The sequence below is a fragment of the Lepidochelys kempii genome, chromosome 4 (genome assembly GCF_965140285.1).
Source record: "Lepidochelys kempii isolate rLepKem1 chromosome 4, rLepKem1.hap1, whole genome shotgun sequence".
NCBI classification, from domain to species: domain Eukaryota; kingdom Metazoa; phylum Chordata; order Testudines; family Cheloniidae; genus Lepidochelys; species Lepidochelys kempii.
This window is the reverse complement of record NC_136383.1, coordinates 95,523,031-95,595,119: the sequence shown is the minus strand read 5'-3', so window position 1 is coordinate 95,595,119 and position 72,089 is coordinate 95,523,031. Positions and strand designations below refer to the sequence as shown.

Genomic DNA, 72,089 nt, shown 5'->3' with positions numbered 1-72,089 from the left:
TAAGAGTTATGGATCCATTGATAGCTGTTACTAGCATTTTAAAGCGTGGCTGTTAAATTTTGCCTGCTGGCTTCTAGCTGCTGGCCTGCCTGCCTGGGCAACAGATCATTTGAATGGAACTGCAGGCAGCTTTGGAACTTTGTTCTTCTTTCATAATAACTGACCACTGACAGGAGGAACCTCTAAAACAAGCCCCACAGAACACTTCACAGCTAATCTTTGTCGCTTATTTCATTGACTGCACTTTTGTTGCAAAGGCTATCTAACTGAGAACCTTTCAGACTACTGCGTATTGTGACACAGCTGGAGAAAAGTGTCCATGTGCATGGAAAATATTGTAAACAAAACTGGGAGTTCCAGTAAAACATTCAGTACGCTCTCTACGGAGATAAGGCACCCAAGTTTTGACCATAGTACTTTAAGCTAGCCACCTTAATCCAGATTTAGACACCTAGCAATAATGGTGGTACCACATCTCTGAATATCAGGTCGCTTTTATTTAGGTAACTAAATTTGGATCTGAGTAACTAAAGTAACTAACTTTAGTATCTTATCTGGACGATGTTGGCCTAGGCTTTCATTTCCTTTATTTTATTTTTTTTTTGTATCTGATATATATTGTATCTGATTTATATATATATATAGGTGTAGTGTAGTATTAAGGTTTTATTGTCATAAATATAGGATGACTGCATTAGTCACATATAGCAAAGCCAACAGTGAGTTATGCCAGTCATCACAAATAAGAGGCCATTAAATCTTTATACCACAGCATGCCTTCATGCATTCCACATACACCAGGTATTTCACAGGGAAATTTATTTTAGCAATGTTTCTGAGAGTTTTTTTTAAAGCTGTCAGAATTGTTTCTCCCATACCTCTGTCTATGTCAGTACCATAAGTCCATCTGTGCAGGCGTCAAAGGGAGAGAAAAGTGATAACTGCTAAACCTTTGAAAGCTCCCAGAATACCTGAAATTGCTTTTCTGTATGTGATAAAGTTGCAATGTTAAGATCTGATATGATCTGTCCAGGCTGGGGGGAAAAGCCTTAGACCATTGTAAAGTTATGGATTCCTGGCTGTCTGTAGATAGAGACCAGGTTCAGAAAGGTGCTTAAGTATGAATCTCACTAAATATGAGTAGTCCCATTGACTTTACAGGGTTAAAAATGGGCATTGCTGAATGGGGACCATAAAGTGTCATTTCTACCTTAGCTGGTCATGAGATGTTGGCTCTTCAACAGGTCCCTAGTCCAGGTCTGAATATTGCCTATTGTGGGTATAAGGACTGTATAATTTTGTGGGAGGAGAAATTCCACATTGGGGGATAGTAAGAAGTATTTTTTTAAACTATAGGCTTTTTTGAAGCTACCCAGTTTTGGAATATTAGCTGTAGTCCTGGTAGGGATGGATTGGTGGGCAGAGTGCAGGTTAAACAGCCAAGTGCACAATAAATGGAGTTTCACATGACTCTGCAGTTTATTACAGTGATATTGGCTACATGCATATATTGGTTCAGATAATTATCTCTATGATTTGAAAGATACCTTGCACACTTATGGGGACCTATAAATAAACATTTTACTTGTCAATAATGATTATAAATAATGGCTCCGCTCTTTCCTGATTCTGGCAAAATCCATGATGAGGACAGGAAAATTGTGTATTCCTTTGTGCAGTTTCCACCATATTACTCAGGAAGGGGGTGGGCCTCCCAAAATGTCCATTCCCCCCACCTTCAAATCCCATGGAACTGGCAGGTGGTTTGGCCACTTAATTTCATGGATCCTCTGGGATCCACGCAGATAACAGAGATATGTGAAGTCCCTGTGCCTTTGCAGCTTCCTGTGCCCTTGGCCTCTGTGGCAACACTTTTCCCTTGGGAGTTGTGCATGCATAAACTCCTCTACTGGTCACTGCCCATAATTCCCTGTTATCCCTCACCCTTCTCTTCCCCCTTTGCGTGTGTGAGGGAGACAAACACTTAGCACAGAGAGATGTCAAGTAAGACAATGCAGTTAATTAAGTTATTGACAGATTCTGTGCAGGACCAGGGTTCTAATATAGAAGAAAGCAGCCAAGCTCCTGGTATCACCCCCACCCACCCATTTCCTATTTGTGGAGCATCTGCGGAGGATTTTCTGTGGGTGGGAGGGGAGATGTGCTGTGGATCTGGCATCTCCCCCATCCACTTCCATGCCCTTTCCAGCAGGATCCATTAAATATGGGTCTTCTCAGCTTGCAGAAGGTGAGAAGGGGATGATCCAGTGCAATAGTTTTAACAGTGATAGGAGGAAACCTGGTTTGGTTGTTAGAGCATTGGACTAGGAGACTTAGGTTCTGATCCCTGCTCTGAGACCCTTACTTACTGTGTGACCTTAACAAGTGAGTGTGTCAGACAGATGGTTAGTTCACAAGTAGCTACTGGTTTTGGGTGTCTGAGTTTGTGAGTACTTTACCTGAGAAACCGTGAGCCAAATTTTCAGACACTTTCAGCACCTGCAACTCCAACTGAAAATCAGGCCCCAGCTGTCTCAAATTACATACCCCAAAACTATTAGCACCCACTATCAAAATATTGGCCTTTGCCTTGCTGTGCCTCGTTTTCCATATCTGTAAAATATGGCTAATAATACTTACCATGCCTACCTCACAGGGTTGTTGTGAAACTTAATTGGCTAATGTTTGTGATGCGCTTTGAGATCCTCAGAAGGAAAGTGCTTTATAACTGCTAGATAAGATTGCTTTGCTACTGTTAAATTATTAATGAAGTATAAAATGTACTGAGATCCTTGGATCTAGGACACTATGGAAGTGCAATGCAATGATGTTATCATTGCTAAAATAAAGAGAATGTAGAGATAAAAGCAGTTTGATCAGACACGGTTCCTTGTAAGAAAAACAATACAGTATTTAAAATGACAACCAACAGTTTGAAAATTTCCCTTTCCAATGAGATGTCTGTATTGAAGTGAGCTATGTATATGAAGTGAGCTGTAGCTCACAAAAGTTTATGCTCAAATAAATTGGTTAGTCTCTAAGGTGCCACAAGTACTCCTTTTCTTTTTGCGAATACAGACTAACACGGCTGTTACTCTAAAAAATGTACTAGTAATTTCATTTAACTCACTGACTTCCTTTGCCTCCTATTTTTAAAGCATTTGATTATTACTTTGCCAGATAACAATACTCAGGAGTGTTCTATTTCTGTTCTGTTCATATTTCTTAATAGAACTGTTCTATTTTTTCCCTAACTTCCTGGGGTGCAGGAAATTTTACATAATATACAGTTAAATTATTCTATTAGAGCAAGACTTCTCTTCCCATCATTGGCAAACTATGGGCTCGATTCTGAAAACCTTACTGGTGTGAGTAATCCCCAGGAAGCCTAGGTGTTTGTTTGTAAGGTGGTTCCTGTTAGATCCTGGCCAAATCCTGCTCATTTTACTCATGCCTATAGCCCCATTGGAGTTGATGGGGGTTACTTAAATGAGTAAGGTGGGTCAGATTTAGCCCACTGACTTAAGTGGAAATTTTACCTGAGTAAAGGCTGTGGGATTGGTCCCACAGTAGATAATTAAAGACAAAGTGATAGGGGCAAACTGTAGAAATGAATAGCCATCCCTTTCTTAGGAGCTGATATATTGTTTTGTCCAATCCTAGGTCTGTATAATAAAATATGTACATTAATTATGTGTTTAAACAGTATTGCAGAAAACACATACAGGCATGCATATGTTGCAACAAATATTTCCAAAATTTTCCTTTATTGAGAAATATAAAATGATACAATTATTTTTCTTTTGCACAGTACTTTTCATCCCAAAGGATCCCAGAGCAGGTTTGCTGCTCTTGTCCTTGTGTACTCAAAACAGTATTTCACTGTAAATGGAGTGGTATACATAAGGGCTACAAGATAAGCCCCTATATTGGGCTATTTCCAGCCATTGATTTGGCCATATAGAATTTCTGTTGGTATAGAAATCACTTTGCCCATTATTGAAATGCATACTGAGGGCTTAATCTTGCAAATACTACTCAGCATTGTACTTCAACTGGACTCCTCCTGGGAGTAAGCATTATGCTCAGCAGGAAGTGTTTATAGATCAGGCTTTAGATATGAGGGCTGGTCTACACACAGAAGTTAGAGGTTTTTTAACCAATTTAGGCAAAATTGACATTGATCATTCTTCATTCAAAATAAATGTGCCCAAACGAGGGGTTTGCACTGATTTAACTAAATCAACTTGTACACTGTGTTCAGGTTTCAGAGTAGCAGCCGTGTTAGTCTGTATTTGCAAAAAGAAAAGGAGTACTTGTGTCACCTTAGAGACTAACCAATTTATTTGAGCATAAACTTTCGTGAGCCGATGAAGTGAGCTGTAGCTCACGAAAGCTTATGCTCAAATAAATTGGTTAGTCTCTAAGGTGCCACAAGTACTCCTTTTCTTTTTGTACACTGTGTGTCATGCGAGCATAACCTAGTTGGCACTTCTTTGAAACCACCTGAACCCCTCAGTTTTACATTATATCTGAAAGATGCATTTCCAGCAGTAGAGTACCCTAGCACCAGGCTGGCACATACATTCAAAGAGAAGAATGCCACTAACTGATTCACCATCACATCACTTCCTGGAGTTTGCTTGAAATACTGACCAGGCCTGACCTCCTTTTAGCTTGTGAGAGCTGAGGCGTTCACAGCTCCAGGAGATATAGCTCAAGCTTTCCTGCACAATATGTACCCAAACATTTTGCTCAGCTCCTGAAACGATTGCATATAGTTAAATCTGTCCTCTTGTACTTTCAGCAGCAATGGTTCTTGTGCATCTCCCTGGAGAGACACACCCTTGGGCAGTATGTGTGTATTCAGCATCCTTGTGCCTATGGAATATATGGATAGGATTTTTCAAGGCATTCTTTTCTTTGCTAAATAACGATCTATTCTAACGTGGAGTGGAGACCGTCATTAATCACCAAAATGTTCCCCTGGTAAATTACCAACTGGACCACGCACGTGTTCCAAGGGGAGGGGAAACCCAGCTTTGTCCAGCGCTAAAGATGCTGCGAACGTTCCATTTGTACTTTGACTTTCTGCAGGCTCCTTTCTCTGTCCCCCTCCGTCTCAGGCAGTTCCCTGGAGCGAGTGCCCTAGTCCCATGCTGTGTTCTCAGGCAGCTGGATCTCAGCCCTCCCTCCACTGGAGAGGGGGTGGTGTGTGTGTGTGTGTGTGTGTGTCAGATACGTCCCCTTTCACCCTCCTCACTTCCTCTCCAGCGCTATCCTGCTTCAGGCGGCTGGTGGCTCAGTGCACAAACTGATTAGGTAACAACAGAGCACCTTCCCTCCCTGTTTTCTCTCAATGCGTTTGGGCCACGGCTTTTGAAGGAGCCCAGCCCTGCCACTATCCAGCCATTATGACGGGATGTATGGGGCTTTATCCGGAGAAAGCTCAGCCTTGCCCCTGGCTTCATCAATCATTTAGACCAGTTCAAATCCCCTTCATAGTGTTCCGCCTCATTAAACCCATCCAGGGGCACTGAAGAGAGGCTGTATAGCTCCAGAATGCCTGTACACTCCTTCTCACTAGCTGATATTGCCGAGATGAAAAAGGCCGCAAAAACATTAAGGAAAAGAATCCCGTAAAAGGAATTGCGCTGCTATATCGACTGACTTCACATATTAGTCCAGGCAGCGAAGCTTCCCGAGGTTTTCCTATGATTACAGCTGGGGTAGTGAATTGAGGACTGCTTCACACACTCCTGCTGTGGCTTAAGTCTGTAAGATTTTCCAAGGGCTCAGGGACTCTTCCTAGAAAATCTAGGTTCTGAGAATGAGTGTTGTGTCTTCATCCTACAGCGCGGGTTAACAAACCAGCGCATTTGGTTGCGATTGTCAGGGGATCTGAAAATTGGAACTACCCTTTCCCTTTCATGTTACCAGCTGCACCCATTTTCCGTGCTTTTGTAATACACTGTGTGGCCGGTATCAATGGACCGAGGTGTTTTTCTTAAATTGACAATGTAGATGAGCTCTGACTCCTAAAATTACAGTTAAAAAAAGAGAGAAGGGTTCAAAATGCTGAATATATATTTAAACAAATCTGATTTATATGTATGTAGGATTTGTAGTCTTTAATTACAGATTCTTCGGAGGCACCATTTAACTTCCTTACATCTGTAAAATCTATAATCTGTAAAATACAGAAAAAATCTTCTCCATTGGCATTAATGTACCTGGTCCATTTTTAAAAAATGTATTATTTCGAGCATTTAGCAAGAAAAACAGAACAATAAGTCCGTGCAGATAAATGATTTTTGCAATAAACTTTTCTGTTATGACGGTTGCATCAACTCAAAAACTATTTTCTTAAGATGTAAGTGCATCCTGCTATAATCACTTAGAATAGTCCTGAATTAAATAAACCTAAATGCCACCGAATCCACAAAATACACTGGAAATGTAGAAGTCAGTTACACAGTTGTAGAAATCCTAGAAAAATACTTTTAATAAGCCTGATCAAACCCAATCAAGTCGTTCTGCTTATAATGTGGGTAGGGAACGGAGTCATTCTCCTAAGTGAGGCAATTTAATTCTCAAATGTTGACATTTACATTTAAAACAAAGAGGCGTGAGGTACATTAGCACCGATCCCCTTTGATATGAATAATAAAAATGGCATTATTACAAAAAGAGAAAGTGTTAAATGTCAGGAACCGGGGTAGGATTTTAAAAGGCAATGCGCTGAATCTAAGTCTGTACTTTAACTTTTTTAATAACGATTTTTCTGTGCTGTAAACTTGCACCGAATCCTGGAGGAATTGCTAAATCAGATTAAGGTTATATTTTGCAACAGACTGGATGGAGCAATAAAGGAGAGAGCGCGGAAATGGGACTTCACCCATCAATTAGATCTCTATTAGCAGCCGATGCAGGCTTCACCACAGGAAATGTCACATCCCGGCATAAGCAGCCCCTTTCACTTTCCCCTGAAATTAAACAATTCTTCATGCTCGCGGATTCAGCGCAAACAAATCCTTTTGTTTATTCGAGTGCGTGCGTGCTCACATAACACATAACAGCACCTGCTTGCTCACCAAAATAATAAACGAAGAAGCGCATGAGATCACAGTGTGAACAGGTTGCTCGAGACACCTGCGCAGGACACCCGTCAGCACAGCACTGAAGAGGAGGCTTCGGCGTTATTAATATGAAAAGGGGTTATTATAGTCATAAACTGGCTTCGGTTAAAGGCGATTACGAACACAATGGACAATATTTTGAATAGCACTTCGGCTCATCTGCCTCCATAGATCATATCTGCCAAAGCCCAACCGGGTTGCTGGCTCGTACGGTTTTGTGTCACAAAAATGGCAGGGCGGGGGAGGGGTATTAAAAGATTCAGCAAAATATAAGAGAGCCAGCGGCTGGATTAATTTATTTCATTTTTTCGGAGGTTATTTCAGCGGCGTCTTCGCCAGTGTGGAAGGTAACTAACGAAGCCTGTATACGTGTCTGATCCTGAAATATAACCGCCGCAGCGCAATGAGGTTGGCACATAGCAAGGAAATAAATCACAGCGTCACTTAGAGACACGGTCGCTCTGGGATTAACAGGACGGCACTTTTCTTCGTCCTGCGTGGGCCTAGGCTTGCTCTCGGGGCAGGGCAGGGCGGTTCTGCCGTTTGTGTTTGCAGAGGAGCAAAGGCAAGGCCCTTGGTGGCGCGTGCGCTGCATCCGCGGGAGCGCTCGGGCTCTGCCGCCGGGTTCCAGCGGCTGGGAGTGAGGATGGGAGCGACACGGGCCTTTGGCGCTCACGCGCTGCCCACCCCTCCCCCCCCCCCCAGCAGCGCTCGCCGCATTTGCCCATGAGCGGGAAAGGTGCAGCAGCCGGGGAATGAGCAAGCAGGGGCCGTGGCGGGCGGGATAAAGGGAGCTCTGTTGCTCTCCTCGTTGTTCTTGCGGCTGCTCCATTCAGGCTCCGAATTCAAATGGCTCTTTACAGCCCGGCCCAGCTGAACGTGGCTCAATGCCTGAAAGCTGCCGGGCTGCCTCCGCGGACATGCTCTGCGCCGCCTGATATGATAATTGTCCTAATGCGCTTTTATGTAGCGCCAGCCTCCTCCGGTGAGGAGCCCGCAGCGCGGCTGAAAGAGGCTTTGAGAGACCGGGGGGCGAGGCTGCTGAGAGCGGCGAGCCCCCCGCCGGCGTGAGTGGCACCGAGTGCCCCGGCCAGGGCGCGTCTCCCGCCGCCGCCCCTTGTCTCCGCGCCCTTCCCCGGCGCCTGATTAACATGCACAGGCAGTAGGGAGCTTGTCCTCCAGCCGCCGCGGCGCTCCGGCAGGCCGGTTCCAGCCCTCTGCCCGGGGCGGGGATCTGGCCAGGGCCCCGGGCCAGAGCCTCCAGCAGGCGCAGAGCGAAGGCTGGGCCGCAGGCCGCCTTTCCCCGGCCTGGGGGGGGGGGGGGGGGCGTGTCCCCGCGGCCAGCCGGAGACCCCCAGCTCGCTGCTGGCTGAACGCGGGCCCGGCTGCCACGGAGCCGGCCCTTGGGGTCCTTTCACCGCCCGCCGGCGAGGGGAGCGAGTGACTCTAGCCCGCGCACGCCGGTGTGACTGGTTAGGACTATGAATCCCTCACAGGGCAGTATGAGCGATCCACAGGAGCAGAGCAATGCCGCTCAGGGCGTGCACGCTGAGATAACAGGGGTACATTTAGCCGCTCCTATTTCTGCGTTTGAAAGACCAGCGATCGGGCAGATTTTCTCCCTAAACCTCTAGAGAGAGATTCTCCTAACGCCCATTCATGTTGGCAGGGAATTATTTGCGCGTAGCACAGGATGAAAAAATAGACCTTGTAAAATGTATGGATTTTTAAAACCCTAACTAGGTGTTTTTGCAACCGGGGGAACGATTTTTGCTTTTAAAAAATGTCCTCAAATATTTGTTTGTCAAACAGATGGAAAGAGCCCAAGGAAAACAAAGCGCGACAATGCGCCAATCCAAACACTCCGATCAATTCAAAGCTAAAGATGAAAATTGGATTTGACACGTTGACTCTGAGACACATCCAGAGCGAGACTCTCCCCTTGGATGCATGCGCTCAGCTCCCATTGACTTCTGTGGGAGCTACGCACATATCCCGAGGCAGAATCAAGTTCCTGGGTTTGTCTAGATGTACTGGGGGGGGGGGGGTCTTTCACGCAACGGACCAAATTCTAGCCTTTGATTTTCTCTGCTTTTTCTTGCATATACCAGTTATTCTGAGTGAATGGGAAATCAGCAACTCAGCTGGAGATTAGAATCTGATGCTGCAATTATGTGTTTATATTACACTGATGTCCAAAGGCCCGAGACAGGAGCCTTTGTACGAGACGCTGAACAAACACATAGGACACAATCTCTGCCTCAGGAATTCACACTCTGTGTTAATCACCAGATAATTAAACGCTACAAAATGACTCCGGGTAGAGAGTCAAAGGAGCGTTCTATGTATCTGTTTACATGAAGGCGTTTGTAGTTTGATCATAACTAGAGGACACCATAGAAAACAAGTTACCATTGCAAACTACCTAGAACAAAATATCTCCACGCGAGACCTTTTCCAGAAGCTGCAATTTGTTTCTCGTGTCCCCCACTCTCCCGATTTATAAATGCAAGCTGGCAATGCTTTTGCAATGGCACCAAATAATACTATTCGAAAATCTGTATTCTCCTCCCCATTTTTGGTCGGACTATGTCGGATATATGAATGAAATGACAGCTATATGCACCTCCCTCAGAGTTCATCCATGTCTTTGAAAAGCAGTCAGGGCGGTCTCCTTTCACTCAGGTGATTTGGGGGGTTTTAAAGGAGGGGAGTATTAATTTTTACATGTCACATTGGTGACCCATAAATCCAGCAGCTTCACCATTACCTCTTCCCTTCTACATTAAAGGGGCTTAGTGGTGAAATATTTGTTAGAGCATTCACACTTGCAAAGAGTAAGTAATTCGGGGGTAGTAATGCTTGTGTACAAGCATTTATTTCTGTGACTGTCTCTGGCCTTTCTAATGCCTCTGAGAGCTCTCTCTGAGGCCAAATGTGTGTGTGTGTGTGTGTGAGAGAGAGAGAGAGAGAGAGAGAGAGAGAGAGAGAGAGACCAGGAAACACAAACACAAATATCAACACTGAGATATTTGGATTTATTCAGGTCCATGCAAATCTCTAACAGGGCTTTCCTGCTCAGAGAGGCAGGGGAGCTCAGCTGATATTTTTATCAATGTGTACTACCCTTCTTCTCCCCTCCCCCCCAAATTATGGCTGGGATTTTACTTGCGTGTTTAAGGGAAAGAAAGCGAACAGTGAGAGGTAACACATCCAGCAGGGCCAACGAGAGGCCTGATCTTGCTCACTTGAAAGTCAACAGCAAAATTCCCATTTACTTTGAGGCAAAGAGTGTGCACCTGAATGATCTAGCCGGTTATTCTCATCTCTAAGGAGAATCTTTTTGGAAAGTTTGGTAAAATTCCATCTGACCATGACAAAAATGATATTCCCCCCACACAAACACAAGTTAAGAAATATTTTATCTGCATTTTTTTGCAACTGGATATTAAAATATTGTATTACCACATGTTTCGAATTGCCAGGGATGTAGGAACAGGAAAGCTATCTGTTTGAACATCATGTGCCGCTTTACAAATCCAGGCTGCGATTTCTGGTAAGAGCCAAATAAAAGCTCCCCCTGAAATCAGAGGGAGCTTGGCACTGCTGGACAGGCTGGGTAACAGAGTATTGTGTGGTGTCCCAGATACACACGCCCATGTGACGGTCTATGTAGATGTATGTGCCCGCTGGGGGAAATAATGAAGGCAGCTGGGTTTATTCTAACCACTACAACATTCGTGTGTGGGGTGGGGTATCATTTTTGTCGTGGTCAGATGGAATTTTACCAAACTTTCCAAAAAGATTCTCCTTAGAGATGAGAATAAGTAGAGATACCTGGCCACACAAGGATTGGCTTATTATTCAATGTAAGAGGTAAGGGGCGGGGGGTGAGCGTATGAAGACGTGATGTCCATAAAACCCTAGTGTGTGAAAACCCTGCTTAGTCTCTTGGCAGACGCCAAGCACTGGTTAGTGGAATGGAGCGTTTCATTTTAAATTCCATACACCAGTACCTTTAAAATATATCCCCGGCAAACAAAACATTATTTTCCTAGTACTGAAAGGGGGCCCATAACAACCACCCTATTGTCTTGGATTTATCGAGATAGTGAAATAGCAGAGAATCTATGAATTTTTAACAAAAGTCTGGGTGATTTGGGGAGTAGAGTTTGAAAAGAAGTGAAAGGCCCAGGGTGTGGGGACCCAGGCTAGCATTAACACTGGCATTTCTGGAGAAATTTTTTCAGGGTTGTCTTAATAGGAACCCTGCCTCAGCTCATGTTACAAAATGTAACAAAATAGTAAGCAGCTTTCACCAGATGCGTGAGAGGAAGCTGTACGTTGCAGGTCAGAGGCTGCATTATCCATTAACTAACTGAGTGTTTAGCACTTACTCGTGTTATGGTGTACAAGGCTAGCGAGAAAAAGCTTGAGGAAAAAACTCTCTCTCTCTCTCTCTCTCTCTCTCTCTCTCTTATGTATATTGTAGATGACAGAGCTGGTGGAAGAAACAAGTGATTTTCAGAGATCTACCCTCATAATAATTAACCAGTGGGTAAGAGAAGTCACTATCCTGCATCGTTCCCAACCAATGAAAGTACGTAAGTTTTTTCCAGCTCATATTGGAATAATCCTTCAGTCCTTGCTCCTACAAAACTCTCATTGACTTAAATAGGAGTCTTGGCTGCTGGAATAGGTTCACTTTATGCTATATCTAAATTAGATTGCACTTTATTTATGTTTATGGGGCTTTGTTTCTTATAGCTTTTAGTGCACAAGAGCAGTTAACAGAAAATCATAGAGTTATAGGAATTAAAGATGAAAAAGACTCGTTACGTCCTCCCCTCCCCCAGGAGGGCGTATTCCCCTTGCTTCTTAGTTGTAGGGGGAAAGTGTGTATATATAACTCCTATATAACTAGCTAAGTACAGAGGCTAGGCGGATGGAACCGTAGGACTGGAAGGGACCTCCAGAGGTCATCTAGTCCAGTCCCCTGCACGCATGGCAGGACTAAGTAGAGACCATTCCTGACAGGTGTTTGTCTAACCTGCTCTTAAAAATCCCCAGTGAGGGAGATTCCACAACCTCCCTAGGCAATTTATTCCAGTGCTTAACCACCTTGACAGTTAGGAAGTTTTCCCTAAAGTCCAACCTAAACTGTCCTTGCTGCAATTGCTTCTTGTCCTATTCTCAGAGGTTGAGAACAATTTGCCTCCCTCCTCCTTGTAACAACCTTTTATGTACTTGAAATATGTTATCATGTCCCCTCTCAGTCTTCTCTTCTCCAGACTAATCCCCCCCCCCCCTTTTTTTTCAATCTTGCCTCATAGGTCATGTTTTCTAGACCTTAACTCCTTCCTGTTGCTCTTCTCTGGAATGCTCAAAAGAATCCACTGCTTAGCTGAATGTATTTGATCAACGGAGGTTACATAGCTTGCTCCACTATATAGGACCTGGGACTGGGAGTCAAGAGAAGTGGATTCCATTCCCTTCTCTGCCACTGACTTCCTTTCTAACCTTGGAAGCGTTACTTAACCATCCCATTCCTCGCTTTCTCCTTCTGTAGAATGGGATTAATTATACTTAACTTCCTTCAAAATACACCTTAAGATCCATGTCTCTGTGCGAGGGCTATTTTATTACTATAATTATTAAAGGTGTTTAGGCATAGTCAGATACATCACATAACTATATAATGGCACGTCTGTACACAATGCACACCTGTGTTTACTAAACGGCAAATTGGACTGTCCCAGTCATACTACATTCCTATGCAAGATGTTTCCCTCCAGAAAAGTTCAGGCCAGGAATCTGGCGAAATACAATGACCGAAGACGTGTTAAAACCAAACAGTAGTTTTGGGCAGCAGGGTCAAGAGTAGAAAGAGAATACGGGCTAAACAGAGCATGAGCCATGAGGCAGGCAGCATCTCAACTAGGATTAAAATAGTTTGTTTTACTGTGAGAAAAAGGAACGGAAACTGGGGTGTTTTTATCCACTCACAGATCGCTTTCAGTCAAGATTTCAAGCAGCTTCCCCCCCACCGAGGGTCTGAGGCAGACTGGTAAGACCCGCTGAGGCTTCTTTATCTGATTTGATTTCTTTTAGGGCGTTTCTTCATTCGGCTTATTCAAAAGGCCCTTCGTCAAGTTCAAGAATACACTCTGAGCAAGTCCAACAGGTTTGTATGAAACCCAGCTTGGACCACGTGTATCGAAAGTAGCACATGGGCAAATCATCAACAGAACACAGTTAAGCTTGATATGGGCTATCTACCCTCTGCTTAGTCTTAGGATAGGAAGAAATAATCTATTGATTTTGTCTCTAAAAAACAACAACAAACCTTTTCTGTACTTTGGGGAAAACAAGCAAACAAACACATACCATTTGGTAACTCAGTGGGGGAAAAGGTCAAGTTACTATTGACAAGTATGTAAAGACATCTTCTAAACCATGGGAAAACATGGATAAATTGTTTCGACTCACTGCATTCAAAACCAAGGAAGTGAATTACAAAACTGCACTTCTTGCATTGTTGGGCTGAAAGGATATCTATTTATCATCTCATAAGACAGCTCGAATGATCTTTATCTGCTTTGCCCACTTTCTGACCCAAATTCAGGGTTTTTATGGAAAATTGCAGTCAGTTTGATTGATGAAATCCAAAGATGTCTAAAATGGCACCAAAGATCTCCAACTGTGCAGACTCCAACCGAGGGCTTCAATGTTGGCATTGTTCCTGCAAAAAAAGTTGAGAAAACGAGCAAAAGTTAGGGAATTTCTGTTTAAAAACTTCAAATTTCAATGAAGATCCCAAACCTATTATCCCTATTCACACGGTTAACTCTGTGAACATAAAAGTATTTCCCACACATTGCAGTAACAACCACCACCTTAATTTTAAACCATGCAATACACCTCCTTTGTAAAAAACTGAATAACCCTCTATGGCAAAATAGCAGGTCGCGTTTAGAAATACAATATTTAAATCGGATGAAGAAGAATTGTGCAAGTTAAAGGGGTTTATAGGAGCAAATGAAAATATCTGTGGCTGTATCTCTCTGAAATGAAATACGTCGGACTCCTAATCGCAGTTCCGTTTTAAAACTAAAACATGGCTTAAATTTAATGATCTACGTTTTAATGCAGACAGTTCCTTATAGAAAGCGGCACCCTAAACAGGCTTGAAGCGCAATCTCCACAAAATACCCCTTTCTCATCGGAGCATTGTAAAATGATGCCTGTTATAATTTAGTTGGTAATACATTTAACTCCAGGCTTCAAACTTTCTATATAAATGAGAGCTCAGTGCCTCTTGGATCACACTAAAACCAAAGGGAAGCAGCTACAGTGTTAGCCCGTGACAGATTTGTTCGTCTGTGGTTCCCCTGTCTTGTTTAGGGCTCTGCATTGTTGTGGAATATTGTCACCTGCCTAATTGTTCTAAATGGCCACCTCCTATTATTAATAATGGCTGGAACGTGGCTCCTAGACATGTTACCAAGGCTGGGAAGCTGATGAATGAAACCCCTACTAGGGCAAAATCTTGGTAGCTGTCTTCTGTCCTATTACCCAAGGGGACCGACTATAAATCTTCCTTCATTTTAACCACGTTTACCCTCATACTCCTCCAGGCTAGGGATGCTGTGTTAAGATTGCACTGATGTGCCAATGCTTTGGACCAGCTGCTCCTAAATACAGACAAGTCCTTGTCAATTAAGCCATTGAGGAGCAGGTCCTTGGAGCCCTGGGGCATTTTAGCAGCCAGCAGTGTGCAGCCCCAACAATTAGTATCCATTTTGAAGGGACCTCCAGGGCACAAATGCACAGGCAGGGAAGAATCAAAACACCAGGCAACTTCAATTCTGGAAATTGGTCACATAATGATACTGAACAGACCGGCCACAAGAAGTGAGCCAATCTTTCTTGGGAAGGACATTTATTCCTTTACATATTCTCTCCATCCGCCAAGCTGTATGGCCGAGGCATGAAGCAAAGTGTTGAATTCGGAGAGATAAATGAACACATTCATTTGCCTGTGTGAGCTGAAGTTTCCTTTGCGGTTCTCCTTTGTAACTCAGTGTCACCTCAAGCAGCTGGTGGCATGCAATGCTCCCATGAGCCTGGCCTTTGGCCCAGGAGGAGCTGGACAAGGCAACCCGCTCCAAGGAGAAGAGCTGCGATGTCTCAGGTCAGAAAGGCCAAGCTGCCAGTAGGACAGGCAGAGCATTAGGAGTTCAGCTAAACAAAACCCGAAAGGGATTAGGAAGCCTAGGGGATCATTAGGGAAGGTGTTTGTTTAAGTAATTAGGAAGTTGGTAGCTAGGGGGAAAAAGGCTTGTTATACAAGGCACCTCGTCAGAATAGCAAGGTTGGAAATGCAGAGAATATCACAGCACAAGACTATGTGACCCTACCAAGTTCAACAACAGAGCAAACAGCACATGCCATTAGGGACAGCAGTCAACCGGGAGGTAACAAAGAGGGGAGGGCACTGGAAAAAATGTTTCAGTATTAAATATGGAAAAGTATGGGGACAGGGGCCGAGGGTCAATAAAAGTCAACAAGAGAGCAGCCTTAATGAGAGAGAGAATTTAATATCAAAAATACATAAATCTGCGTGGGAGGGCAGCCTCAGAATAGACCGAAAAGAAGTCCGGGTTGGAGTCAACATTCACTTGGTAATAGCGCCATAATAGCTCGGGCCAGGTTGTTAACATTTAACACAAAAGTTAACAGGAGAATAAAAGGATAAAGGGGAGCTCCTTTAATTGTAGATCCGCGGAAAGATTTCCATATGCCAAGTTAAATGGATAACACCAGAGCCGCTTTACAAGGACTCTGAGGGGACTTTTCAGGGGAAGCTTCTTTTTTTCACCACCCTTCACTCTTGATGCCCCTCCCCATCTTCCCTTCCTATAGTTAGGCCCCGAGCTTTCCAAAGGACCGAAACAAAGATCTTGTTTCAACAAACGTTGTGTGAGAAGCCTGAACTCCATGCCCGTATTTTAGTAGGGCTATTTTAGCCCTACATTTTTAATAGGGCCAAAATAGCCAGATCATGTGATCAGCAATTGTAGCTAAGAGGCAATAGATCAAAGTGGAAACTTATTACAATAAAATAGGCCCTTTTTCTTACTGAATGAAAAACGCAATGTTTCTTTAGTTGGCGTCGCAACACCTCACAATAGTGACACACTGGTTCCCCATTACAATTCTGTTTTCAAGGGCTTCTTCTGGTGTGTTTTAGGCATGTTATTTGTTCATTTACACATTTAAAACATAAATAGTACCTACAGAGATGCAGGTAGATGTTTGTGTGTATTTCAGCATTTCAGTCATTCACTTTAAAATGAAATGCTGTAAGTAGTTGGTCTATCGTGTGGATAAACTATTTGTTTGCCTTTTTCCTGTGGACAGTTATTTCATTTCACATTTGACTACTGAGCACGTGCAGTAAAGGGTTGTGCTGTTGAAGCCAGTGCACCATACTGTTGTCACTCAGATAACAGCATTCAGATGTGTTGCGAGACATTGGGTTAAGGTCTCCAAACTCGCTCGGGCCAAACCCCATGCTTTCGGAAAGGACACGAACAAAAGAGTCCACGAGAGACGTGCTTTTTACAATGTAGTGTGAAGGTCCTGCTTGCTTCTCCATTGTCAGGCCTGCAGGTTTTCTTCCATTGCTGTTATATTGCATCGAGTTAATAAAATGAGATTTGAGAAACTTCAGTATCTGCTTACACATATATAATTGTACAGAGCCGCATCTGATCTACAATGATCTCAAATCCTCCTCGTACAGGGACTCTTCAGATCGAACAAATACTCCAGTGAGGTTGAGGAAGTGGTGAAGTTGTCCATCTGCTTTTCCCGACGTAGGGCTCTCAAGAGGGGCCGCACCCTGCAGCCCTTCTTCCGTCTGGGCCATATCTTTAGGACCTTATTCACAAATACCTTCCGGGCCATTCCAGGGGAGACTGCAGGTTTGTCATTCACTAGGACAATAGCTTGAGTAGGGACTGTAGAAATGGTCTCACACGGGGCGATGGGCTTGATTCAAAGCCCACTGGAGTGAATGAGAAAATCGCCTCTTGGCTTCGGCGGGCTTTGGACCAGTCGCTATATCCCCTATGTGCAACTGAACCCCAGGGGGTGAGTTGAAGCTGTCTTCAGTCCGAATCCTATGGTGATCTCAGAATACTTATGTGGCCTTCAGCAGCGTAGTGTCTGAGCGCCCGATTTGTTGTATTTGGAGATGTGAGTGTGCAGGAGTGAAATCGTCTATAAACTCATGTCAGTCTGCTTATCCCATCTGCTCCGAGGCCCTTATTCCGCAATCCGGTTTAAAAGCGTAGGCGTTGGGCTGCTTTAAATCAAAGCTCACTTTTTAAATATTCAGCCCGTGCTTTGGCCTTTCGCAGAGTAGCCGGTGGGGTCATGTCTTGTGAAGGGGAAGCGAGGAGGAGGACAGAATTGGGAAAGTGGTAGTGGTTAAAAAATTAACCCGGGGAAATCGAAGCTCCCTGTCCGCTTGGGCACGGATGAAATAAAGAGCCTGTACCACAATCTTTGGGCAGAATTGGCTTGGGAAGTAGCTCGAAATTTGTTTATATTTTAATAGCTTAAAAACCTGTCCCCTGGCTCAATACAGCAGTGTTTTCGCACTAGTTCAGGAGGTCAGGCAGGCGTAGCCACAGCATGGGAGTTATTTATGTCAAGTCGGGTTATTGTAAACTAAATCCAGCAAATTGCAGATAAGCTCATCAGGGCCGCCAGTGGGCCAGTGCGCCGAGGTCAGTCTGTCCATCCGCTTGGAGACAGTAATTGTCCCAGGTCTGACACCGCGTCGGGGGCTCGCAGCAGCTCCATCCATCTCCATCCAGTTAGCGCCGTGCTCCCACCAGGGCGCGGCCTGAATTGGGCTTTACGGCCCGGAGCTAAAGCTGGCTTTGCTCGGCCTTGCCATTCATGGCCGGGGTAACGCTGCCCAGTCTGCTTTTGCTTTGGGGCGGCGGCACAATTTGGAGAAACAGTTGGCCCTTGTACAGGGACAAATGGGAGAATTTGCTGTTTTAAAAAAGCGTTTGACGTGCGAGTGTTTCAGCCCCCCCCCAGAACCTCTCCAAAAAGAGGGGGGGGGGAAGAGAAATCCTCACTGAAAAACCATTTTACCAGAGGAAGCTCTAGCACTAAAATTATGTCCGTTTTCCTAGATTAATTCCTTTTATTTTACTAAATAATGATTTACACAGGCACTGTCCCCTCCCCATCCGTTTTACTTTTAAAGTTTATCTCTCTCCCCCCCCCACTTTTCGGTTTTTCCTTGTTAGTCTCCGATCTGTCTCCCCCTGAACCCAACTCTATAATTCCCCATAAACCCTTATTATTAGGGAAATTCTTCCTTTCTGACAATTTAATAGTCCAAAGTAATCAGCTGCGTGACATCGCCCATCCATCTTCTCAAAAGAGAAAACAAAGGAGATGTTTTTTTCTCCGGGCCTCTCCAAATCCTTTTCTATTTTGAGAAGGGCTCCCCACAATGGGATCCTTATGAACCATAATGGTTATGTTTATGAAGCCAGCGATACCAGTGTATGAAGACAATTTTATGCCTAATTAGAAAATGATGTAACCAAGAGGGAGACAAAGAGGAGTTGTTTCCCATTGCTAGGTCCCGGGCCATCACTCCTGGGCTAATGTATCGCCTCTGATGTGCCTTACGTCCACTATTTTTCTAACATCCCGTCCATTAGCTCCTCAGACTGTTTAGGGTGTTGTGGACAGTTAGTAAAACAGCTCAATTTAGCTTTGGATTAAAGCAATTTTGAAACAACGTTCTGAAGGGACTCGCAGGGAAAGGAGAAGAAGGGGCTTCTATCCAAAGGGACCTCACCTCTGTCGAGACTCCAATAACTTCAACTACAGCCCTGCTCGATTAAGGGATAATTTTTAATATATATGCAATAAATGTTCACTTTGTTAGACTGAATGACAGACAATAATATCGGCAAATCTTCATCTCCATCCATTACCGGCAAATGAGCCGCACAAAGGACATATTTGCTTTTGATTAATTTATTTGCAGACGCTGTTTGATAAAGCAATAACTATTTGGTTAAACTTGACATTTGGTCTTCGGGGGGTTATCTGACAAATTCCCCCTCGTTCTGGGGAGATAATAAAGCTGTTTAAATTGGATTAATTATTAATTGGTTGCAATTAATTTCCTCTCTTTCTCTGCGATGACAAACAATGAGTATCACTCCTTCCCAAACAAAAGACTGCCCTCGGAGCTCCTCATCAATTCTTTTCAGTTATTCTGTACTGGAAGTTTAGGTCGAAGTAAAACGATCATCTATCTATCTATCTATCTATCTATCTATCTATCTATCTATCTATCTATCTATCTATCTATCTATCTATCTATCTATCTATCTATCTATCTATCTATCCTACCCACCCTTACATAAGTAGTCTCCAGGAATCTCTGCTCTTCCCTTATAAAGGCGAGACAAATGTTTATATGGCGTAGTTTATGTGCCAGAGAAACATACTGCCTCCCGTCATGTCAAGACACAATTGTACAATACTTTAACTTGGAGGACAGGCACCTTTCTAATTCCTCCCAGCGGTTATCAGGAAGAAACCAGCTTCACGGAGCTCTGGAGAAACTTCTCCCCCACTCCCTCGTCTCCAAGTCCTTCTTTGCTCAGTGAGTGTGACTGAAAGTTCCCTGGTCGAATGGATCAGGGCAGGAGTTTGGGGCATGCTCCGGCCCAGCCGCGAGCCCCCAGTCTCTCTGTGTGACTGCACTGGGTGGAACGGACCAAAGCACCTTACTAAAGAAAGCGGTATTGTGTAGTGATGGAAACACCAGGTTCGACCCCTTTCTTCTCGTTTGTGGCTCTCTCCTTCAGCTCCTTTGTCCTACTGCTCGGGGAGCCCAGAGATGGGAATGTGACATAAACCTAGAGGTGCTGCCGCGAGGCTCCTAGCAAAGGTCCAGGGAGGGAGAATTTAGCTGAAGACAAAACTCCCAATTCAACTCCAGTGATGAATTGCTTTGGAGAAGGGAAGAGGGGGAAAGTTTCTCTCTCTCTCTCTTTGCCCCTGATGAATGGGCCTGGAGGATGGATGGTCCAGAGTGTGTTATATCTTCATCAAACTGTGAAACCCCTCCCTTTACAAATAATCTGTCACAACTTTACAGAACACACACTGAGACCAAAGGGAAGTCTCTGCCCTGGAGCCTTGTCAAGAAGGGCTTTATCCGGGCAGGAGGCGATGGAAAGGACGGGGGAGGGGGACGAGCCAAACCAAAGGCTGCCGCTGTGTCAAACTTTCCCCGATCGCTAGGGACTTCAGCCCCCTAGGGAAGAGAAGCCTTAAACAGGGAGATCCTGCGCCCATTTAAATCATTGCGAGTAGGAGCAGGATCGGGATTGTAGGCTCGGCATAGAGTAACCCCCCTAGCCATTCTTTGATCTTTAATCTATTATCTTACTCTGGCTTCAAAAGCAGGAAAGTCACTGGGTTTGAGTAGCAATGCTGAATCCGTATCATTCCATGCCAATTAGCCTTCGAATGTGTGTCACACTTTGAGCCCAGAATAATTCCCACTCTGCAGAAGGAAGGCGCCTGGCTATGAGCTGGGAATGTGTCTGTTGTGTATCATTTCAAAGGCTGCACAAAGAGACTTCTAAAAATATCCAATTCAAGGAACAAAATCGCCCGAGAAAATCTTTGCTTCGTAAGGAATGTTTTGTTCTTTGGGGGGTGCGGGGGGACACGGAATGATATGCGTTACCCCTGTGCAAAAGGGGAACGCATGGCTAGGAGCAGCGTGTGCACTCTCTTCGTTTTAAATAATATTTTAAATCAGTTTTACGGTTACGATCGAATTAGCTGTATCTTCCTTCCATCTCTATAACTACACACGCACACCTGGTGTAGACAGAAATTCTAGCTGCTGTAAGGGAGGCTCATTTGTTGTATAGACTCTTTACAACTCCAGAATTTATTTATTTTAAAAAATGAGTCAATATGAAATGCTGCAAATATATAGATATAGGTAGTATTTCAGGACTTGGGGTTTTTTAATGGATCCACAATGAAATACTTGAAACGTATGACTCAGAGTATTTCATAGTGATCCATTTTAAAACCCAAGTCCTGAAATATAACCTATATCTATAGCCAGAGATTAGAGCTACATAGCTAAATCGATGGTTGGATTTACCTAGAGAGAGGGTGTTTGTACCATATTACTTTAGTTGTATACCTAATAATCGCCGCTCTATCCCGGGAATAGGGTAAGGCACAAAATTGAGGGGATGAAAGACATTAGTCTAATGAGGTTTGTCTTGTGGAAGCTGGTGATATTATGTTTTCATTCATCTCATTTAAAGTCCAAGGAAATGCATTCATAAGATTGTTTCTTTATTTTTCCTTCTTCCCTTTTCTTACTGTTTGAAAAAAATCGCTTTCTTTGGCTGTTTGCTTTAGGGCTTTTCATCCGCGTGTTTCAGATAAGAAAAGAAATCAGGTTCTTTTATTTTTCGATTGGATCCGAATTCCTATTTTGGGAGCCTTTTGATGTCCCTATTTAGTGCCTTTGACTTCTCTTGTGAATGGCAGCCTTTTGTTTCCGTCCCACACGCCCTTTAAAAAATTCTCCCTTAAACGCCTGGTACCCGCTGATGGATCCGTTTTCAAATGGACCAGAAGGAAAAGGCGATGCGAGAGGGGCCCGTTTCCTTAGTAATTGCTCTCGTTTGGGTGAAAATGCAGATATTTTGTCTGATGTGGGAGGATTTGGCGCAACAACATCAGCAGGGGTTTAAAACAAAGATTGTCAGCTGCGATCTCTGTGCACAAGTCAAGGAGCTCCTTTGGCAGTGCTTGGTGCTGGATAGCTGGGGAGCTGGAGGTGTTTCCGAGACTGGGGCAACTTTGACTAACCCCCCCACCCCAGCATCCAGTCATGACTTCAATCCCAATAAGCGCCGTCGAATCCTGGAGACAATGCATGTTCATTGAGAAACCGCTCGATCGGTTGAGAACTATTGGCGCGCCGGAGATTGTGACCAGCGCCGAGAGCTAGAGAACGGAGTTTTCTTTTCCGCTACAGACCATTGTCGGGGGCGTTATTTTCAGCAATATTTCCCCCCCCCCCCCCGCTGAATAAACAAAAGTGCCTTCCAAATGACCTGCCAGAGGAAGCTACGACTAAAGAGTCCGCCGTCTCTTTAGATTCTTACCCAAAGCATAAAGAGACGTTTTAGTTCCCCACCACCCTTTTTTATTCTGGAGCTCCCGTAAGCAAAGCATAGATCGCACCGAGCCCCGGTTACTAAAAAATAACACCTTTCACAGTTCAAAAATATTTATTGTTCATGAACGTTCCCCTCTTTCCCGGACTCGCGCTTCAGTTTCTTACCCTGACAAGTATTTCAGCCAAACAAGACATCTTCCTAGTGTTTTGTCTACTGTCATTCGTGGGGGCTTTTGACCAGAGTTTTAAGTAAACGATTACAAGTCTATGGAGTAGGAAAAGCACCTTGCCATTGAAGGTCCATTTACTAACTCACAGAGAGGGCTAGTCCACACAGTGTACATATCAAGTAAAGCTGCAATTTTTAATTAGTCGGTTGCCCATTAAAAGCTGCAAAAGCAAAGCCATGACGATTTCCCTTTTCTTTCACTCACTTTCCTACACTCTTTTACACCCTAACTTTTATGACTCACGATATTAACGGATAATTAAATATAAAGAGAAATAGACAAGGCTGGATTGAGGATTTAAAATTATTTCCCTCCCTCCTTCCCCCCGCAGCGCCCAGTATTTCGGGGTTTAATGGAGGAGTGATATTTGGAGCTTGGAAGAAATAGAGCCAGGTGCCTGCTGCCTGGCTGAGATTTCTTTGCTGGATACCCGAGGAGCTGGGCAAGGGTCGAAGGGATCGAAAAGCTAAATCCCCCCTGTTCTGTTTCTTTTGTCAGGACATTGCAGGGGCCGGAATGAAATAACCACTTTTCTTGGGGGGTAGGGGGCTCTTCAGTCCAGGCACCATCTCCCCAAAAGTACCAGGAGTACCAGGAGTCCTCCAAGGGATCTCTTCTCCAAGGGGAAGAGGCTACCGCTGCAGGGGAGGGAAAAAAATCAAGCAAGAGTTCCTCTAGAATACCAATACGGGGGGAAATATTGCTGGTATTTGGGCACAAATCTGTAGCCAGATACAACATTCATATTCTCCCTGTACAGTAAGAGCCGAAGGAAAGGTGCCTACTTACGTTTTAGGTGCCTGCTTTCCATTCCGCACTGACCTGCCTCCTCTGCCGTAGATTATTTTATACATTTCTCCGAGATACACTTATAAACAAGTGGAAATTTTGCATCCTCCTGCACCATTTTATACATGATGAGCCATCAGTAATAGGATTATTAAACAAAAACCGTCTGAGGCGCTGGCGTTAACCTTTTTTAAAATGGCTAATTAGGTTTTGCACAGAAAAATTAGATTTAACATTGCATTGCCTACATTTTCAGTTGATGCTACAATAATTTGGGGGGTAGGATGAGTAAAACAATTCGAACAGATAATAAAAATTAACTATTTTAACATATATTACAGGTTCCCTTTGCTAGGATAAGGCAAAGAATATTTTCATGATCAAATATTATATACATAAAACTAATTATCTTTCGAGGCTGCCTCCATCAATTACGGAAGAGAAGAGAGGTCCAAGGGGCCCTCTTGTGGTTGAATGGGGAAACGCACTTGCCAGGTCTAAAATGGAAAACGTCTTTATTACTTATTATTGTTCAATGTATTCGATAGTTTGAAAAAAGTTACCACTCTCTTAATGAGTCTGTAGATAGATTCACAATCATATAAAACATAAGACATTGGCGAGAGGGCGTGAGGATGCTAATTACTAGGGAACATGAGCTGGAAAGCCGTTCACAAAAATAATCACAAACACCGTAGTTATTAAAGTAAGACAAAGCGAAGCTTTTCATTTCTCTCTCTGGACACATTTGTGAAGGGTTCCGTCACAACTGTGGTCACAATAAGCCTATAACATCAGGCACTTATAAATGCTCAGATGTATATTTATCAGAAGCATAGACGGACACTCAGAACCCATCCTGGCTACGATACTGAAATCAGAACAACTGTGTTGGTGTCCATGCAGTAGCCAGGAAATCTCAGACATCAGCCTCCTCTAGCTGGAACTTAGGATAAAATCTGGTTACAATACTTAAAAAGGAGCTGCTTTTGGAGACCCATCTTTCCATTCTGATCCTAATGCATCAAGGGTCTCCAAAACAGACGCTCAAACAGAACAATTTTCAGTCAATTGCTTCCTTTATACCGCCCCATTTCCCCAGACGGAACACATCAGTGGGTGATCTTTTCTTTTCTTTTCTTTTCTTTTCTTTTCTTTTCTTTTCTTTTCTTTTCTTTTCTTTTCTTTTTCCTTTGGAAAGAAGATCTAGGGGACATTGGACAAAATAGCGGTAGTAAGGAAGAGAAAGACAATAAGGAAGCACAGTCCAGAAGTGAAGCGGGAGGGTTCTATCTTATTTTTGAATTGTAGTTATGTGTATACCCAAAATAGCTGAGAAATAGCTGTCAACACAGCTACAGCTATGAGATAGGTCTTTAAAAAGAGTGCACTAGACGCCGGAAGACTGAAATGTGTGATGTGTGCGGGGGAAGCTCAGACAAAGACAAACAATCAAACATCAATGGCAGGAGTCTGCTAAATCAAAATTTGTATTTAGCCAAATCTGCGTACTAAAATCCCTTGAAATAAATGCAGTTTTACTCACCCAAGGTGTGTATGAACATTCAGCGTTGAGTTATAGATTCATTTTGAAACAGAAAGGGACACCGAACATGACGGCTTAGGTCTTTTTAAAGAGTTCAGATCCCTTTTAACGAATCTGCAACAAGAGCTTTAGGGATTTTTATGTATTTGTATTTAAAGGAATAGCCGCTGGCCCTGATCCTTCTCTCATTACTCAGCTCCTATTGATTTCAATCGGTGTTTCGTTTGGGTAAAGGAGGGAACGACCAGACTCACGGACCTTCAGATTTAAGACCCAAGTCTAAAGGCTTTCTTTAGTACAGGGGGGAATATCCTATTTGCTTAGAATATAGGGAATGTAGGTACAGTGGACTAAAACCATAGTCTGTCTGATTACTCTACCTCGAATTGTTAAATAAATAAATCACATGAAGTGGGAAGACATTTTTAGAAGGTAGGATTGTCAAGAGATAATCACACCCCTAGGGAGGATTTGGTTGTGTCTAGTGTAATCTCACCCTAGGGCTGTGATTATCTCATGGTATCCATACTCACATGTCATGCTTTATTTCTTAGCTAATAAATCATTACAACTGGCTCAGTATATGCTTGGGGCAGTACACCCAAGAAAGTCAGCGTTTTGAAACCAGTGAAACAGAGGAAATATAAGAACCACTTCACTTTGAAAGGCTGGAGTCTGAATTAGGTCCGACTGCAAGGACAACTTTCATTTCAGAGGTCTGGCTTTGTATGCACGGGGGTTGGCTGGCTGTCATATCCAACAATGATGCCAGGGCATCTCGTGTGTTCTCTTGTAGCTGTATAGTCCAATCTGTGATGAGCAATGTCCTGAATAGATGTCGCATAGGAATGTGTAGACTTGGAATGATGCTTGCCCAATTTTGCAGTCAGTTTTTCGCATCTGTCTTTGCCAACGTGTTTACAACCTTTCTTGATAGTTGCTCTCCATTCAGGTCTGTCCTTGACCATAGCTTCAAAATTATCAATATTTATGCTGCATGAGTTGAGATGCTGATTAAGGTTGTTTCTGAAGCATTTACATTGACCATCCTTGCGCTTCCTGAAATTCAGGAGGAATTTTGGGGGGGAATCTATCATCAACCATTTTGATAACATGACCGCTCCATCTAAGCTAAGTTTTGATAATCATTGCCTCAATGCGCCTTTTTCATGCTCTTTCAAGGATGTTAATGTTTGACATTTTGTCTTGCTAGAGTGACTTTTTGAGTTTTGTAACATCAGTGGTGATGTTTGGCTCAGTGGTAGTGGTTGAAGAGGCTGGTTGGAAGAAGACTTTTTTTTTTCCAGGTTGGTCGTGACTCCAAACTGTTTAGCTGTCTCTGAGAACCTGTCAAGGATAAGCTGTAGGTCATTTTCACTATGACTAAGTACAACATAATTACAGGGCTTCATATATGAGTTCTTTGAGAACTTTTGTCTTTGCAGTAAGCCTTCAGAGATTGTCCAGTTTTCCATCAGTTCTGTATCTTATGCAGATGGCCTTTTGAAGATCAGAGAGACAAGGTGGGTGAGGTAATATCTTTTATTGGACAACTTCTACTAATCAAAGAGACAAGCTTTCAAGCTACACAGAGCTCTTCTTCAGGGCTTGAAAACTGTCAGTTGCATAATTCAGAGTGGCTACCAAAGAGGACCAGTGAAAGCATGAAACCTTGTTTCACTCTGTTAGATATGGGGAATGGGTCAGGGTGGCTGTGACAGTCTGCACCCCGAAGTTCACCCTTTTTCCAAGACTATGATACATTTTGTACAAAGTGTGCCTTGTGAGGTGCCATTTGAAAACTCATGATTTGCTGATCTTTATTGTCCTGGCAAAATATGTGTGGCAACATTTTATGTAAAGTTATAAGAGTCTACTGTATGATGTTACTAAGACATATTCCAAAATCTGGGGAAGCAGCCACAAACCACTTCCTCAGAGAGAAAAAGCCAGATGATGCCTCAGCCAGGTGTCAATGAAATCAAATGGACTCTCACCTGGTTAAGTGGCCAGTCTTGGCGGGAAAAAGGGTGTGAGCAAGAAAATTACATCTTGGCAAAGAAACAGCTGGAGGTTCCTGTCCCCATAGACTTCCTGTCTCCTGAACCCCAGCTGGAGATGATTCTTGAAGAAGAGAAAAAGGTATAAAAATGGGGAGAAGATGCCCCAAAATATTCCTCCCTTTCTCTCTACCCACAGCAGCTGCAACTCCTGAAGAACAAAGAAACAGGTTTGGAAGGAAGGGATTGGCCAGTAAGATTCTGAAAGGAATCTGGCCAGTAAGACTGCTGAAGCATGTGATGAGAGAGACTTTTGCTTTGAATTCCCTTAGTTTGTTAGTTGCATTTTACCTTTTATTTCTTTGTAACCAATTCTGACTTTTATGCCTCATTCCTTGTAATCACTTAAAATCTATCTTTCTGGAGCTAAATAAACTTGTTTTATTGTTTTACCTAAACCAGTGTGCTTGGATTGAAGTGTTTGGGACAATTTTATTTGAGATAACAAGATTTGTGCATATCATTTTCTATTAATAAAATGACAGGCTTTATATGAGCTTGTGTTGTCCAGAAGGGGGCTGGGCAGTACAAGATACACATTTCTGAGGGAAAGTCTGGGACTGGGAATTTACTCGTGTGGCTCCGAAGTGTAATTCCAGAGGTGCTGGCCATAGCACTCGTACTGTATAGTTGGGAGTAATTTACATGCTGGCAGCTGTGTGTGAGCAGACCAGGAGTGGTTCTTCTCACTGCAAAGCAGTGTAAAAGGCACCCCGGGCTGGAGAATTGAGATGACACAGCTGTTCAACACTCCAGATTGTACCCTGGGTAATTTCACAGCAGCCATCATGTGAGAGTACTTGACCAGTCATGTCTTCATGGAATTGACATGTGACGTTAATGAATTGGTGGCACCATCATAGTTTCCTTGAATTTTCTAGAGACTATTTCTGCATATATGTTGAATGCATATTTTAGATCAGTGATGACAGAATACAGTTCCATGTTTTGTTTGAATCTGTCTCAAAAACAAACCCAATGTCTGTGGTGCTTCAACCTGAGCTAAATCCATACTGGGAGTGGGCCTCTGGCAGAATCTTCTTTGAGACTGTTTTGACAAGCCAACTGAGCAAAGTATGAGCAAGGATTTTACCACTAAAGAGATACCTGCATAATGGCCACAATCAGATTTGTTGCCTTTATTTCTGTATAGCGTAACTATGATTGCATCTTTGAAATCCTGAGGAATTTTCTCAGATTGATAGCTATCTTTGATAATTTTGCATAGATAGCGGACAGTTTTGTAGCCTCAAGTTACAGATTTCAGCTGGTATGCTGGTTTGCCTGGTGATTTACTTGCCATCATTTATCTGATAGCTTTTTGCCCTTTCTCAGCGGTAGCTAATTTGGCAATTTCTTCCTGTGTGGGATGCTGGATTAGTTCCTTTAGCCTGTGGGTTGATGGAAGAGGGATAGCTGAGTAACTCAGTAAAGTGCTACACCCATCTTAGAGAGATGCCTCTTTTGTTCTTTATTAAGGCAGCTCCATCTGAACTCTTTAGTGGAGCTGGTCCCGATTTTCATGGGCCATAAATGGAGTAATTCAGAGAGTAATAAAACAACTTGGTGTTGTTTGTATGGGCATAATGCTGTATTTCTTCTGCTTTCTTTTCCCACCAGTTATCTTGTAGAACACAAAGTCATATTTGAGCCTTGGCTTGCAGGTATTTGAATTTGTCTTTCTTTGATGTTGATTCTTTGTCATTTTGCCCAGACATAAATACATTGGTTTTTTCCTTGAGGATCTTTTTGATTTCCTCATCATTTTCATCAACTCAGTCCTTGTGCTGCCTTTGATTTTTACCTAGAGTTTGCAAAAATGATGGCTGATATGAATATATTCCACTTTTCAAGTGTGTTATTGGGTGATGATGTAATGCTACCAATTTTTACCTATGTGTTGTCCCTGAGTATTTCTTGATGAAATAGATGTTTCAACATTACTAAATTCAGCTTGGGTTTAACCTGTTGAGCACTGTTTCATTGAGAGGCAACAATACACAAACTGAAAATGGCTCTGATCATCCAGTGGTCACTTCAACCGTTTGCTCCTCATACTGCTGATACTCATCAGACACATCTCTATGTCTCTGATGTCTCTCTGCTGTATAATGACATAGCCAATCAGGTGCCAGGACTCTGATCTCGGAGGCACCCCCCAAGTTTTATATTTGTTGGTTTGCCTGAAGATTGTGTTGGTAAGGATGAGCCCATGCTCAGCACACTTGCTGTAGTATATTACTCTAGCAGTGCCATCCTGTTTCTGGTATGTGTGTGGTGGGATGTGTCCGTGTACTTAAAAGTTTCAGGTACAATTAATGGTCTTCCCATTGCATTTGTATTCCTGAGCCCTGCTTTTCTTTGTGTGCTTCATCTCCTCTAGTAATCAAGGCCTGCTGTATAATGCCTATGTACATTGCAACATCTTAAGAAAGTTGGCACCATCACATTCCTATTTGCCTCTTGTAAACAAAGTTTGTGGATAGTATTAAAATGTTTGTTTTAACTTACAGATTGCATCAAGAAAGGAGAGAAGTAGCCTCCCTAGACATCTGCTGGGTGTTTGAGTTCACTCCTAACTTGGATGCTGTCCTGAAACCAAAAAGGGAATGGGAAAGAACAACAGTAAGAAAGACAGTGGGAAGGAGAAGTCTGTCATAAGGTAGGGGATGAAAAGAGAACAACAGTGGGAGAACCTGACAGGAAATGGCCACGAATGGGAGCAATAGTGACTGAGGCAGCCTTCTTATAGGCACAGTGAGGAGGCAGGAGGGTCTTCTCCCACTTGTTCAACTTTGAGTCTGTCTTTGAAAACTTATTTGGCCAAGCCAAATATCAGAATTTTGCCTAAAATTCAACCAAATACCTCTCAGAAGCCAAGGTTTAAAGTAGGAACTGAATTTCCTTGGGCTATAGATTCTGCTGAAGAACGAAGAACAAAGTACAAAGGAGCCCTCATCCTGATTGGGACCTGTGATTGCTCCTGTAGCATAAATGATTAATAACAATAATAATGTATCCTGAATACTGATCTTGGAGAGTTTATGCTGGTGAAATTTATCTTGAAGACAATAGCAGTTTAATCTTCAGAAAGACTAGAATTGAGTCCCCATAGATTCATAGAATATCAGGATTGGAAGGGACCTCAGGACATTACTGAAAAAAGTTTTTAGAAACCAATGGAATGGAAGAGCCATCCCCATTCTTACACAACATACACATACTTTACATCAGTTTCTACTATTTTTCACATAAGAGAGCTCAATGACATTATGATACATCTAACATATATAACGAATTATAGAATAGGAAAAAACTTAATTTTTTACTCACACTGATCAACACAGTGGGAAGAAATTAGATTTCTGATAACTAGGAATGTGCAAGGTTTCATGAAAACAACCTTTTAAAATTATGATTTGAGTATAAAGAACACCCAGAACAGATCAAATCCAAAATGCAATAACTGTATTTCTATTCACTGGGTATCAATGTGTCTCTTTTATTGGTCTTTCAGAATCCCAGGAAGTCATGATTACATGGCATGTGCTTTCCATTTTCAAAAGAATAGATAAAAAGCATGAAAGTCCTCTTAACAGTTTTGGGAAAAAAAGAATTTCTGGTAAACTCTGCTGTTCTTTGAAAAATACCACAAAATTCCTTCAAGCTATCATGCAATTATAGCACTGTAAATGCCAGAAAAATGAAAATGTCAATAACACTGAAAAAGCCCTGCGAAATATTATATGCTTTTACTAACCGCTATTTTTGTCACAAATAACGTTCATTATTCATTTTTAGTGATATTCACTTTTGTTCTGTGTTAGACTTCCATGATTGCTTTGTACTTTAACATGAGAATTATCTTCATACAGTGGTTACCAGTGAAATGTTTTGAGGTAACTAATCAATAAATGGTGCATGATGTTAGGTAACTCTACTATTATGCAAGCTTTGTTGCTCTTTCCTTTATTGCTATTATTTTTATTATGTCGAAAGGCCCCAGCTGTGACCAAAGCCTCATTGTGCTGGGTACTGTACCAATAAGAGACAAGAATAAGAGACAATCTTTTCCCTAGAACGTTTATAACCTAAGGTTCTGACTGAAGTAAATGGGATTATTCACATGCTTAAAATTAAGCACATGCATAAGTCTTTGAAGGTGACACAACTGACTCACTGTGTGAACTTGGGCAAGTCTCTTAACCTCTGTGTGAGTCAGTTTCTCAATCTGTAAAAATATTTACCCTCCATAATTAAATGGGTTCAGACTAGGGCTGTCAATTAATTGCAGTTAACTCACACGATTAACTAAAAAAATTAATCACAATTAAAAAAATTAAGTATGATTAATCACTGTTTTAATTGCACTGTTAAACAATAGAATACCAACTGAAATTTTAAAAATATTTTTGAGGTTTTTCTACATTTTCATATACACTATATTGTATTCTGGGTTGTAATTGAAATCAAAGTGTATATTATTTTTGATTATAAATATTTGCACTGTAAAAATGATAAACAAAAGAAATAGTATTTTTCAATTCACTTCACACAAATACTGTAGTGCAATCTCTTTATCGTGAAAGTACAACTTACAAATGTAGATTGTTTTTTGTTACATAGCTGCACTCAAAAACAAAACAATGTAAAACTTCAGAGCATACAAGTACACTCAGACCTACTTCTTGTGCAGCCAATCGCTAAGACAAACAAGTTTGTTTACATTTACAGGAGATAATGCTGCCCTCTTCTTATTTACAATGTGACCGGAAAGTGAGAACAGGTATTTGCAGGGTACTTTTGTAGCTGGCATTGAAAGATATGCTAAACATTTGTCTGCCCCTTCATTCTTCCACAACCATTCCAGAGGACATGCTTCCATGCTGATGATGCTCGTTAAAAAAATAACGTGTTAATGAAATTTGTGACTGAACTCCTTGGGGGAGAATTGTATGTTCCCTGCTCTGTTTTACCTGCATTCTGCCGTATATTTCATGTTACTCATTTTAAGAACACGTTCACTACAGATTTCACAAAACGCAAAGAAGGTACCATTGTGAGATTTCTAAAGATAACTACAGTACTTGACCCAAGGTTTAAGCATCTGAAGTGCCTTCCAAAATCGGAGAGGGACGATGTGTGGAGCATGCTTTCGGAGTTTTAAAAGAGCAACACACCGATGAGGAAACTATAGAAGACGAACCATCAAAAAAGAAAATCAACCTTCTGCTGCTGGAATGTGACTCAGAGGATGAAAATGAATATGCATCGGTCTGCACTGCTTTGGATCGTTATCAAGCAGAACCCGTCATCAGCATGGAATGATGGTTGAAGCATGAAGGGACATATGAAACTTTAGCACATCTGGCATGTAAATATCTTGCAACACTGGCTACAACAGTGCCATAAGAATGCAGTATCTCCTGCAAATGTAAATAAACTTGTTTGTCTGAGCAATTGGCTGAACAAGATGTAGGACTGAGTGGACTTGCAGGCTCTAAAATTTTACATTTTTTTAATGTAGTTTTTTTTGTACATAAGTCTATGTTAGTAAGTTCAACTTTCAGGATAAATAGATTGCACTACAATACTCGTATGAGGTGAATTGAAAAATATAATTTCTTTTGTATTTTTTACAGTGCAAATATTTGTAATAAAATAAATATAAAGTAAGCACTGTACACTTTGTATTTTATGTTGTAATTGAAATAAATATATTTGAAAATATAGAAAACATCCAAAAATATTTAAATAAATGGTATTGTATTATTGTTCAACAGTGCAATTAATCACACAATTAATTGCGATTAATTTTTTTACTCGCTTGACAACTCTAGTTCAGACTTTTGGCTGAAAAGCACTAAGTGAAATGTTACACTATTATTTCTTTATAGGTATAAATTGAAAGACAATACATTAAAAGTAGTTTGCACTTCTGCTAGTACGGAAGCCATGACATTGTGGGGAAGTCATTATTCCCAGATATTTGGAATAAAAATTACCACTATGTTATGTTCAAAATCCCAATGTTCCTAAACAAATATTGGAAAACACTCCACATGACACACTATTTCCTTACAATTGACCACTCTATAATTGTCAGAAAATTCCTCCAGATTTCTCAATGTTAAATTATTGAATATAACAAATAATCTGCAATAAGGACTCTAAAATCTTGTTAAAAATGGTTTACTAGGGGCTATCTATATTGTCACCAATGGTGTGCTCCAAAAAATGGTCATCCACGGGGATGGAGACCGTTGAAGATGTGACCTGAATCTGATTTCATCTTGCTATCATAAAATAATATTTTATTATTTTATTCAGCACTTGCACAAACATAATGACAAGAATTCAGCCTTAAGATACAGTAACTCTTGCCTGTGCCGCTGAAATGATGTCTTCAGGCTTCAGGGGGCCTGAAGTGCTCAGGGAACATACTAATTTTTTTCAGCATAACAAAATGTATTTAATCACACGAGCTGAACAATTTAATAACGGCGACTGGATCATCCTCTCCATTTACATGAATGGATGCTGAGCAGACTCTCTCTAGCTGCACAGAAGAGGCATGCTATCTCTGCGACACTGTCCTCACTACCTGCAACTTCATGAATTCCCCTCCACTGATTCTCTGCACATAAGAAACTTTGGATTTGGGGTGGGGGGCCGTGACAGGGGCATGAAATATAATTGGTGGATCTGCTGCTGCGTGAAGCATGATATCTTGATTAGCATGAGGATTTCTGTACAGTGGCTGTTAATGCTGCTTTACAGTCATATTTTAGATATTTTAGTACAGTGACTGCATTTTAAATATTTATTGATGTGTAATGATTTCTCTTTCTACAATGTACTCTGCACATTTAATTTCCTATAATATTTAATAATAAAATGGTAATTGCTGCCATTTGTATTGAAATTTCTCTTTAAAAATGTCATTCTAGTAATCACCTTTACCTTTGACCTCCACATGGCCTACCAGCCCCATTTCTGCAAGTTTCCTATGATTTGGCTCTCCTCTGGATCATGCAATAGAAGGGAGTATATCATCTTGATATGGAAATTCAGATAGATCATATTTGTCATCACTTCTTCACTGATATCTGTTTTGACCAACAGTATAGTAACCCAGTAGAAGGAAATACAGGTGTTATTTTTCTTATGCTAAATCATTTTGGTGAAAGATATTGATAATGATATTTCCTAATTTTAAATTATTTGTTTATTAGAAGTGAAATTAATGTAGAAATACATTGCTAACATTCAACAGAGGACATTGTTTCAAGACAGTTTTGCATATTCTTCTTGACTCTTCACAAATTTCAGCTCATTTCCGTTTAAACACTAGGAGAGATAAACCCCAATAAACACTGTAGAAATAAATGACAGCTAAATATTTTGTTTACCTAGATTGACTTTTTTCTATTACATTTGGCAGCCAGGTAGGTGGGAACAAGGGAGAATAACAGTCTTTTGGCTAATGCCTGATGTAACTGTGATTTAAAGAATGATCTGGTTGAAAAATGGTCTGGTTGCATTTGATCTTTATATAGTAGTGCCATTTTGGGGTCTAATTCATCAGCTCTCATTAAAAAAGCCAATATGTGCATTCTGCATTCCAGATATTTTCTTTTCTTCTTTGAAACTCAGAACTCCATGGAAGGAGATACCTTTTCTGGTGGAAGAACTTATTGAAGAAATGGATTTTGTGTATAGATCTGAACACAAGCTTAGGCTCCATCTAATGTGCTGAGATAAGGTTTTCCACAACCAAGAATGCTCTGACCCCTGCACCCAGAATAAGAATCCTAATTTGGGCATGACAAACTGTAACATTCCCATGGAGGGTTGCCTTCTTGGATAGTCCTGGATGGGTAGTAATCCCTGAGACAGCCCAGTCCTAGCCGTTAAGGGTCTTGAGTGTGAGGTCCTTGTCTTAAATCCACAAGACAAATAAATAGGGAGCAAGATGAGGTCAGAGAGCAGTAGTGTGATATGGTCACACCAGCCTTTGTTCCTCAATAAGCAGGTAGCTGTCTGCTCTACAATTTGTAGTTTCCATCTGGCGTTTACCTTCAGCCCTAGGTAGAGTGGGTTGCAGAATTTCAAAGGTGACAAAGACACCTACACCACAGTGGTAGGTGGTGCGACCCAGTGGTTGGAACAGAAGTCTGGCCTAGTGATTGGAGTAGAATCAGAGGGCAGAACCGGAGTAGAGGTCCAAGAGACAAGTCAGTGATTTGGAACCAGGAGTTCTGAAGAAGTAGGGACAAGGGCCGGAGCAAGGGCTGGTACAGGAAGCAGGACTAGTGCAGCTGTGGGTGTGGAACACATGGAGCAGCCACTGCTTTGCTGATGCGACAAGGCTTAAATGGTGAGCTGTTGTTCCTTCTATCCAATCAGGGAGCACTGTTACTTAGTGAGAGTTTATTGGGAACAGCCAGCTCGTTGAGTTGCTTGGCTACCACACCCGGAGCCAGCTGAGTTCCTGACAGGCATGGAACATAGTGGCAAGGTCCTTTGCTGAGAAAAAGGAGGCGGTTAAGTACTTGTGATATACAATAAATATATTTTATTATGGATGTGTAAGATTAATTATTATAATGGATTTATAAACTATTTCTACAATGTCTGTAATGCTCCTCTCACAGTAAAAATACATATATGTTTTTAAAAGTAAACTAACCATAAAAACCTCACTGGGCCTCAAAGGGTGTGTCTACACAGCAATGTAAGCGCAGCCTTGAGCATCCACACACCAACTCTGCTAAGCTAGGGCTCGGACCAAGGGTCCCAGGATCTTGCAGGGCTGGAGGGTCTGAGTCTGTGTTAAGCTGGGACCTAGGATCTGAGCCCTATTGTTTTCCTGTGTGCACACAGCCTCAGCTTGACTTGGGTCCTACAAGTCCTCCGGGTGGATCCCAGAGTTCTCAGCAGCAGAAGTGCAGCCCTGCAAGCAGCCAGCGCAGCGGCAGGAAGTGCCATTACTGCCTGGCTGAGCCTGCTCCCCCTTCCAGCTCCAGCTCCTCCTTGCTGCTGCCTGGAGCTGGCCTGGAGCAGGAAGCAAAGTTGACAAGTGTTAGGTGGCTCCTGGCTGCCAGGATGTTGGGGGTCATTCCTCCCCCAGCCATGCAGAGCCGAGGGCTGTGCCGCTAACCCTCCCTGCAAGGCAGCCGCTTGGTCCTTCTCCGCTCTTTGATTCTTGCTCCCGAACTGCCCCTGCCTGCAGAGGTGCCAAGGCAGCGGGCACTGTGAGGGTGGTGAGTGGAAGCCAGTCCTAAAACTCACCACAGCCTCCTGGGGATCCCTTAACCCTGACTCCTGGGGTGCAGTGGGGCAGGGATAAGGGATCCCCAGGGGGCGCTGGAACACACTGTACCCCATGCCCTGGGGATGCACTTCACAGCTCTGCAGCTGCCAGGCTGGGGTGTGTGTGTGCGTTTTTCCTCTGAAACCTACATGTTTTGTCAAACTTCAAAATAAACAGACAAAAATTTAAAAAAAACCAAACAACAAAAACACCTTCATTGAACATCCCAGTGTAAAAATTAAGAATTGCAGTTTCATTTTAATAGTTTGACAGCCCTGGAGACTAATGTCCTAATTATCCTCAGAACAGCTGCACATAGGCATTTTCCTACCCATGTGACTCGGCGTAAAGGTGGAGATCCCACTTCTCAGATTAGATGATAGTTCAGTATAAAGCCTTCTCAAACTGCAGTCATTCTATTGAGACAGTCACCGAAGGAGCTGATCATGCAGTCTGCGTGCTCATGTGCTCCTTATGGGCACCTGAGCCCCATCAATACTATCATCACAGTTAGGAAACTGCGGGGGCAGTAGAGGTTTTCCCACTGTGCACCACATTTGTAGGGCTAGAGCAATGTTTCTAAATCTGGGGCTCGTGACCCTTAGGGTGGTCATGGGACGGGTTTAGGAGGTTGCAAGCAGGGCTGGGACTAGGAAGTAGGAAGCAGGGCAATTGCCTGGGGTTCAAGCATGGGTCAGAAAATCCTTAACCTAGGGGTAAAATGCAATGTAGATGCTCAAGCCCAGGGTTTCCTGACATGGGTCAATTGACTCAAGTACCACTAACCCTGGGTTATATTGCTGTGTAGACATACCCAAAGTGGCTTCTAAATTTGCATATGCAATTTTGCAGATGACTCTGTATGGAAGCAGTAGGGATTCTGGGTTAAACAGGAAAACTGAGAGTCAGAAACCCTAGGTTATATTCGCAGTCCTGCCACTGACTTGTACGTCGATGGGCAAAGCATTAACTTTTCTGGCCGGCAATCTCCAGTCTGTACCTAACTCACAGCGTTGTTGTGAGCCTCAGATTAAAGTTTCCAAATAAATGCAAAGTATTATTATTTCATTATATGTGTGAGCTAAACCCATATTTATGCACACAAATGGGTTTTTGTAAGTGCAAACTGGGGTGGTGGAAATGGGTGTATGCATTTTTGCAATTGAAAAATTAGAAGCCACAGCTCAAAATTTGGCCCGATGTGTCCACTTTTTTATAACTTAAGAAAACGTGTGAAGGAATCGACTCATCGCTGGCACCTCCTCATGGCCGGGCATGGCGCAGCAGCACTCTCTCTGGTAGGAGTCCACTGCTATTGGTTGCTCTGCCTCTTCCTATGACTTGGCCCTCTGGCCTGGTCACTTCAAAGTCTCTTCCCTTCCAGGGTAATCCATAAACAAAAATCAAGGGGAATTAACACAAATAAACAGAGTTAGTAAGAGATAGAGGAGAACTATTTCCTCTCAGTGTGTATCAGAATCTGATCCTCTCTTCCCACAGGGAGGGGCCTTCAGGCAGTGGTTGTCTGGGAAGTTCCTGCCTTCAGTCAGCCCTTTCCTCAGGAGCTGAGGGTTGAAGGTCTGTTCTCTTCCCTAGTCTGCCCACAAGTGACCTGTTCTGCTCCCTTTTAAAGCCTCTCTTCTGGCCTCTGCACGCCTTACAGGTGTGGTGGGTCGGAGCTGGCTGAACCCAATGCAGTCTTCAACCCCTTGTTATCCAGTGTGGGGTTTGTATACCCCATCACAGAGGGAAGACTGGGTGTTCTTATTCCCACTGCTTTCTCCTAGCCTGATAGGCTTATAGTCACATCTTGAGGGGAAACAAAAGGAAATATGTTAGTTAAAATTTCAAATGAAATATGCCATCTCTGTATAATTTACTGTGCCAAAGGTGTCCTGCTGCCACCTACTGTGAATGGGAATGGATTCCCAATGAGATAAATAACTCCTCACTTAGCAATTATTATGAGATGCTACCAAACAACTGATAGAGGCAGAAGTGAGAAAACTGATAGATTGATGGGATAGTAGAATCCTCTTGTGATGGTCGAGAGCTGAATCGGTAATAACATAGGAATCAATTCCTGCTCCTCCTTTGCGGAGCAGTCCCCAACATTATAGCAGAGAGGAAATAGGAAAGGGGGAAAACCAATAGTTGAGACAGCTACCACTTAAGCTACCACTTTGTTTTTTTCCCCTCAGACTAAAAGGGACAGTATTGTTGTCCAGGAAGCTCAAGAGAAGAAACTCTCATCAAATTAGAAGCAACGACTGATATAGATATAAACTTATGGAAGAAGAAGAACAACAACAACAAAAGGGAAAATACCACATAAAAACTAAAATGAACCCAAGATAGGAGAAACACAATTTGAGAATTGCTCTCAACTTGTCATGGCCCAAATGTGTGATATTTTGAAGGTATGTGTGATTCATTTCTTTCACACAGTTTTCCATAATGTAAATGTCAAGGTTTGGCCTTTCCAAAGTCATTAAAGTCTGGTAATAAACAATGAAATAACATCAGATTTGTATGGGACTAAGATAAATCTGTAATGTTCTTTGTAATAAAGGGAGACCGTATAGTCTGCATGAGCAGCAGACAAAGCAGATACTGGAGGTGAGTACTTTGTGTGTGTGCATTCAGTCATTCCTGAGCTATCAATGACAGGTAATAATCATATGATTAAGGTATTCTAGGCCTACATTCACAAATGTATTTAGGTGCCTAAGTGCCTAGGTGACTTCAATGGGAGTTAGGTACCTAAGTGCCTTTGTGAATCTGGGCTTTCGTGTTTGTGGTTTCAGATCAGATAAAAATGATTTGTAAAGATAGACTAGGTTTTTTTCTCATAACATCACTATAGGGCAGAGTTAAGGTGTATAGTTGCCTTAACTGTGCATTTCCATACCTGAACATGATTGGATTTCTTTTAAGTTTAGATTTAAACTTTGAATTTCCTAGATTTTTAATGTTTTTAAGGTGATAATTACAGTAGTCTTGGAATGTTTTTTATCCTTAAATTACTGATCCATACGCACAACCTTAATTCCAATTTCACATCAGTTTTTCTTTTTAGCTCAGGATATATAGTAGAAATTTCCAGTTTAACATAATACACATTTTTGTTGGTTATGTTTGGTTTTACTGAATACAAAAACCCTTGTGCAACCTCTTATGGCCATATTTACAGTTCTGATTCTGCATTGTTTTGCACTCTGGGTAATCATTTACACCTGTGGAAAATGAGTGTAAAACACTACCAAAAGGGAAGTGTTGCACTTATGCCCACTTTGCACTCACTTTATCCAAGTGTAAGTGACTACACAAGGTACAAATAAGTGAAGAATTGGGTCCTACATTTTCAACTGAAGTTTGTTAATTGGCTCAAGGCCTTACTTATAACTGTTATTTGCTGCCAATGTTTTTTACTCCCTGCCTATCTAGGTATTTCACTGCATACTCTCCTGGTTTACTGAATCTTTTCCAATCAATCGTCAGAGTTAATTATCATAAATCAGCAATTGATTAGCTGATGTTGATTCCAATATATTTGGCCACCTAAATATGCCTTTTTACTAATAAAGAGTAATTTTAAGTATCTTGAGATATTAGAAATCTGAGCAGATGGCTTTTTTCCCCAAAATCTCTGTCACCAGGAGGGGGAACCTCATACACATCATTGAGAGAAACCACAAAAGTTCAAATCATGTCAGAAGATGAAAAGTGAAATGCAAAGGTGCCAGACAGTGAGGACCTGAGTCTGTTTTCCTTGAGTAGAAACTGACTTTAATGGAGTTACTCCAGATTTACATAGGGATGAATAAGGTGTAGGAGGTGGTTCTGTAAGGAAATTTTTGCTTTCACCATTTTATTCCTTACAAGTTGTTTACCCTCCATATTGAGCCCCTTTCTTGTTGAAAGGTTTGGTGCCCTTTTCTTGTGTGGCAGGAAAGTGGAGGACAGGTGACCTGGTAATCAGCAGGGTACCTTGCTCACCTGGTACCAGTCGCTGTACACCATAGCTGCAGCCCAGTGTCCGTGCTTGCTCACAGCCAAGACATCGTGTCAAGAATAGAAACATTGTGTCAAGAGAAAAGATAGAAGAGTAGCTTACCTGTGCCTGATCCTGGTGTGTCCTGACGTCTTCGTGGTGTCCTTAGTTCTTGAATCCTTGCTCGTGTCCTGTGATCCTGCTCATCTTCTCTGGTGTCCATATCCTCTTGTGAAGAATGGTGATGAGTTAATCCCTTTTATCCTCTTGCTTTCCCCACCCATAGTGTGTATTAGTTTTGGGGGTTCTGGGCTTAAAGCCCATTGTTCTGTTAACAACCGAGTGGTTTTATATACTTGTTATAGTTATTTTGGGGGTCCTTGTTTAATAAATTGTTATTTGTTGCACCTATCCATGCCTGTTTGGTCCCTTAATCAATAAATCTAATATCTGATGACAGAGGTGGGAGGAGGTGTAACCTGTATGTCCTGAGTAACCCTTTCAAAGGTTAACATTTTCTGCCTCAGATCAAATTTAAAAGATTACAGCAAACCTGTATTTAAGTTCTCCAGTTTTAAAGTGCAAGGGTTCTTAACTTTAAATTAAATTAAATATCAGTTCTGTTATGAAGTAATTAATTAATTCATTTAAAAATCATATGTATGGCACATACCTCAGACCTCCTTGGTCCAATTAAGGTGGATTTTAAAATGTGTAAACTAGGACTTACACTTCTGAGAGTTTATTCAATAATGCAAACTTGGGCACTACTACCTTGCAAAATTTGCATCAACTTGCTGTGAGATGATATGATATCATCTTGCTGAATCTGGATGATCATGCACTAATTAAGGCCCAGATCTTCAAAGGTATTTGGGCACCTAAGGCCCACTGAAATCAATGGGAGTCAAGCACCTAAATACTTTTGAGGATCGGGCCCTAATTTCCTAGATCAGTGGTTCTCAAATGTTTTATTTGTGGACCACTTGAAAATTGCTGAGGGTCTCGGCGGACCACTTAATGATCTTTCCAAATGTTGTTTGTACCGTTAGCTAACTCCTATAAAGTGCTTTGGATAAAAGCGCTATATTAAAAAACCCTTAATAATAATTAATGTTTTTTTGTTCTACAAATAAAAGCACACAACTCATATTTTAATATCAGTAGTCTTACCTTTCTAATGTGATGGATGTGCCCTCTCTCCCCTGCTGTGGCAGCCCCTGAGCTGGGGCTGGGAAGGAGGGGGGGGGGTCTCTTGCTCTCTCCCTGACTGCAGCAGCCCCTGGAGCTGGGGAAAGTTGCCTCTTTCTGTGGCCGCTGCAGCCCTGCACATCCCAAATTTCTACCCCCCCAACTCTGTTCACCCCACTGCCCCCTCCCACCTACCCCTATTTCCCCCCAAGGCCACCACCTCACCTTACAGGTGCATCTTCTCCCCTACCCGGCTGCAGCAGCCCCTGGAGCTGGGGAAAGTTGCCTCTTTCTGTGGCCGCCGCAGCCCTGCACATCCCAAATTTCTACCCCCCCAACTCTGTTCACCCCACTGCCCCCTCCCACCTACCCCTATTTCCCCCCAAGGCCACCACCTCACCTTACAGGTGCATCTTCTCCAGGGTCCAGGCACCTAATTAGTGGAGTCATGCCTGCGGGGCTCCACTAATGAGGTGGGTGGCCTTTCATTCTGTTGTGGGCGGCCGCCCAGGCGTGCACCTTAGAGGGAACTATCTACGGACCACTTGAATAGAGCTTGTGGCCCACTGGTGGTCCGCGGACCACAGTTTGAGAACCTCTGTCCTAGATGATGAAGGGGATAGGCACCTGGCTGGCTGGCTATGTTCCTATGGAACTGATTTTAACGCTTCTCAGGTTTCATTTAATTATATTTATTGTATGATTAATTATGTTACAGTGCACGCAGTCTTGGATAGGCATATTTATTACTTATTCAAAATGTAAATAAATAAATATCATGTTGCATGGACACTTCATGAGTTTATGGGAAAACGCAGTCATGTTGGGCTGCATCAGGGAGGTTATGTGACAACACAGTCATGCCGTATCAGTATAGTGTGAGGAGATGCACTAACATTACTGATCTGCACAGACACATCATGATGTTATGCAGTAACACTGTCACTTCATCTTGTTTCGGCATGAAGTTATGCACTAATGTTGTAGCATCACATCAGTGTGAGGTTATGAACTCATGTCGCTGTCTGTACTGGTATGAAGTATGTGATAACATCAGTACATTAGCATGGTATGAAGCAATTGTCAAGGTTCCCAAGGTAACTGCACCTCTGACCCCATTGGGCATCCTTGAGGGCACAAGACTTTGTTCTAAGCCCTATGTCAACCTTCTCCAGGCAGAAAACTGTGACTCCCTCCCTCTAGAACTGAGCTTCAGGCTGTAGATTCCTGCATTTAAGCCCTGGTCTACACTAGGGCTTTAGGTCGAATTTAGCAGCGTTAAATCGATGTAAACCTGCACCCGTCCACACAATGAAGCCCTTTATTTCGACTTAAAGGGCTCTTAAAATCGATTTCCTTACTCCACCCCTGACAAGTGGATTAGCGCTTAAATCGATGTTGCCGGCTCGAATTTGGGGTACTGTGGACACAATTCGATGGTATTGGCCTCCGGGAGCTATCCCAGAGTGCTCCATTATGACTGCTCTGGACAGCACTCTCAACTCAGATGCACTGGCCAGGTAGACAGGAAAAGAACCGCGAACTTTTGAATCTCATTTCCTGTTTGGCCAGCGTGGCAAGCTGCAGGTGACCATGCAGAGCTCATCAGCACAGGTGACCATGATGGAGTCCCAGAATTGCAAAAGAGCTCCAGCATGGACTGAACGGGAGGTACGGGATCTGATCGCTGTTTGGGGAGAGGAATCCGTGCTATCAGAACTCCGTTCCAGTTTTCGAAATGCCAAAACCTTTGTGAAAATCTCCCAGGGCATGATGGACAGAGGCCACAACAGGGACCCGAAGCAGTGCCGCGTGAAACTGAAGGAGCTGAGGCAAGCCTACCAGAAAACCAGAGAGGCGAACAGCCGCTCTGGGTCAGAGCCCCAAACATGCCGCTTCTATGATGAGCTGCATGCCATTTTAGGGGGTTCAGCCACCACTACCCCAGCCGTGTTGTTTGACTCCTTCAATGGAGATGGAGGCAATACGGAAGCAGGTTTTGGGGACGAAGAAGATGATGATGAGGAGGAGGTTGTAGATAGCTCACAGCAAGCAAGCGGAGAAACCGTTTTTCCCGACAGCCAGGAACTGTTTCTCACCCTAGACCTGGAGCCAGTACCCCCCGAACCCACCCAAGGCTGCCTCCTGGACCCAGCAGGCGGAGAAGGGACCTCTGGTGAGTGTACCTTTTAAAATACTATACATGGTTTAAAAGCAAGCATGTGAAAGGATTACTTTGCCCTGGCATTTGCGGTTCTCCTAGATGTAGTCCTAAAGCCTTTGCAAAAGGTTTCTGGGGAGGGCAGCCTTATTGCGTCCTTCATGGTAGGACACTTTACCACTCCAGGCCAGTAACACGTACTCGGGAATCATTGTAGAACAAAGCATTGCAGTGTATGTTTGCTAGCATTCAAACAACATCCGTTCTTTATCTCTCTGTGTTATCCTCAGGAGAGTGAGATCTAATTCATGGTCACCTGGTTGAAATAGAGTGCTTTTCTTCAGGGGACACTCAGTGGAGCCCATTCCTGCTGGGCTGTTTGCCTGTGGCTAAACAGAAATGTTCCCCACTGTTAGCCACAGGGAGGGGGGAAGGTTGAGGGGGTAGTCACGCAGTGGGAGGAGGCAAAATGCGACCTTGTAACGAAAGCACATGTGCTATGTATGTAATGTTAACAGCAAGGTTTACCCTGAAAGAGTGTAGCCACTGTTTTATAAAATGTGTCTTTTTAAATACCGCTGTCCCTTTTTTTTTCTCCACCAGCTGCATGTGTTTCAATGATCACAGGATCTTCTCCTTCCCAGAGGCTAGTGAAGCTTAGAAAGAAAAAAAAACGCACTCACGATGAAATGTTCTCCGAGCTCATGCTGTCCTCCCACACTGACAGAGCACAGACGAATGCGTGGAGGCAAATAATGTCAGAGTGCAGGAAAGCACAAAATGACTGGGAGGAGAGGTGGCGGGCTGAAGAGAGTAAGTGGTGGGCTGAAGAGAGTAAGTGGCGGGCTGAAGACAGGGCTGAAGCTCAAATGTGGCGGCAGCGTGATGAGAGGAGGCAGGATTCAATGCTGAGGCTGCTGCAGGACCAAACCAGTATGCTCCAGTGTATGGTTGAGCTGCAGCAAAGGCAGCTGGAGTACAGACTGCCACTGCAGCCCCTCTGTAACCTACCGCCCTCCTCCCCAAGTTCCATAGCTTCCACACCCAGACGCCCAAGAACGCGGTGGGGGGGCCTCCGGCCAACCAGCCACTCCACCACAGAGGATTGCCCAAAAAAAAGAAGGCTGTCATTCAATAAATTTTAAAGTTGTAAACTTTTAAAGTGCTGTGCTTAAAGTGCTGTGTGGCATTTTCCTTCCCTCCTCCACCACCCCTCCTGGGCTACCTTGGTAGTCATCCCCCTATTTGTGTGATGAATGAATAAAGAATGCATGAATGTGAAGCAACAATGACTTTATTGCCTCTGCAAGCGGTGATTGAAGGGAGGAGGGGCGGGTGGTTAGCTTACAGGGAAGTAGAGTGAACCAAGGGGCGGGGGGTTTCATCAAGGAGAAACAAACAGAACTTTCACACCGTAGCCTGGCCAGTCATGAAACTGGTTTTCAAAGCTTCTATGATGCGTACCGTGCCCTCCTGTGCTCTTCTAACTGCCCTGGTGTCTGGCTGCGCGTAACCAGCAGCCAGGCGATTTGCCTCAACCTCCCACCCCGCCATAAACGTCTCCCCCTTACTCTCACAGATATTGTGGAGCGCACAGCAAGCAGTAATAACAGTGGGAATATTGGTTTCGCTGAGGTCTAAGCGACTCAGTAAACTGCGCCAGCGCGCCTTTAAATGTCCAAATGCACATTCTACCACCATTTGGCACTTGCTCAGCCTGTAGTTGAACAGCTCCTGACCACTGTCCAGGCTGCCTGTGTACGGCTTCATGAGCCATGGCATTAAGGGGTAGGCTGGGTCCCCAAGGATAACTATAGGCATTTCAACATCCCCAACAGTTATTTTCTGGTCTGGGAATAAAGTCCCTTCCTGCAGCTTTTGAAACAGACCAGAGTTCCTGAAGATGCGAGCGTCATGTACCTTTCCCGGCCATCCCACGCTGATGTTGGTGAAACGTCCCTTGTGATCCACCAGAGCTTGCAGCACTATTGAAAAGTACCCCTTGCGGTTTATGTACTCGGCGGCTTGGTGCTCCGGTGCCAAGATAGGGATATGGGTTCCGTCTATAGCCCCACCACAGTTCGGGAATCCCATTGCAGCAAAGCCATCCACTATGACCTGCACATTTCCCAGAGTCACTACCCTTGATATCAGCAGATCTTTGATTGCTTGGGCTACTTGCATCACAGCAGCCCCCACAGTAGATTTGCCCACTCCAAATTGATTCCCAACTGACCGGTAGCTGTCTGGCGTTCCAAGCTTCCACAGGGCTATCGCCACTCGCTTCTCAACTGTGAGGGCTGCTCTCATCTTGGTATTCATGCGCCTCAGGGCAGGGGAAAGCAAGTCACAAAGTTCCATGAAAGTGCCCTTACGCATGCGAAAGTTTCGCAGCCACTGGGAATCGTCCCAGACCTGCAACACTATGCGGTCCCACCAGTCTGTGCTTGTTTCCCGAGCCCAGAATCGGCGTTCCACAGCATGAACCTGCCCCATTAGCACCATGATGCATGCATTGGCAGGGCCCATGCTTTCAGAGAAATCTGTGTCCATGCCCTGATCACTCACGTGACCGCGCTGACGTCGCCTCCTCGTGCGGTATTGCTTTGCCATGTTCTGGTGCTGCATATACTGCTGGAAAATGCGTGTGGTGTTTAATGTGCTCCTAATTGCCAAAGTGAGCTGAGCGATCTCCATTCTTGCCTTGGTATGGCGTCCGCACAGAAAAAAAGGCGCAGAACGATTGTCTGCCGTTGCTCTGACAGAGGGAGGGGCGACTGACGACACGGCTTACAGGGTTGACTTCAGGGAGCTAAAATCAACAAAGGGGGTGCCTGTACATCAAGGAGTATTTCAGGCAGGACTTCACGGAGGGTTCCAATAAGAAATGGTGCACCTAAGTTATCGTTCTTATTGGAACAAGGAGGTTAGCCTGGCCTCTGATTGATACATGGCTAGATTTACCTCGCTGCACCTTCTCTGTGAGTGACTGCAGTGTGACCTAGAGGAATGAGTCCCCTAGACAGGGGAGGAGGCAAATGAGTACAAAACAAATCTGGTCTATTTCTTGTTTTGACCCACTCCATCTATCTTTTACATCTTTGGCTGGCAGCAGACGGTGCAGAAGGACTGCATGCCATCCACATCTCATGGCTGCTCGGCAGAAGATGGTACAGTACGACTGCTAGCCATTCTCATCTCTTGCCTGCCTGGCAGAAGATGGTACAGTACGACTGCTAGCAGTCCGTATTGCCTGCCCGCTCACCATAAGACGGTTCAATAGGACTGACTGCAGGACTAAAGAGAATGACCTGGTCAAGTCACTCCAAATTTAGTCCCTGCGCCCATGTCTGCCCAGGCGCTTCCAGCCGACGTGGCCAGGAGCACCTCGGACACGACGAGGACGACTACCAGTCGTATTGCACCGTCTGCTGCCAGAAGGCAATGGGTTGCTGCTACTGTGCAGCAAAGCCGTACCGCGTCTGCCAGCACCCAGGAGACATAGGGTGATGGTTACCTGAGCGGGCTCCATGCTTGCCGTGGTATGGCGTCTGCACAGGTAACTCAGGAAAAAAGGCGCGAAATGATTGTCTGCCCTTGCTTTCACGGAGAGAGGGAGGGAACGGGGGCCTGACGATATGTACCCAGAACCACCCGTGACAATGTTTTAGCCCCATCAGAGTGCTCCATTGTGACTGCTCTGGACAGCACTCTCAGATGCCCGATTGTTTGCCGTTGCTCTGACGCCGGGAGGGGCGACTGAGGACACGGCTTACAGGGTTGGCTTCAGGGAGCTAAAATCAACAAAGGGGGTGGCTTTACATCCAGGAGTATTTCAGGCAGGACTTCACGGAGGGTTCCAATAAGAAATGGTGCACCTAAGTTATTGTCCTTATTGGAACAAGAAGGTTAGCCTGGCCTCTGATTGATACATGGCTAGATTTACCTCGCTGCACCTTCTCTGTGAGTGACTGCAGTGTGACCTAGAGGAATGAGTCCCCTAGACAGGGGAGGAGGCAAATGAATACAAAACAAATCTGGTCTATTTCTTGTTATGATCCACTCCATCTATCTTTTACATCTTTGGCTGGCAGCAGACAGTGCAGAAGGACTGCATGCCATCCACATCTCATGGCTGCTCGGCAGAAGATGGTACAGTACGACTGCTAGCAGTCCGTATCGCCTGCCTGCTCACCATAAGACGGTTCAATAGGACTGACTGCAGGACTAAAGAGAATGACCTGGTCAAGTCACTCCAAATTTAGTCTCTGCGCCCATGTCTGCCCAGGCGCTCCCAGCCGACGTGGCCAGGAGCATCTCGGACATGACGATGACGGCTACCAGTCGTATTGTACTCTCTGCTGCCACAAGGCAAGGGGTTGCTGCTACTGTGTAGCAATGCCGTACCGCGTCTGCCAGCACCCAGGAGACATAGGGTGACGGTTACCTGAGCGGGCTCCATGCTTGCAGTGGTATGGCGTCTGCACAGGTAACTCAGGAAAAAAGGCGCGAAATGATTGTCTGCCCTTGCTTTCATGGAGGGAGGGAGGGAACGGGGGCCTGACGATATGTACCCAGAACCACCCGCGACAATGTTTTAGCCCCATCAGGCATTGGGATCTCAACCCAGAATTCCAATGGGCAGTGGAGACTGCGGGAACTGTGGGATAGCTACCCACAGTGCAACGCTCCGGAAGTCGACTCTAGCCTCGGTACTGTGGAAGCGCTCCGCCGAGTTAATGCATTTAATGCACTTAGAGCATTTTCTGTGGGGACACACACACTCGAATATATAAAACCGATTTCTAAAAAACCGACTTCTATAAATTCGACCTTATTCCGTAATGTAGACATACCCTCACAGTGATTATCTCAGCAGGTCTGACTTTAGCTCAGTAACTGCAGTCCTGTTCTCTCACGGGCAATGACAGGGTTAGCCAGTGACCAGCCAGCTTTCTGTAGTATTTATTCAGACCAAAAGCAGTACAGAGAAAATATAAAGTAAAAACAATAAAAAGTTCATATGCAGGTGTAACTTACCAAGCAATCATCTATGTGCACATGGACACACTGATATTAAAAACGAGGAGTCCGTGTGGGACTGTAGAGACTAACAAATGTATCTGGGCATAAGCTTTCATGGGCTATAACCCACTTCATCAGATGTATGGAGTGAAAAATACAGTAGGCAGGTATAAAAATACAGTAGGCAGGTATACAGTGGTGAGCTGGAGCCGGTTCGCACCGGTTCGCACGAACCGATTGTTAAATTTTGAAGCCAGTTTAGAACCTGTTGTTAAAGGAATGGGGAAGCTCAGGCGGGAAGGACAGGATGTGGGACCGTTCTGTCCATCCCGCCTGAGCTCTCGGCTGGGGAGGCTCCCGTGTGAATTTTTACTGACCCGGCAGCACTCCGAGCCTTCGGTGGCACTTCGGCGGCGGGTCCTTCACTTGCTCCGGGTCTTCGGCAGCAGGTCCTTCAGTGCCTCCAAAGACCCGGAGGGACAGAAGGACATGCCACCGAAGACCTGGAGCGAGTGAAGGAACCAATTCTTGAGCTTCTGGCAGGTCATCACTGGGTATAAATATACAGCATATGAAAAGATGGGAGTTGCCTTACCAAGTGGGGGGTCAGTGCTAATGAGGCCAATTGAATCAGGGTGGATGTGGCCCATTCCCAACAGTTAAGAAGGTGTGAGTATCAACACAGGGAAAATTATTTTTTTTACTGATATTAAAGTACTTCAGGACCTTTCCACAGGTCCTGTCTCTGTTGGCCACAGTTTTATATCAACTCCTGGATTGAGTGTGTCCCTTCTCCCAAATCAGGGCTGTTTCTCTATACAGTTTGCAGTTCTTTGTTTGCCACATCTCTTGAACTAGGTCAATCCAGTATATGCTATTTCCCCAGGGGGAGAAAATTTCACAGACTTGTTGCCTGCATTAAGGATTTACAATAATTATCCCCCCAGTGACTTTAGTTCCGACAGGAAACACCTTTTAACTCACTCATTGAGCCAGCCCATAAAGATACAGATAAAATTATAAAATTGATGCAATAGTCTTTGCATATTCCACACTTCCAAAGCATCACATATGTCACATCTATGAGGTATTGTCACTGCACCACACTGTCATGAAATGATGCATTAATGCCTGGCATAGGCAAAGTGCTGTCATGCTGTGTATGTATAAAGTTTTATGTTGCCATTACACTTCTTTGGTGTGAGATTGTATAATGTCACTGCATTGCATCAGCATGAGGTTACCTGTCATCCTTCTATGGTGGGATGAGGTGTTGATGTGGGTTTAGATGATGTCACTCTGTCACCAGATGAGTACAAGATGGTCCAAATGTAACCATGCTGTGTTGGTATATAATCATACAATGTTATCCTGCGCCATGAGATGATGTGATGTTACCACATTGAGGTGAGGCAGTTGATGTGATATGACTGGGTGGAGGTGATATCACTGGACAGGGTGATCCCCATGATGCCATAGGGGAAGGTGAGGCAATTATTGTGATGTCACTGGGATGGAAGCGAGGCAGTCACTGTGATGTTATGTGATGTGACTGATGTAATGTCATGGGGTGGAAAGGTGATCTGTTAACATGTTGGTTTCAGAGTAACAGCCGTGTTAGTCTGTATTCGCAAAAAGAAAAGGAGTACTTGTGGGACCTTAGAGTTGGTGCCATTTTCAGCACAAATCCAGGTTTTCTCACCCTCCACCCCCCCTGGATTTGTGCTGGAAATGGCCCAACTTGATGATCACTTTAGATAAGCTATTACCAGCAGGACAGTGGGGTGGGAGGAGGTATTGTTTTATGATCTCTGTGTGTATATAAAGTCTGCTGCAGTTTCCAGGGTATGCATCCGATGAAGTGAGCTGTAGCTCACGAAAGCTCATGCTCAAATAAATTGGTTCGTCTCTAAGGTGCCACAAGTCCTCCTTTTCTTTTTGTTAACATGTTGATCTGCTAACTTGTTGATGAGCTGTCACTGAGACAAAGTGATCACCGTGATATCAGGTTGGAGGTGTAGCAATTGCAGTGATGTCACGTGGCAGAGGTGAAGTGATTGATGTGACATCACTGGGGTAAGGCGATCATTGGGATGTCATGGGGTAGAGGTGAGATTATCAATGTGATGTCACTGGGGAGAGGTGATCGCTACGACGTCACAGAGGAGCGACACAAGCATGATGTCACTGGCTGTTACGGGCAATGACACGTTTTGGCCCAGGGGCGGGGGGAGGGTGTCACGAGGTCTGCGGTCATCAGAGCCCGCTGAAGAGGCCCCCTGGCCGACAAGGGCTGCCTAGCGAACTGCGCGTGGCCCGCTGGGCGGGACGGCTCCGGCAGCATCAAACAGCACCGGGGGCGGCCCTCCCGGCGCTGCCTACGTTACCCAGCATGCCCCAGCGCCGAACCCGGAACTGATTCTTTGCTACATCCGGGTCGGGGCCGCCTCGCCTGTCAGGTTGTCGCCCCCTTGCCTGCCGGGTGCTTTCGGTGTCGGGTCAGCCTGGTAGGTGCCCCCTGCCCTGGAGCGCGCCGGGCCCGGGCCCCTGGGGCTCCTCCCGCCGAGGGCTGGGTGCGGGGCGGGGGAGCGGCGGGGCCGTGCCTGGAGCCCCTGGCTCGCTCGGCCGGTGGGGCCACCCCGGCTCATGTCCTTTTCTCTCCCCCGCAGAGCGTGTCCCGAGCGCCCGGCCATGGCGGATACAGCGCAGAACGGGCCCATGCAGGGTGGCGCCGGCGGCGGAGCGGTGGTAAGGAGCGGCCCCGGCGGCCCTGTCCCAGGCGGGCGGACCGTCCCCTCGGTGCTCTGCGCTGGGGTCCGCTCTCCGCCCTGGCGGCGGGGCCCCGCCGGTACCTCGCCGTGAGCAGCTCCTCCCCTTCTCGATTTCTCTCTTGCCCTTTCCCAAGTTTCCCCCTCGCCCCGCAGTGTCGAGCTGAATTCTCCCCCAGATCTGCCCCCATTTGGGGTGTCACTGGTTCTGGTGCCCCAGGGCCCCACAGTGCCCGGCGCTGTACGGACAGACAGAGACACCCTCTCTGTGAGCTGCTGGGCCTATTCCTTAACCACAGTACTTTCCTCTCTTGCACATCCTCCCTCCACCACCATCTTCAGGCAGTTCTATTTCTTGCACTCCCCAGCCGTTGTGCTAATTGTTTCCAGGCTTTCTGTAACCATCATATTCCAATTTTCTAGAATCCCTGAGGCCTCTGCCTGTCAGTGAGGGCTTGTCCCTACTAGGAAACAACTAGGGAGATGTTTTAAATGTGATAGCTAGCATGTTTGAAAATCCTGTGCTAGACAGGGCAAGTTGTAGTTTTGAACATGTGTTCCTTGGTGAAGGTTCAGATTCTCTCCTAGAGTTCACCTTGATCTGCTAACATGTTCAAAACTACAACTTGTGCTGTCCCCGTTAAGGTTATAAAAACATGCCTTATTTCCTGCTGGACAAGCTGTTTAGTCTTGGCTTTGGGTCGACTTCTTTATTACAGTATCCCTTTTCCATCTCATTGTGTTAATGTCCTCTTATAGTTTAAAATTGCCATTCCAGCAACATCACTGACAGGTAAAACTGACCCATATGCACACTACATGTATTACTAAAACTTCATATTGGTGAAAAAGAAAAATGAATATCTAATTTGACCATTTGTTTTAATTGTTCACTTTGTACACTTCAATCAGTTTTGAGAGGAAAAATACATAAGTTTCACTTTCTGGTTCACATGCACTCTGGCACTCTGTTTCAGTTCATGACATTGCAGGGGAATGCCTAAATCTGAATTAACTCTTCATTAAAATGTAATTTGAAATTGAAACAAAAATTCTTATCACAAACCACATTGTAAATGCTTTTTCAAAATCTCTTAATTAAAATACAATGGTACACATCTATTGCAACCATTACATACAAATAAGTGAACAGATCATAAAATAAAGACACCTGTAATTTTTAAATATTCAATAATTATTTCACGGTTAATGGTCCCAGCTCACATCTACATTATCTACACTGTGTACGAAATAAAACAAGTGCATGGAGATGGGAACTAATCTTCAAACTTCTTCACAGGTATTCAGGCCAGATCTTTGCCCCAGGCTTTTCCAACTGGAAGGCTGCTCTAAATGGGGCATTTGGGGTTTCCCCTGATGTATAGGAATCCCTGAGTGGCATAAAATTGGTTTCACATTATCTGTTTACAGCACTTTTGGCACACTGAGCGTGTCTAGGGTGGGAAGGTGTGCGGATAGAGCGCAAGATGGCAATGATCCAGCGATCTCTGCTCAATCAAATGCATCTTAGGAGACTGTTCCTGCTGATGTAATTTAGACCAGCCTCAACTGGTCCCAGAATAGAAAAGTTCTTCCCCTCATTTCTACCTTTAGAGTCCTGGGCCGAGAACCTGGCCCTAGAGATTTCGGTCATAGCCAAGAAAGTGGATGCTTGCATCCATACAGAGACTTGGGAGAGTCAATTGGGCTCAAGAATTAATTTGATCAGAACTTATTGCAAGACTGGCTCTATACTGAGTTACAATATAAGTAGCAAAATAAACTCTCTATAGGCTAATAGCAGCTAATTTGGTCTTGGCATATAAAGGAAGTCTTCTGATAAACTATGCATTACTGAAAATAGGAAAGAATGTCCAGCTTGGCTGTAACTAAATGTTTAGACACCAACTTGTGGGGTTTTGTTTGTTTTTTCTTTTCAATATAGCAATTTCTGATGACTAACAAGTTGGATACAGCAATGTGGCTTTCCCGTTTGTTCACAGTCTACTGTTCAGCTTTATTTGTTCTGCCCCTTCTAGGGTATGTATTGTACTGTTTTCAGTTGTTTGAATGTTACAAAATAACTAAGTTTTATCTTATGCAAGCTTTCAATTTCCCAAAGATTACATAGGTAGTAAAGAAATGAGTGCAGATTGTTTTTAGCTTAAGTTTTAACTTTTACTCACTTCCCCAGAACAGTTTGAGAATTTAAGCTGTTAGATATTTTATTAAAATTATTTTTAACTTCTTTCCTAAAAAAATCTTTAATTTTGTTTCCTTGGAACTGACTAGGAAGACTGCTTTTTTTTCTGTATTCCTATGGAAATAATGTTTTCAGTAGTTCTGTAATGTTGAATGCTATACACATCAGCAATGTTATGTAAACATAACATTTTTTAATTTTTTTAAAACAAATTGATACTAATCATTGTCTTGGCTGTGATAGTAGAAATAGCTTCAAGTATTGTGCAGTTATGATGCAATCCTTAAGGGAGGATGGTTTGTATGGTAACCTCTCCTCTGATAATTTACAGGTTGCATGAAGCAGCTAGCTTTTATCAACGTGCCTTGCTAGCAAATGCACTTACCAGTGCTCTTCGACTACACCAAAGGTTACCACATTTCCAGCTAAGCAGGGCATTCCTGGCCCAAGCTTTGTTGGAGGACAGCTGCCACTACCTTTTGTATTCTCTCATCTTCGTTAATTCTTATCCCGTTACAAGTATCCTTTAAGTACTCTTTCACATATTATTAATTATTATTATTATTACTTTAAACATTACTCCATGTGTGAGGACTGTGACACTTTATTCTCTTCCACAGCAGTCTTCATTGTGATTTGAGAAATGGATTTAAAACTAAAGTGGGGGCTGCTATCCATAGAACATACAGCATAGTTAAGGCTATGATTATGTCATGGAGGTCACAGAAGTCATGAAATCTATGACTTCTGTTGACCTCTATGACATTTTCTGCCCCAGGGCTGGAGCTCCCAGCTGGACCCCCCGCAACTCCCAGTCCCTGCCCCGGTGGGAGAAACCCCTGGGAGTGGTGGGGGGGAACCCCTGCAGTTGCCCAGTGGTGGTGGGGAGCCCCCTAAACTCTTAGCTGCTGGGGCAAAGGGACCCTGCAGGAGCCCAGCTCAGCCCCCCCCCACCCTAGAGCTCCCACTAGTCACAGGTGGTGGGGAACCCCCTGGAGCTCCCTGCTGCTGCGGGCAGCAGGGCCCCCCAGAGCTGCTCTACCCCCAGGACCCTAGAGTTCCCAATCACTGCAGCAGTGGGGGACCCCAGAGCTCCAGTAGCAGTGGGTGCTGAACTCACCTCCCCATTTTGTCAGGGATATTTTTAGTGAAAGTCAGGGACAGGTTTCTTTGAGTTTTTGTTTATTGCCTGTGATCTGTTCCTGACTTTTTTATTAAAAATATCTGTGACAAAAACTTAGCTTTAAGGATAGTCAATATAGTGAATCTCTCCCATGTGGCCCTTACCTGGAGTGACCACTTTTATGGTGAATGTACATTTCTGCTTCCAAGCAATTATTGTTTTTTTTTTTTTGCGGAGACTCAGGAACTATGGCCGTGATACAACAAACTCATTTCATGTAATCCATTGAACAGCCATCGGATGGTAATATCTCTGTCACTACCACTGTGGGCTACATGTGAATTATCTAGGTACCAAATTAAACGATTGATTTGAGCTATTGAGGTTTCTACTTAGATAAGTTTATTTTCACTGTATTAATGAGAATTTTAGAATAGTAGCTTTCAGCTTGATGACAAGCAACAGGAATTTCATGAAATTTCATGATTTCTGTGTGTATATAAAGTCTGCTGCAGTTTCCACGGTAAACATCTGATGAAGTGAGCTGTAGCTCACGAAAGCTCATGCTCAAATAAATTGGTTAGTCTCTAAGGTGCCACAAGTACTCCTTTTCTTTTTGCGAATACAGACTAACACGGCTGTTCCTCTGAAACAGGAATTTAGTAAGTGATTATCTTCCTTCTTCATATTTACCTATTTTATTTATTGTTTCGCTGTACTAAGATGTGCCTGGCAGCAGAGACATCTAACTCTGCCATCTTGAACCAGTAGAAGCTCTGTGTGCTGTGGTGGGGGACTGTGAAGTATAGTATTTTAGTAGGAAGTGTGATGCCATTCTTTGTCTAAAACAGCATTGTAAATCATTCTTTAGGGATTTCATGCTTTCACTGTTGCCAGTTTATGCTGTAGTGGCTCTTAGAGTCAAGTATATACCAGAGTAAACTTTTTTATGGGGAAAAAAAAATTCCTGACCATTAAGTACTATATGTTAGGATTGTGATACTTTGACAGTACAGACTAGCTTTTGAATAACTATCTTTAACACCTTGTTTAATCTGTGTGCACTCTGTCCATCTTCTGTTAACACTTCAGACTCTGAGCAGTCAGTTTACACTAAGATAAGCGCCCTTTCCTTCACTTCAGCGCCAGACACTTGGTCAGTTACACAAAGGACTTTAATTTACAGTTCTGTGACCTTGGCTTCAGAATGAAGTTTTGAATGCACACTGTAACAACAATACCAGAAAGCAGGTCTGGAATGTATTTTGCTCTACTTCAACATTCAAATTGACTTCTAGAGAGTAGAGATGCCAGGCTGTAATAATCTGTCTCAGGTATTAGGAACAAGAGAGCTTTGTGGAATTTAGTTTACGCCCCTTACACCTGTTACATTTCAGTATCTGTTGTAAAGGTTGATCATAAAAAGTGTATTGTCACCACAGCAAGAAACTAGATACCTTCCCAAATTCATTCCATTGACTCATCTCCGGAAGAAAAATGTAAACTCCATTTGCTGACTTTGTCTGGCTGATAACTTTTTTCTGTTACTGTAGTGCCTCGAAGTCTCATTTGAGAGCAGAACCGCATTATGCTAGACAAAGTTTATGATTTATATAGACAAGAAAGGGTGAAAGAAAGGAAGGATTATTATTCCCACTTTGTGGATGGAGAGCCAAGGTATGAGGAGATTAAGTGACTTGCCCAAAATCCTTGATAGAAACAAAACACAGCAAGAAATGTCTGGGTCACCAGTAATACAGCTGTGTGTGATGTCTGTCTCACAGTTAAAACTAGTTCAGTTAAGTCTTTTCAGAACACCACAAAAGAGGCTGCTATCTGATTATGCACCCATCCTCTTTAATATTATTTTTTTCAAAAGGAAACATAGCTATAGAGAGAACTGCTATACATATACATATCTCTGAGTTCTGTACAACTGTTGCTGATTTTGAAAACTTCTTGCTAAGGGTAATGCTATACTTCATGCTATAACTGTATTATATAGATATGCTGGCATGATATTAATCATTCAGAATAAATGTATTGAAATACTTTCTGGCCTATAATTTTCCTTATTGCTTGCTTCAGTGAGTATTTTCCCAGTTCTGCTGTTCTCGTTGCTTCATGCTGCCACATATACAAAGAAGGTTATTGATGTAAGTATGGTGCAATATATTGCTCAGTACTTTTTGTTGTAAAATGGCTTGTACCTAGGAGTTGTAAACACATTTCAAAGGGTTGTGATTATCGTCTTTCTTTATGGCTAGATGGGGGAGTGGTCTTGAAACGCTTTTGTGTTCCAAATGTGGGGTCACAATATGGTAAAGTTGAGAACCCAATCAATTTAATTTTTGCATAATAAATATAGTTGGATGGTCTAACCTCCTGACACACAGACACGTTTCTTAATTTGAGGTGCTCATCTTGCTAGCCAGCTTGCGTTGATTCAATACCAGTACTTTAGAATATGTTAATCCTATTCAAGCTTTGTGCTTTTTTTTTTTCCTCTCTCCAGTTACTATCCATATGGAAGCAAATGACTTCCACATTTGCCTACTATGCAGAAATACTTGAGATAAATGACTCCAACAGATTATGGTGGGTTGCATCTGGACCCACTTCCAGCTGCACTTAGACAAGTGCTGTTTCAGTAGGTGAAACAGCAAAGTGCTTAAAATGAAGTTGGAAAGCAAAACAATATTTAAAGAAGCTGCTTCTCAGCTCCAAATTCTCACAATGTTGTTTTATTTATATAACACACACTTTCTCCTTTGGAATTTTTTTTTTTCAAAAATTAAATTTTCCATATGCTACTGGTGCATGTTTCGTTCTAGTGATCAGAATAAAGCTATTGGCCATCGCTGTGGCATCTGTAACTAAAGTGGAAAAGGCTAAAACTGGATTTTTTCTTTTCCCAAAATCACATCTTTTCTCCATATGTCTTGTGGATAAATCTGGAAAGTGGAAGATGTTAATTGCCTTTCACAGAGGGTGTTAGGATTAATTGTTTGGGAAGTATGTAAATGTGGGGTATTTTTTTTTGCAATGCTTCTCCTTTCTACAAGAACCCTATATTTGAAGTATCCTTTAGAGGATCCTAGAATCTTATTAGTTTTCAAGTAACTAGGCAGGGTCTCAAAAGTTGCTGAAATTAGTATGGCTGACTGTCATTTGAGTGTTTGAGTTAAAACTAGAGCAAGAACAGAACCTGACAACCTAACTGACTCTAACTATTGTTTCCCTTTCTAAAGGCAAGAGGTTTGAATAGTCTGCCTTTTCTGAGAAGTCTTTTAGAGAAACTAAATGCTAACCAACAAAATATTCTGAAATTCATTGCTTGCAATGAAATTTTCCTGATGCCAGCTACAGTTTTTATGCTTCTTAGGTAAGAACTACAGAAAACATTTTCTAATATATTGACTTCCATACTTGAACATTTCCTACCCCAGGCCTCAATCTTGCAGTTAGTTCTACCTGGGTACAGGTGTGGAGCCTGTGTGAAGCTCATTGCAGGATTTGTTCTGTAGCTTGTTTATAGAGACAGATGCGTTTAATTTCTTCTAGATAAACATCTGACAAAGTTAAATTACTTTAATTTCATACATTCTGCTAAATCAAAGTGAATTTTTGCCATTTTATCATTGATCACAGAAATAGACTTTAAATGCATTGTGTTGTGTATGTTTTTGTGTGTTTTGTTTGAATACCAGAAACTGGGATTTGACCGTACATTAATTGATTGGGTAGAGCTGATGAACTTTGGTCAGTGTAATGGAACACATGGCAGTGGTAAGCTAGGTGGGATTTTAGCTTTACAAACAAACAACTGATGCTTTTATTTAAGTAGAGCACTTAAAAGTCTAAATAAGGTTGGGACCTCACTGTGCTAGGAAATGTGGCCAGAAGCAGTCATGGCCCCAGTCTGAAGAATTTGATTGAAGGTCTTGATTTATGATTGAAGGCCTATCTCCTTGCATCTCTGTAGAGCCCTATCAACTTCAGTATAGAGGCTACAAGCCTATCCATTAAAGTTGACGTCAGTGGGGTTCCATGCAGGGAGGTCCTCCATAGGGGTCTATCCACACACAGGTCATTCTGAGACTTGAGCCATAGGCTGTCCCTGCCTTGTCCCAGAACCCTGCCTTGTCGAGCCAGTCTGCTCCAACACAGACTCAGGGTTTGAACCACATGCACCAAAGCTGCAGACTTAACCGAAAACAGCTTAAGAAGTGCTCCTGTGTCTAGCACCCCAACACCCAGTTCCTAATCAGAATCAAACTCCAAATAAATCCATTTTACTCTGTATAAAGCTTATACAGGGTAAACTCATAAATTGTCTGCCCTCTATAACACTGATAGAGAGAGATGTGCAGCTGTTTGCTCCCCCAGGTATTAATTACTTACTCTGGGTTAATTAATAAGCAAAACGTTATATTATTAAGAATAAAAAGTAGGATTTAAGTGGTTCCAAGTAATAGCAGACAGAACAAAGTAAGTTACCAAGCAAAATGAAACAAAACACGCAAGTCAAAGCCCAATACATTAAGAAACTGATTACAGATGAAATCTCACCCTCAGAGATGTTCCAATAAGCTTCTTTCACAGACTGGACTCCTTCCGAGTCTGGGCCCAATCCTCTTCCTCAGTACAGTCCTTGTTCCAGCTCAGGTGGTAGCTAGGGGATTTCTCATGACTGGAACCTCCTTTGTTCTGTTTCACCCCTTTATATAGCTTTGGCACAAAGCGGGAATCTTTTGTGTCTCTGGGTCCGCACCCCTCCTTCTAAATGGAAAAGCCCCAGGTTTTAAATGGATTCCAGTACCAGGTGACATGGTCACATGTCCTGTGAGACTCTCCCAAGCTTTCATTCTTGTGGCCTGACTTACAGGAAGGCTTGCAAGTAAACAGAGCCATTTACAACCAGTTGTCCTAGTTGATGGGAGCCATCAAGATTTCAAACCACCATTAATGGCCCACACTTTGCATAATTACAATAGGACCTCAGAGTTATATTTCATATTTCTAGTTTAGATACAAGAATGATACATTCATACAAATAGGATGACCATACTCAGTAGATTATAAGCTTTGTAATGATACCTTACAAGAGACCTTTTGCATAAGCATATTCCATTTACATTATATTCACACTCATATATCACACTCGCTCCTAAGCAACCAGAGGAGCTCGCGAACAGGAGTGGCTAACGGGAGTTTTGCGAGGGAGTTTACAGCGGGAGTGTGAGCTGGGGCTAGAACTCAACAGTCTTTAAACTTAAAAGCCAAAAACACCCCATTGATATAAACAAAACAACAACAAAGGAACCAGCTGCAGGAGTAAAAGGAGAATGCAGGCAGAAGTCCAGCAACAGAGTGGGTGTTACCCAGTTTATTGCACCCAATGCAGCATATATGATTACCTGTCCTATGGGCAGGTGGCATATGTTTGCATTCTGTGCAAGGAGCTCCTGGCGCTCAGAGACCATGTATGGTCTTTGGAGACCAGAGTGGCTGAACTGGAGGAGCTGAGGGAGACAGAGAGGTACATAGATAAGACTTTCTGGGACACAGTAGAATGGTCCCACCCCTGGTCTGACAGCCTCTGTGCTGTTGAGGAGGATGAAAGTCCCAGAGAAGGAGAGCAGCTAACTGGAGCAGAGGGAAACAATCCCGTAGTTGGGACCCTCCTTCCAGATGATGATGTGGTTTTCTCTCACACTGAGGATACCTCTCTGGGGGAGGGAACTCCAGCTATTAGGAAGAGACAGGTATTATCTTTGAAAACTCGTGGCGAACGGGGAAAGTCCCGGATGACTGGAAAAAGGCTAATGTAGTGCCAATCTTTAAAAAAGGGAAGAAGGAGGATCCTGGGAACTACAGGCCAGTCAGCCTCACTTCAGTCCCCGGAAAAATCATGGAGCAGGTCCTCAAAGAATCAATCCTGAAGCACTTACATGAGAGGAAAGTGATCAGGAACAGTCAGCATGGATTCACCAAGGGAATGTCATGCCTGACTAATCTAATCGCATTCTATGATGAGATTACTGGTTCTGTGGATGAAGGGAAAGCAGTGGATGTATTGTTTCTTGACTTTAGCAAAGCTTTTGACACGGTCTCCCACAGTATTCTTGTCAGTAAGTTAAAGAAGTACAGGCTGGATGAATGCACTATAAGGTGGGTAGAAAGTTGGCTAGATTGTTGGGCTCAACGGGTAGTGATCAATGGCTCCATGTCAAGTGGAGTGCCCCAGGGGTCGGTCCTGGGGCCGGTTTTGTTCAATATCTTCATAAATGATCTGGAGGATGGTGTGGATTGCACTCTCAGCAAATTTGCGGATGATACTAAACTGGGAGGAGTGGTAGATACACTGGAGGGCAGGGATAGGATACAGAGGGACCTAGACAAATTGGAGGATTGGGCCAAAAGAAATCTGATGAGGTTCAATAAGGATAAGTGCAGGGTCCTGCACTTAGGACGGAAGAACCCAATGCACAGCTACAGACTAGGGACCGAATGGCTAGGCAGCAGTTCTGCGGAAAAGGACCTAGAGGTGACAGTGGACGAGAAGCTGGATATGAGTCAGCAGTGTGCCCTTGTTGCCAAGAAGGCCAATGGCATTTTGGGATGTATAAGTAGGGGCATAGCGAGCAGATCGAGGGACGTGATCGTTCCCCTCTATTCGACATTGGTGAGGCCTCATCTGGAGTACTGTGTCCAGTTTTGGGCCCCACACTACAAGAAGGATGTGGATAAATTGGAAAGAGTCCAGCGAAGGGCAACAAAAATGATTAGGGGCCTGGAACACATGACTTATGAGGAGAGGCTGAGGGAACTGGGATTGTTTAGTCTGCGGGAGAGAAGAATGAGGGGGGATTTGATAGCTGCTTTCAACTACCTGAGAGGTGATTCCAGAGAGGATGGTTCTAGACTATTCTCGGTGGTGGAATCTCCTTCCTTAGAAGTTTTTAAGGTCAGGCTTGACAAAGCCCTGGCTGGGATGATTTAATTGGGGACGGGTCCTGCTTTTGAGCAGGGGGTTGGACTAGATGACCTCCTGAGGTCCCTTCCAACCCTGATATTCTATGATTCTATGAGTAATGGGAGATTCAATCATTAGAAACGTAGCTAGCTGGGTTTGTGATGACTGGAAGAACTGCATGGTGACTTGCCTGCCTGGTGCAAAGGTTGCGGATCTCTCGAGATCCAGACAGACTTTTATATGTAGTGCTGGGGAGGAGCTGGTGGTCATGGTACATATAGGTACCAATGACATAGGAAGGATAGGAGAGAGGTCCTGGAGTCCAAATTTAGGCTGCTAGGTAAGAGATTGAAGTCCAGGTCCTCCATGGTAGCATTCTCTGAGATGCTCACAGTTCCACGCGCAGGGCCAGTTAAACAAGCAGAACTGCAGAGTCTCACTGCGTGGATGAGACAATGGTCTAAGGAGGAGGGGTTTAGATTTATTAAGAACTGGGGAAACTTTTGGGAAAGGGGGAGCCTATACAGGAAGGATGGGCTCCATCTAAACCCAATGCTGGCACTTAACATTGAAAAGGTCGTAGAGCAGTTTTTAAACTAAGGCCGGGGAGAAAGCCAACAGGTGGGGAGGATCTATTAATAGAGAATGTCTTTGTCCTAGTGAGGACCAGAGGATGGAAAATGATAAAATACAGGCAGGGTCTGATCAGAAACAGTCAAATAAGAGTCCCATTCAATTACGTTGCGTAATGGCAGACAGCTAAAAGGAGACAAGTTTTTAAAGTGCTTATATACCAACGCTAGAAGTCTAAATAATGTGTGAACTGTAGTGCCTCATATTAAATGAGGATATTGATATAACAGGCATCACAGAAACTTGGTGGAATGAGGATAATCAATGGGATACAGTAATACCAAGGTACAAAATATATCGGAAGGACAGAACAGGTTGTGCTGGTGGGGGAGTGGCATTATATGTGGAAAAAAAGCGTAGAATCAAATGAAGTAAAAATCATAAATGAATCAAACTACCATAGAATCTCTATTGATAGAAATTCCATGCTCTAATAAGAATATAGCGGTAGGGATATATTACCGGCCACCTGACCAGGATGGTGATAGTGACTGTGAAATGCTCAGGGAGATTAGAGAGGCTATTAAAATAAAAAACCCAATAATAATAATGCGGGATTTCAGTTATCCCCATATTTACTGGCTACATGTCACCTCAGGATGGGATGCAGAGATAAAGTTTCTTGACACCTTAAATGACTGCTTCTTGGAGTAGCTGGTCCTGGAACCCACCAGAGGAGAGGGAATTCTTGATTTAGTCCTAAGTGGAGCACGGGATCTGGTCCAAGAGGTGCATATAGCTGGACTGCTTGGTAATAGTGACCATAATTTAATTAAATTTAATATCTCGGTGGCAGGAAAACCACAGTGCCCCAACACTGTAGCATTTAATTTCAGAAAGGGGAACTATACAAAAATGAGGAGGATAGTTACCCAGAAATGAAAGGGTACAGTGCCAAAAGTGAAATCTCTACAAGCTGCATGGAAATATTTTAAAGACACCATAATCGAGACTCAACTTAAATGTATACCCCAAATTAAAAAACATAGTAAGAGAACCAAAGAAGAGCCACTGTGGCTAAACAACAAAGTAAAAGAAGTAGTGAGAGGCAAAAAGGCATCCTTTAAAAAGTGGAAGTTAAATGCTGGTGAGGAAAATAGAAAGGAGCATAAACACTGGCAAATAAAGTGTAAAAATACAATTAGGAAGGCCAAAAAAGAATTTGAGGAACAGTTAGCCAAACATTCAAAAAGTAACAGCAATTTTTTTTAAAGTACATTAGAAGCAGGAACCCTGCTAAACAACCAGTGGGGCCACTGGATGATCAAGGTGCTAAAGGAGCACTCAAGGACAATACAGCCATTGCGGAGAAACTAAATGAATTCTTTGCATCGGTCTTCACAGCTGAGGATGTGAGGGAGATTCTCAAACCTGAGCCATTTTTTTAGGTGACAGATCTGAGGAACTGTCCCAGATGGAGGTGTCATTAGAGGAGGTTTTGGAACAAATTGATAAATTAAACAGCAATAAGTCACCAGGACCAGATGGTATTCACCCAAGAGTTCTGGAGGAACTCAAATGTGAAATTGCAGAACTATTAACTGTAGTCTGTAACCTATCATTTAAATCAGCGTCTGTACCAGATGACTGGAGGATAGCTCATGTGATGTCAGTTTTTAAAAAGGGTTCCAGAGGTGATCACAGCAATTACAGGCGTGTAGGCCAAACTTCAATGCCGGGCAAACTGATTGAAACTATAATAAAAATAAATATTGTCAGACATATAGATGAGCATAATTTGTTGAGGAGGAGTCAACATGGTTTTAGTAAAGGGAAATCATGACTCACCAATTTACTAGAATTCTTTGAGGGGGTTAGCAAGCTTGTGGACCAAAGGGATCCAGTGGATATAGTGTACGTAGATTTTCAGAAAGCCTTTGACAAGGTCCCTCACCAAAGTGTCTTATGCAAAGTAAGCTGCCACAGGATAAGAGGGAAGGTGCTCTCATGATTTGGTAACTGGTTAAAAGATAGGAAACAAAGGGTAGGTATAAATGGTCGGTTTTCAGAATGGAGAGAGGTAAATAGTGGTGTCCCCCAAGGGTCTGTTCTGGGACTAGTCCTATTCAACATATTCATAAATGATCTGTAAAAAGGGGTAAACAGTGAGGTGGCAAAATTTGAAGACGATACAAAATTACTAAAGATAGTTAAGACGCAGGCAGACTGCAAAGAGCTACAAAAGGATCTCTCAAAACTGGGTGACTGGGCAACAAAATGGCAAATGAAATTTAATGTTGATAAATGCAAAGTAATGCACATTGGAAAGCATAATCCCAACTATATGTATAAAATGATGGGGTCTAAATTAGCTGTTACCACTCAAGAAAGAGATCTTGGAGCCATTGTGGATAGTTCTCTGAAAACATCCACTCAATGTGCAGTGGCAGTTAAAAAGAATAGATAAGACAGAAAATATGTTGCCTTTCTATAAATCCATGGTACGCCCACATCTTGAATACTTTGTGCAGATGTGGTCGTCCCATCTCAAAAGAGATATATTGGAAAAGGTTCAGGTTCAGAAAAGGGCTACAAAAATGATTAGGGGTATGGAACAACTTCCGTATGAGAAGAGATTAATAAGACTGGGTCTTTTCAGCTTGGAAAAGAGATAGCTAAGGGAAGATATGATTGAGGTCTACAAAAACATGACTGGTGTAGAGAAAGTAGATAAGGAAGTGTGGTTTACTACTTCTCATAACAAGAACTAGGGGTCACCAAATGAAATTAGTAGGCAGCAGGTTTAAAACAAAAGGAAGTATTTCTTCACACAACACACAGTCAACCTGTGGAACTCCTTGCTGGAGGATGTTGTGAAGGTCAAGACCATAACAGGGTTCAAAAAAGAACTAGATAAATTCACGGAGGATAGGTCCATCAATGGCTATTAGCCAGGATGGACAGGAATGGTGTCCCAAGCCTCTGTTTGCCAGAAGCTGGGAATGAGTGACGGGGGATGGATAACTTGATGATTACCTGTTCTGTTCATTCCCTCTGGGGCACCTGGCACTGGCCTCTGTTGGAAGACAGGATACTGGGCTAGATGGACCTTTGGTCTGATCCAGTAGGGATGTTCTTATGTTCTTATTAGCATATTTTTATAAAATCATAATGAAGTGCAACATCACAACCTTAATCAGTGCATAGCATGTGGGTGCACAATGTTGGGCAATGAATTCTAACAAGTGACTAAATCAAGAGTCCAATAAATTCTTCAGTCAGCAAATTTACTATCTAAAGTTGTCACAAGATACAAGGCAGATGCACCAAGACCAAGTAAATCTTTGTTTGTATTTTTTAAACAAAACCCCAAATCAATCTCTGCATAGTTTCATGATCTTTAAAGGCTTGATTAGGATGTGAAATATTTATAGGATTGTGTAGCTAAGCAGGTAGAAGTTAAAAGCTAGCACTTCAGCATCCATTCTATGCCTCTCCTATTTTACTACTGGAGGGCAACATAGTCTCTGAGCAACCGTATACTTTTTTTTTTTTTTTTTGGCAGCACGCTTAGCTTTGGTGAAATGTGACTAAATTTCTCATAGATATCAAATCAATGACTCTGCCTCAGTCTGTACACAGAAAATGCATTTTCCATTCATCACCAGGTTCTAGCAGAAAGAGGGGGATCTTCATGAACATTTCTTAGTACACAGGTGGAAAATCTGGAAGGATTTCTTCCAACCCATTCTTCATGTACATATAACTTAGATTTTTGTTGTTCCTCTGGCTACATCAACCAGCCAGTTTGAGGAATTACCTCTTAAAAATGAGATTTAAATCTTTAGGAAGGGCATAGTGGACTTTCTGAGATGTCCTCTGAAGAATTGTATCTAGCAAGTCTCATTCCTCATTTTGACAGGCTGAGCACACTTATGAAGTCAAATGAGAACTCATGCCTACCTTTAGTGTGGCAAATGGTCTGAGTAGATCCTTTTACACTGTGTGTTCCTTGATGCTTTGTGAGCCAAAGAATGACCTATTAAAGAGCTCTGTTCTATAAAATGTACAGGAAAATTAGCTATACTACCGTTTTGGTGGTGGTGGTTTTTTTAAGGATAGCTACCTCTGAAGATTACTATTACTCAAAATATTATGCCGTAGTTGTAGAAAGTTAGACTTAAATTCAAGAGGGGAATGTGGCTTGTGCTGGAGAAAACATATCTTAGGTGAGCTGATCCTGGTGTAGACCATAATGAGCCTATCTAGCTGTTACGCAAAAAGGAAGGGAATGTGCTTAATGTAGCTTTTCTTGGACATGGTGCAGAGATATGCAGTTGCTGTCTTTAGTCACAGTCATACAACATAGTGTTTGTCTAACTGATTAGGAAACCCTATTTTCAGATGCTGAAATTATTTTAAAAATCATTTGAGATCTGGTCTAAAAGTAACATTTTAAAACATCTCATCTCCTTTTGGACTTCTTAAAACCAGTATAAAGCACACGGACGCGCCTTGGTTTTTTTAAATGCATGTTTTTTCCCCCACTGCAGCTCAATTTATTTTACACTTCAAATTTCCATAGTTCATGGGATAAAGATGCCTTTCAAATATTTAAAGAAATCCAGTTTACTGAAAAATAGTCTTGCATATAGTTTATTATTTTCAGAGCTCTTAATGCAGAGATGGCAAACTTTTTGGCCCTAGGGCCACATCGGGTACAGAAATTGTATGGAGGGCTGGGTAGGGAAGGCTGGGGGAGGCTATACCTCCCTAAACAGCAAGGCGTGGCCTGGCCCCCGCCCCCATCCAACCCCCCCCGCTCCCTGACTGCCCCCTGGGACTCCCGCATCCTATCCAAATACCCCTGCTCTGCCCCCTGACCATCCCCCCAGGACTCCCGTCCCCTATCCAATCCCCCGTACTCACCATCCTCGGGACCCCCCGCCCCTATCCAATCTCCCATGCTCACCACCTCCTGACTGCTCCTTGGGCCCCCCATCCAACCCTCCCTGCTCTCCTTGCCCCAAGTTATCTGTGGGATGGGGAAAAAGGGGGCTCAGTCCTTTCCCTGTGCATTTCCCCTGCTCATTTTGGCTGCTCCCTGTCTGGGCTTGGCTGCTGGGGACTGAGCCAAGCATGCTGGAGGTGGAGGAGGGCCCTGGCTTGCTCTGCCCCAGTCTCTGGCAGCAGGGCCACCCCCCTGCTCCCTGCCCCCAACCATGCCATCCTGGAGTACCAGGTTTGGCAGCGCTATAGCTGTGCCATCCGGCCGGAGCTGCAGCCACACTGCCCAGGTGCTGGGGGAACTGTGACTGCGAGGGAGGGAGGGGAGCAGAAAAGGAGGGGCCAGGGGCTAGCCTCTACCCTGCTCACCGCACTGCTGGGGAGTTGGGCTGGCTCCTCTGCAAGACTGTGCTGACCCTATTCCCTGTCAGGAGCTCGGGGGCCAGAGGGAAGGGTCCTGCGGGCTGGATGTAGTTTGCCCCCCTCTGTCTTAATGTAACAATATATGAGCAAGCTTTCACAAATCAGATTGCATTGATATTAAGCTACACATGTGGTAGATTGTATTTTCCATCCACTGAAATTAAATCAGGATGCCGCATTTCTTACCACTAAATAAAACCCTGGGGGTATGTCTACAGAGCAATAAAACACCCATGGCTGGCCTGGGCCTGTAAAGTTGCTCTGTAATCGTCTGGGCTTTGCCATCTACACAGCAGCTTTGCAGCCTGAGCCACACGAGCCCAAGTCCACTGATGTGGGCCAGCTGTTAGTGTTTTATTGCAGTGTAAAAATGTGTGAAATACTATAGCAAAGAATTTAATGATGAACAAGTTCATGCAAAGTTTGTAAAATGTAGTAAACTTGTGTTGTCCCAGAATAACCACTGCCAAACCCCATTAGGTACATGTAGTATCTTGTATATAGAATTGACTTTTAAGCCTTAGTATGCATTTTGACAGCGTGCAGGGGTGTTGTGAAGAATAGCGTCTGTGGAAAGGACTCAAAATGCCATGCTTAGTGTCTCAAGCAATTTCCATAATCGGACATGCAAATCAAGTATTTATGCATGTACCTGGCCAGTTGAATACCAGTTTGCAAGCACATACATGGAATTTCCTGTTCAAACTAGATAGGCATTTGCATTCACTTCTGTGTTTGTCACATCTTGAAAATTGGGCATATAAAGCACTTATTTATAAATGCTAATTTTAATGTGAGAACAGTAATGCTGCGTTTCCTTTGTTGTGTTTTTAAAATTTCAATTATGGGGTAGCATGCAGTTGTTGCTTTTTATTTTATAATTTTCAGCCTTAGTGGATATGAATATGAATAAGATATCTTATTGCTTTTTGTTGTCAAATCTGGATTCTCAAACGAATGTGATCATCTGACTATCCTCAAAATATAAAATATATGGAGTTTCCTTATTTCTCATTGCAAAACATATTGAGCTTGATGACAAAACTCAGAACAATTTTTTCCTTTCCTTTCAGTGGCCAGGGGAGTTTGCTTCAGCCTTTCATTTACTATAGATTTCTTACGTTGCGTTATTCCTCCCGTAGAAATCCATACTGCCGGTAAGCATTACGTTGATTTGAGAATTAATTAATGTATTAAAACTTCTGCACAGTAGTATGCTAAAATGTTACATGCTAGAAATGTAATTCATATGTAAATGGGCTAAAAAAACCAACCCCTAATTCAAAATTACATTTTCCAAACAGCACCATAAATGGGAGGTTGCTCTTCTCCTTCACTAAATTGTAGTTGTACAAGTAATATACTGTGAAAAGTTTTCCCATGGCCGTTTTTAGATAAGCTTTTTGTGAAGGGAAGCTCCTCAGTTCCAGGATGGGTTTTGTGACCACAGACTAGTTTAAAAACCAAAACCTCAAAAGTACAGTATACGACAAGAAATCAATCATTCCATTTTGCAATTGATGTCTTTCAGCAGAAATCCAGGAAAGCATTTCAATCCTTGATATCTTAAAAAATCCTTTAAAACAGTGCAGCATTATATTTGATTCATCTGCTTAATTGTATGTGCCCTGAAGAAATGAACTGGGATTTCCCTGGTACTTATAGGATCTTCTGAGTTGTTTCTGTTGTGAGAGTGTTGCCATGCAGTTTTTCTTCCTGGAGGAGGGGAAAGAGGTTCTAGAACGTGGGCTTGTCTCTTTCTTTCTTGGTATCTCTTTGCTCTGTTGTTTGCACCTTCTACACCACCACCACCTCTCTCCCCTTGCAAAAAACTATCCCCTTTCTTTCATGGTGCTCCCCCTTTTTGTCTGAGGCTGCCTTTTAAGTTTGAAGTAGCTTGCAAAAGCTATTTTAAAAACCTGAAGAATTTCAGGGGCAAAAATTCTCAGGTCCACACTGAACATTTCTCTCTCACATAAAATTATTACACTAAGTTGTCCTCAGATGCTTTCTAGCTACTTTTGGGATCGAATATGAGAATCTTGAATAATTGAATTGAAGAGTGCTTTGAGATTTAATAACTGCTGATCAACACAGCTGTGATGTAAATATATTTCTGAATTGTTTTATTATTTTCAGGACTCTTTTCACAGAGCTGAGGATCGTTGTTGAACACCTAATAATGAAGCCTTCATGCCCACTTTTTGTAAGAAGACTGTGCCTCAGTAGCATTTCCTTTATAAGCAGACTGGCACCAACAGTTGCATAATTAACTTTCAGAAACGTGTGTGTATGTGTATATTGTGGACATTATGAGCAGCTGGCATTTCTGCTAATGGTTATAAATTCCAGTTTTTACACTGATCTCACTCTAGTTTATATAAAATTCTCTATACACTTCCCTCTGAGATATTCAGTGCATTGTCTCGCAAGTAAGTCCTAAGTTTCCAAGAAAATATTACTATGCTGTATTGCTAATTGGTGGAAGTATGTGTTTGCTCTTAACCGAAATTATTTTAAGGAAAAAATACCCAGTTATACAGAATGTTAAACAAACAGAAAATCAAATGGTTAACAGAATTTTCTCCTGTTTTCCCCATAAAATAGACCTACTGAAAGCAGAGATATATTTAAGAATTTTAGTCAACCCTAGCTGCATGCATAGCTACTATAAGATGTTACCACAGCATAACTTGTAGTCTGTTATGGATAGCAATTGGCATACGGACATACGCAGTACGTTTTGAACAGTATTCTTTTCCATACTCCAAATATACCCAGTACACTTAATTTGTTTAAATTCACGTAGTCCGCTCATGAATGCAAACATGGCCCATTTAGGAGGTAATCAAACGGATTAAAAATCTCATGAACTGTGGTGATTGATGTGACAGTTTTCTGGGAGAGAGTCTTTTTTAATGTCATTTAAAAGTGAACATGTCAATAGATCACCTAATGCCCTCATACTTCCACATCCTGCATTTGGGAGAATTCTTAAAGATCTGACCATATAAAACTCTCTGAACAGTGAGCTTGTGTTTCTATGTGATGAATGTCTTTGTCACTATAGTGCATTCACTGACCAGTGGGCTTCTGTATAAAATGAAGATGCAATGTTTAAACTCCTACCCACCTCAAGTCATTGTGTAATGTAATAGTGCAAAAAATTATCATTGCAAATGCAAGTGCTCTTGTTTCTAAATAAGGTGAGCCTGTAGCAATTCAGGCATCACTGCTTTGTAGAAAATATAGGTTAATCTGTAGCTAGTCCTATATGAACTCTTTTTCCCAGTTTCTAAGAACCTCACTGAGATGGAGAATTTATGTAAAGGATTGCACCTGGTCAGACATCTATTGAAACAAATTACTGTAGAGAAAATTTGGCATAAATCACTCTGTTCCTACAATAACACTACTAAATATCTTTGCTTCAGAAATGCATGTGAAATGGAGTGCTGATTACACATTCACCCAGCATACCTCCTTGTTGTAAAGGTATTCTTTTACCAGGAATTACATTTGTCTGAATTTAGCCTGTTTCCTTAAAATTTAGGTCAGATGTTTGGGGGAGTAGGCACAGTATACAATTGATACTTTAGTTGCACAGAAGTTAAATTTTATTCATTGAGCTTCTCCTTTATAATTCAATGTCCTTTACTATTGCATGATCAGATCAGACCTTCTACTAAATATTTGGAAAACTCTTGCTCCTTAAGTCAAAATATTTCCTTGTAATTATCTAGTTTCCTTAGGTATGTTGCAGATGTAGTTTAGACTTGTCAGTCATTTGTTTCTGTCAGGAGTCATGCATTGTACATTTTTGCTCAACCTCCAGGTACTGACAAAAATGATGTGAATAATTTTACTTGATTGCTCTGACCTTGGCTTTTTGAGTATAATTAGCTATTTATGGAACTATTACACACTGTGCAGAAGCAACTGCATGCTATACTCTGGTACAGCTGATGAGACTTGCAACCAGCCTCAATATCTATGTATCCTGTGATCTGAGTGTTTTTATAAAAACTAAAATTTCTACAGCAATAAAATGAATGTTAAAAAATAGTTTGCTGGTAGATGGCTTTCTAGTTTATTTCCTCTGTGTAAAGTAACTGCAATATTCTGAGACGAGTCCTGAAGTTGAGCAGAGTGTGCAATTTTTTGTGTGCATGCTTTTCTCTATGTATTCCCATTGCTGCACTTGACTCTAATCTAAATGGTACACAGATCAGAGTCCTGACACATCCTTACATCCACCTTTATTTTGGAACCACCTTTTTAC

The 72,089-nt window shown here is 43.0% G+C and overlaps 1 protein-coding gene across 1 annotated transcript; it reads left to right on the top strand.

Annotated features, from left to right (window-relative positions):
- Positions 1-51,045: 51,045 nt before the first annotated feature.
- Positions 51,046-71,872, top strand: TMEM33 (transmembrane protein 33). The gene is made up of 8 exons (XM_073342160.2): positions 51,046-51,238; positions 51,401-51,479; positions 53,445-53,539; positions 54,034-54,221; positions 56,914-56,981; positions 58,077-58,210; positions 68,881-68,964; positions 69,947-71,872. Exons 2-8 carry the CDS (start codon positions 51,423-51,425, stop codon positions 70,074-70,076), a joined length of 756 nt encoding a protein of 251 aa, XP_073198261.1. The 5' UTR covers positions 51,046-51,238; positions 51,401-51,422; the 3' UTR covers positions 70,077-71,872.
- Positions 71,873-72,089: the final 217 nt, after the last annotated feature.

Excerpts from the sequence above, each read along its gene's own strand:
- TMEM33 (XM_073342160.2), top strand. The coding sequence starts at position 51,423 with ATGGCGGATACAGCGCAGAACGGGCCCATGCAGGGTGGCGCCGGCGGC. Across the intron at positions 56,982-58,076 it reads ATACAAAGAAGGTTATTGAT|GCAAGAGGTTTGAATAGTCT; the intron begins GTAAGTATGGTG and ends CCCTTTCTAAAG. Across the intron at positions 68,965-69,946 it reads CGTAGAAATCCATACTGCCG|GACTCTTTTCACAGAGCTGA; the intron begins GTAAGCATTACG and ends TATTATTTTCAG.